The sequence below is a fragment of the Schistosoma mansoni genome, chromosome 2, assembly GCF_000237925.1.
Source record: "Schistosoma mansoni strain Puerto Rico chromosome 2, complete genome".
Taxonomy (NCBI): Eukaryota; Metazoa; Platyhelminthes; class Trematoda; order Strigeidida; family Schistosomatidae; genus Schistosoma; species Schistosoma mansoni.
The window spans coordinates 19,785,245-19,845,215 of NC_031496.1; the positions used below are offsets into that span (position 1 = coordinate 19,785,245).

Consider the following 59,971-nt stretch of genomic DNA (forward strand, 5'->3'; position numbering starts at 1 on the left):
TTCTCTGAGCTGGATGGTTTGGTCGTGAAGCTTTCATCGGGTAGAAGTAGAATTTCTACCCGAAGTTTGTGCTGATGATGTCGTTCAGAAGAACGATGAAAGCTCCATGAATAAACAATCCAGCTCAGAGAACAAAACTCCATCAAAATCATCCACCCGAGCTACAAATCTTCCCCCTAACTGAGATACTGAAAACGTGAAAAGAATACCCCACATCTATTATAACTGGTAATCACTTTTTATACGGTAAACTGGGATTTATTTACAAATAAATAGCTGGAAAGCATCATCGATGTCACCACTCACTATCTTTAATACTGCCTTGATGTTTGTTGTCCTGTTGAAACTACTTCTGTGGGTTTTAACTGGCCTACATCCTCATAAATAAGATGATTTCAGATGGATAAAGAAATAATGTATAAAGACAAAAACTCCACTGGATTTCGAAAGCTATGTGGTCTAAAAAATCAGAAAATTAAACATCTGAATTTGACTTTCATTCAGAAACTCCTAGCAAAAAATCTCGAAATATGTAGGAACTATTTAAAGAGCTTACAGGTGGGAAAGGCATTAGTGACGATTACCAACTGCATGTTTTTGACAAACCAGTCTCCTATATGCCAATCATGTGATGTTATACTTCCTATGTTCACAAGTTTGAAGAAGGTTTGTGTTCCAATTTTCACTCAAACTGATATTTGAAAATGTCTCCAATCACTTAACTTGTCCCAATATTTAGGATTTGATGAAATCCAAAACCCACTTTTTAAGAAGTTCACTAACTTTCTGTTTCATCAATTCACAATAATCTTTAATGAATTCTTCTCAACCCATTTCATATCGAAAATGTGACCAATGATAAACATACTCCCAAAACCAAAGACAGTAACTGGGAATGAGAATGCAAAATTTAGACTCATAGCAGTAACTTCACCTTTTCTCAGAACAATGGAAAACTTTTGGTACTCCCACTTTAATCTGCACTAAAAGAACATGTTGGTTTGTATCAGTTTGCACACAAGTGCAAAATATGTACTTTAGGTGCTGCTGTTATTCTGCATCATAATACAGTGTTCAGCTTGGAAAAGGGTAGGAAATATATTTGAGACGCATTTCTACATTACACTTCAACCCTTGACTGTAATCCAAGACCACTACAACTAAAAAAAATTCGCTTGTGTCACCACCGACATCTGGATAGTCAAATAACTGTGCTCTTACCTCTCCGGAAAAGAACAATTTACTGTGTTTGAAGGAAAGTATTCAATCTTCACTGAGTCGAAGAGGTATTCCACAGAGAGCTGTTATTTCTCCTTTTTTTCTCATTTTTTCTCGACGATCTGCCATCTTCTACAGAAAACATCTTTATCAATTATTCTGATGATCTCACTGTATGTACACTAATTTCTACCTCTACTATCCCCTTCAAACAAGTAATTTCTTGTCTCTCATTGAACGATAGTCTGTTGTTAATAATCTTACACGTAACCCTTCTAAATGTTAAATTTTATTAAAACCTGGGATATGTATAGCACCTAAACACCTTGTTGGAATCTTATAAAATGTGTACTATAGGAGATTCTGTGATGAAAATAATATCAAATGTTATTGGTCTTGGTTGTTAGCTTTTCCCTCTGATCTCTTAGTTTTCTCATGTTTTATTAATATCAAAGATAGTTTTCCGTCTAACTTGTTTTACAAAGAGGCTAAATGTTTTTAGCATTACTCGACATTTACTTTTACGATTTATAAATTCTTGTATATTACCTATTATGTTTTACTGTCACCCAATATTCTTCCCTGAGTTTTTGAGAGATTTCGCTGTGTTGCAAAGGTATGGAAGCTCTTCGATACCGTGTCAAGCATATATACTATGCGATGAATAGGTTGTAAAGGCTGACCTAGTCAAAAACCTGTATGTTTCTAAATGAAATTCTCACAGATTTGTATCTTGGAAACATTTCAATTAATTCCAGATAGTTTATTTACCTATTTCTTGTACATTTATGTAGTTAGCAATTTTTTGTTTTTGTGAGAGAAACTTGTTGAAATATTGTGTGCTGAGAATTCTATATTGTACTAAATACATAATGTTGAATAAAACCATTAATAATAATAAAACTTTCCAAGTCCAGCAGGAATATGTAGTAAGATAATCAATAAACTGAGATGGTCGTTTGAAGAAACTGTTGAATTTGAAGATGGTTTATAACAAAGATTGATATCAGCTGGAGTGAGACAGTTATCATAAATGGTTTAGGAAGATAGTTATACAATATCTAGAATCAAATGAAGTCGTAAATAGGAATCATTTAACTCTGTGATGTGAAAACATTAAATTCATGATAAGACATAAAAGTCATCAGTTTGATCCCTTGTGAGACTATAGATGTTCATCGTTAAGGAACCATAAATTAGGACGAAACGGTGGCTCAGCACTTCAAGTTGGCATCAGTTAGTGGCAAAGATGATTAAAAGTCAACAGACCATTAACTAAGTAGCAATAATGGCCAAAACGATATTCTAAGTAAGAAAAACTGATTTGATCGAAGTCACAATGTCTTCAAGTTTTAGCCAGGTTCATAAATACACAAGAAAATCCACTACTTTATGACAAATTCTTTAATACCTTCAAGATGATAACTAAATAATATAGCATTCTGCACAGTTGACTGTACATATCTAATTGTCTCCATTTAATTATCTGTATGATTTTGACCTATTTAATAATAGTAGTATATTAGTCGATAAATAGGTGAATCAATTTCCGACAAACCATTTATGATACGATTTTCAAACCACACAAATAAGTTGATTGACTGGTATACAACAGGATACTTTGATTTTCATCGATTACCATGTTTTATCAATAATGAATGGTTCACCAGGGTAATATGCTTGTAATACATAATTTTTTTGAAAAGAATCAGTATAAAACGTTTTCAATTAGATTCATGGTTGTTTTTTATCAACAAAAGGATGCTGGAGAAAAACGAGGGGATATCTGTATTCTCTGAGATATGACCCTATATCATCTGATCGAAAATTTGTATAATTAAGTAGTTGAATAGTATGTGAAGTGAATTGAATTCTGATTATTAATGTTCTGTCGCATAAATAAGCATAACAGTAAGTACAATTACAAATTTACCTGTTTTACTGAAGTGTCTGAAGCAATGTCACTGCCTTAATCTTGTCAATACAATGTGGCTTAGCAAAAGATTTTCTGCTGAGGTACTTCTGTAGTGAATGAGAACACGAGTGAGGATAAGCGAATGTATGTGACACGGAAATTACAGAATATCTCATTCAAATATGACAACTATACAGTAAACAGTTAATTTGCAAACTATCAATCAATTGTCTCAATCTTGATCATTCCTTCGGCATATATCAATCCATAGTCTCCGATCATTATTGTTCATGCATTTTCATACAAATTGCGTTTCGTTTCTGTTCTTTCCTTATCGATCTTCTAGTGAAATACATTCTCAGCCTACTACTATATAAGTAGCCCACACCACACTTCAATTATCTAAGATATGATATTAATTTAATAGGCTTTATGGTTTTCCATACTAGTTAAACTATATTTTCAAATAATTCTCATTCATTTTTGTCTATAATGCATTTTTCATTACTTATACGTTATGAAAATAAATTATACCTTTTTGAATTACGTCAATATATAACTTGAAAGCGGATATTTTGATTACAGGATTAACCAAAACGATTAAATAAGGATAAATAATGAAATAAAATTAGTAACAGTGTAGTGAACAGAACACGAATGTGGAAAATCGAATGTATTGAAGCACAAACTACAGACTATCTCACTAAATTCTGATAACCATACAGTGAACAGTTAATTTGCAAAATAACAATCAATTGTCTCAATCTTAACTGCTCCTTCTGCAAATATCAGTCCATCTTCTCTGATTTCATTGTTCATACATTTTCGTACTGATCGCGCTTCATTTCTGATTTTGCCTTATTGGTCTTCTGCCAAAATACATTCTATATCTGACCATCACCATATACTACTTATATAGGTATAAGTAGAGCACACCACACAGAATGCTATCATCTCCTAAATAAGTTATTTCATTTCGGATTTTAGATTGACTTTCAAAAATATGATCTTCTATTTTTAATGATTATTCAGGCGATATCAAACCTTAATAATTGCTATTTCTACATTGAAATAACTTTCACAAACCACTGAATTAGAATCAGTGTAAATTTATTAATTAATATAAGTGAGATTTCATTACTCACAATTGTCTACTCAGAATGTAATAAGAAAGATTTAGAGTTATATCATTGAAGTACTATATGTTGATTAAGCATTCAAAACGAGATTATGATATATTACTATCTTGATAGCTTGTTCTTGTTGGAAACAAATTATAGTTCGAAGTAAATTGGAATCAAATAAACATATTTCAAACTATTTCAGAAAATAACAAATTAGTTTTAATGTGAATACTTTACCCCGAAAATTCATTTTGACCTTTATTAAATGACCTTTCTAATTTACAAATAATACAATTTTGAAGTATATTTGTCTTAACAGATTCAAACGTTCACCATATTTAACATATAACATTGTCAAATTAATTAATACTTGCCTCATTTTGGCCTTTGCAATAATTATGGACTTATAACTCTAGAGCCTGATGATGAAGTTATTGAAAACAATTGTTTGCTCAAATATTCTTCATTTTTGAATATTCTATGGGGATCTTTAAACATTAAAGTCAGAAAACAGATAAATGAATGGAATAATATTTAATGAGATAGTTTTTTTTCTGTGACACGGTATTTTCCATTCATCTTGATTCAAAGTTTATTGCCAGTGTTTATTCGATTACAGTTAGTGATTTATTTGTTTAATTAATTACCGGTTAACTGGAAGATATTTTTTAGGATAAATTTTTACTGTGATTAGTTCATAAGACTTTTTCTCATTAATCAAGTCAACTATCTTTAATTTTCCTTTATTTTCTTGGTTTTATGAAAGCATGTATATTTTATAGGACTGTCAAATATCTCTATCTTACATAACAATATTTCATCTAAGTTACATATTAGTAAGGCGAAATTCTTAATCTTGTATTATTCAATCATTTTAAACATTGAGATGAAACATATAAGAACTTTCGTCGAAATTAGAGCGAATAGTTTCACAGTATTTGAGCGCCGAGTTGATGTAAGACATTATATAGGAATAATATATATTTGTAAAATCTCAGCGAATGAATTTGTAGTAAATCCAACGTTTCGTCTGGCAATCTGGTCCAAGCTTTTTCAAGGAATTATAATCAAACATCAAAATTATCGAATATAAATAGGTACATGGTTCTCCGGGTTCATTGTACACTGAATAGGTCATCCAATCAACGTTAAAAATGTCTAAACTAGGTATGTGTATTAGTGTGTAGGAGATGAGATGAAACATAATTAAATACCTGAACAAAATAGCGAACTACTGCTGACAAAACTTTCCAACTATAAATATTTAATTTAGCAACTAAAGTGTCCAAATAACTATGTGTCGTATTTAAACTGAGTAAAAGAAGAATTAACAGGACCTAACAGTGTTTGATAAACTTCGGTGTATTCGTACCTGGAAAGACCACAACTAATTAGTACGTTACTTGTTAGCTGTCGAACTGAAGGACAAATAAATCATTATCAATAAAATTATTTAATCTTATGTCATTTCATGTAAATACTGTTCAACTAAACTGTTAGATCGTGCTCAGATATTACTGTAATAATAAAAAAAGGACTCAATTAAGTTAAGCGATCGATTTATGCTAGTTAAATATAGTAAAAATTCATGACACCCACATGCAAATCATTCATTTTAAAATAAAATTTCTCAACCAAATTAAAGAATCTAATAGTTTAAAAGCCATTAATAAAGAATTGTAAGCATTAAATAATACCTCCAAAAACCTATTATTTCTATTCATTAGGCAATTAGTATTGTCATAGTTGAAATCATGAGTCAATTGAAGCTAGGCCGTCATGGAAAACCTAGAAGCACTGGACGACCGTTTCGTCCTATTATGGGACTCCTTAGCAGTGCGCATCCACGATCCCGCCTCACGAGATTCAAACCCAGGACCTACCAGTCTCGAAAAAATTCGTGTATTGTCCATTCCAAGTAGGTTTTCTATATATAGATCTCTGTAAAAAACCATCAGGCATTCTTTTTAAACGGACATCAAGGAAATGAAATTCATGGTTTGCCTCTACTTCTAAGGTAAATTGAATTGACGGGTGACAATTATTGAAAATATTCAAGATTTCATTTGTTATTTGTTCTCGAATCAATTTATAATGCAATCTTTCCTAGCCTCCTATAGACATAGATTTTCCATATAACTATATATACGAATGTACAGCTTAAGTAAATGATTTTGTCGAAAAGAAAATTTTCTTCACTGAATTCTCTGTTTCTAAATCATTGATGTGCATGTAAGATAAGAATCATCAAATACATATTGCGTTGCTCAAATAACCCACATTAACTTCAGTCAGAATAATGATGTGTGTGAAAGAAAGAGGTTGAATAAAGAAAGGGTCCAATTACTTGTTGACGAATATTTGCCAAGTAGTCGCTAGTTGAATACCATCCTTTCTGTTCAGGCTGTTCTTATTCACCTGTATAAACAGCGCTTCTGCTACCAATCTTTCTTAATGAGTGCTAAAACCTTTCTGTAGTATTTTGGTCCCTTTGGTTGACCTAATGAAACTTGAGAATAAGTCTGCGATAGCATCACAAGCGTTGGAAACAAAAAACAAGATTAATTTTGAACACTAAATTTATCATCACTAGTGCGGATATCTCAATAAACTCTACTTTTGTCAAGGAATTTGAGCATTATATTAGTGATCAAAATATCACATTCCTAAACAGTAATAATAAACATCACCTAACAGTGATCAGAACAGTGATTTTAAAAACAAACTAAACTCATAACTCTAACTGTTTGACATACCTTTTGTACCAATGATTTGACATCTGCCACATTAAAGGTATATTACGCTGCAATTATGACACTTTTTGTTGTGTCTGACTGTGTTTATCGTATGTTACTAATGGATGACAACTTTACGCTTAAAGTGTGTATTTAGTCAATAATGATATACTTTAAAGTGATGTTATCTCATATAATGCGTCTTGTGTCTGTCTTAGGTATTACGTTAATAACGATTGTTTTATAAATATTTAGCCAAAATAATTTGTGAATCGCTTTTATTCAAATAAAGTATGCTGATATTTTTTGGTTATGGCTGTCCTTCAGTATCAACCTGCTCATACTTGTAAACTGGTTCTTTTTTCTGTAGTCCGTTTTTAGTACGAACTTTTATGATGCCTTATCGAAAGGTGATTGTATTGACGTTCTCCAGTGTGATAAGATTCAATGAATTAATTGTCATTTAATTAGGTAATATTGTAGAAATTTTATGCACGAGCTGAACGTGATTTCTATAGGCTGCTGTTTATCAATCCACTGATTTATATTTCCAAGCTTCCTTCTCATACTAGAACGCTACAACGGTACAGTACTTTGTGGTCCTCGATAAATCTCTAGCTTATGTTGGTTATTGATGAAAAAACACCATTAAATCCATAGTTGACCGAGATTATTACAAATAAGTGGCATAAGTTTATTAAGTAATCACTATTAAAATGTCAATATTCAATCGTTTTATCCATTTTTTAAGATACAAAATGGCTGGTATTAATTACCATAATTTAGGATAAATGACATTTTATCTAGAATTCCATTTTATTCAACATATGCTCCATATTCATTTTACTGATTATGGCTTTTGTAGATCAATTATAATTAAACATATGTTGATTGAATTCACTTGGGATTGTTCATTTGAATCTTCCCATTGATGTTTATGACCGTAATGGATCAGTCGCTTATTAGTATACGTACATACTATGCGTATTGTCTCGATATTGACTTAATTCACATGCATTATTGATATGAAAGGATGAAAAGTCAAAATTAGATTGATTTACTCATTATGATTTTGATTCAATATTACTTCCTTTTTAATTCAATGTAATAATTACCCAATTTAGTATTTCTTTTGTTTTTAATTGTGATATTTTATTCTGTATATGCTCAACATAACAATGTAGCATGTGATTTGTTATAACTGTAACTATTTCTCATATATGTGATTTCATCCTAATTATTAATCGAAATGGATGTATGAATGAATATAGAAATGGGTGTAATTTCATGTTTTGGGTTTAATAAACCTTCGCTTGTATCAGTATTTGTGTTTTTACGTTCGCGTTGTGGGAATTGCAGTGGTTCCTCACTTTACAAATACAATTGATAAGCGATCCCGACATAACAATCAGCGACGATTAGATATAGCAATTGATGAGGTAGTCATAACAACTATAAGCAAAGATGGCTAGTGGCTAGCAGTAGATAACGTGATGGAATTTGAAGCGGAAGGTACTAGATTCCAGTCCCCGAGAGAACATCAACTGTGGGGTTCAGGTGAGTCCAGCTGACGAGTCCCAAATAGGACGAAACATGCATACTGGATTCTACTGCTAACTATCATCCATCTTTGAACATATGCTGATTGATTCTAAACGCTTCTTTTTGATAGTCAAATATTTCGTATTTTTCCAAGCGATATAAAGAAAATAAAGAATTTTTTCTTTACTTCAAATTTTGCTTCATCCTTAATAATATTTCCTTGAAATAATAAAGTTAATCCTAATAAACTTGACGCTGAATACTGAATGCATTATCACTCTCAACGGATTATTAATATATAAGAACTCTCGTCGAAATTAGAGCGAATAGTTTCACAGTATTTGAGCGCCGAGTTGATGTAAGACATTATATAGGAATAATATATATTTGTAAAATCTCAGCGAATGAATTTGTAGTAAATCCAACGTTTCGTCTGGCAATCTGGTCCAAGCTTTTTCAAGGAATTATAACCAAACATCAAAATTATCGAATATAAATAGGTACATGGTTCTCCGACTTCATTATACACTGAATAGGTCATCCAATCAACGTTAACAAAGTTTAAACTAGGTATATGTATTAGTGTGTAAGAGGTGTGTGATGTGAAGTGATGAGTGTTCATATAACATATTGTATAGAAAACGTTAGAGGTGAGAGGAGAAATTACATTCACACAATATATTGTCTCTTATCAGTGAATTTATAAGGAAAACATACAATTTGTAATATTAAAACACAGATTTCAGCGAAGGGATCTCTTTTCAACGAATTTATTATCAAGCTGTACAATCGTATATATATATATATATGAAAATGTTTTGTTAAAGTACTAATTCCGTGAGGAAATGTGAACACTAATAACCAAGATTATAATACTGGATTACGTAATATGAATAACAACAATAGATTTAGTGAATATAGTAAGACGGATAAAATGTTTTGGTTACAATAATTAAAGGTCATTAAAGGTCATAGAGGTGTAAAATAAATAAATAAATAAGGTGATGAGTATTCATGAATAAAATAATGAGAATATAAAACATAAGTAAAGGGGGAATGGAGTAATAATAATAATAATAAAAGAATGATAATATTAATAATATTAAGGCCATGGTAACGACAATGATAAAACGTACTTCCTTTGTACGCATAGTTCTGGTTTGAGCTCATGGATGGTAAGAGCTTCGGCTATTTTTAAAAGTTTGATCCGAAGAAATCTTGGTAGATTTGAACGAATCATATAAACAACCTTAAAATCAGACTGTGGATTCGTCGAATGATTACAGTCGATTAGGTGTTCGAGTATAGAACTTCGAACTGCTTTCTTTAGAAAGCAAACATGGAACGGTCAATTAACCAACTTCTATAGCTGGGTTCCATTAATTAGAAAGAGAAACTTGATTCATTCTTTATGCTATCGTATACATCGGATATGTAGTACAGAATGCATCAACGAAGAACTAGCGTTCCTCAAGAAAACTTTGTTGAAAAATGGCTACCCAGACCGGTTCATAGAGAAGAATATGAACAGAAGTAGCGTCGATAGGAATCCTAGTTATTCAGTCCCAAAGAAAAGCTTTTATATAAGTCTGGAATTTAAAGGTGATCGAACATCAGACATAATTAAAAATCGTTTAACAACAACGATTAAAAGGGCATTTAACGCTGCAAAACTACGAATAACCTTCACCAGTAAGAACTTAATTTCTGTATCCATAAAAGATAAGCTTCCGCGTTTGGTCGCCTCCATGTGCATCTACCAGTTCACCTGCTCTTGTGGAGCAAGGTACATCAACCGTAGCCATCGCTCGCTTTCAACCCGGATACGAGAACATATACCAGCTTGGTTCTACAATGGTGGAAAGAAAGCAGTTCGAAGTTCTATACTCGAACACCTAATCGACTGTAATCATTCGACGAATCCACAGTCTGATTTTAAGGTTGTTTATATGATTCGTTCAAATCTACCAAGATTTCTTCGGATCAAACTTTTAAAAATAGCCGAAGCTCTTACCATCCATGAGCTCAAACCAGAACTATGCGTACAAAGGAAGTACGTTTTATCATTGTCGTTACCATGGCCTTAATATTATTAATATTATCATTCTTTTATTATTATTATTATTACTCCATTCCCCCTTTACTTATGTTTTATATTCTCATTATTTTATTCATGAATACTCATCACCTTATTTATTTATTTATTTTACACCTCTATGACCTTTAATGACCTTTAATTATTGTAACCAAAACATTTTATCCGTCTTACTATATTCACTAAATCTATTGTTGTTATTCATATTACGTAATCCAGTATTATAATCTTGGTTATTAGTGTTCACATTTCCTCACGGAATTAGTACTTTAACAAAACATTTTCATATATATATATATATACGATTGTACAGCTTGATAATAAATTCGTTGAAAAGAGATCCCTTCGCTGAAATCTGTGTTTTAATATTACAAATTGTATGTTTTCCTTATAAATTCACTGATAAGAGACAATATATTGTGTGAATGTAATTTCTCCTCTCACCTCTAACGTTTTCTATACAATATGTTATATGAACACTCATCACTTCACATCACACACCTCTTACACACTAATACATATACCTAGTTTAAACTTTGTTAACGTTGATTGGATGACCTATTCAGTGTATAATGAAGTCGGAGAACCATGTACCTATTTATATTCGATAATTTTGATGTTTGGTTATAATTCCTTGAAAAAGCTTGGACCAGATTGCCAGACGAAACGTTGGATTTACTACAAATTCATTCGCTGAGATTTTACAAATTTATATTATTCTTATATAATGGATTATTACTATGTCTCAATTCGCTATCCTATTGTTTCACCTGATTATACTCGTAATTTCGGGCGATGTGACTCAATAATGTCTCAGTTCCGGAAGTTTTGAGTGAAAAAATGTATCAGTTCACCGCAAAATTTACTTAGTGGATATCCTCTGCCACAGACTTCTGATTCGCTTTCTTGTTATTACTTAATGAATTTCCACCTTTATTCAATTACTGAATGATGGTTAGAAATGGAATTCTGGAATCGTATCATGTCCTATTAGGAACTTACCAAATGAATTTATCAGCGTATGAACTTTCATTCACAAACTTGGATCCATCAGTGATCGATTTCCATCACAGAACGTTAGCCACTAACTTACATAGTTATGATAATCACTCACATGTTAAAAGGGTTTGACATTTACAACTTTTCACAAATAATAGTAATAGTTGTATGGAAAATATTTTCTTGCGATATAAAATACACGGTGATACTTTTGTTTTGAGGATCGTACTTTACAATGGAACCCTATTTTTGTTAGAGTATAAATCTTTCTGGGCAGAATTATTGATCGTTTTTTGAATTTACTGAATTTAACTGCATTGATTTGCAAACTGAAGACTGATTTTTTCAGAACAATAAGCAAAAGTTATCCAACTGATAGATTCACTTCGAGTTAAGAAAAGTTATACTTTATAGTTTAAAAAAATTCGAAGAGAGACAATTACATTTCACTGACTGTTGTATTTCTTTTTTTTGAAATTTCAATGAGATGATTTGATTATTTCACAATGAAAACACTCCCAGTACTAGTATATTTCAGTCATATCTACAAAATCGTTGATTACATGTTTGTTATCCTTTCCTTAAAATATCTAACAAATATCTTTAGTTGTTTCTGATCTAAATATGGCTGGCGAATTAAACATGAATCGTTCAATTTACTCTCTGTTGCCATATGGTTTCCATAGTATGTTTATGTAGTATCAACTTCTTGTTGTCGACATCTACATAAAAAGACAACTCCGCGATCCCATATAATATTGAATAAAGCCATTTTATTATTGATTTCATGATTGAGTTTCAGATATGAAAGTGGATTTACCAGAAACGAATTTGTGAAGATGGCTGTAAAATGGAAACGAAATAAGTCCAAACTGACCTTTTTAAATACATAATAGACAGATTATTAGTTATGAAACCGTGATTGAGCTTTGTATCAAATAGAATTAAGAACAAATAATTTTCTCTATAATCTTCATAGAGTTGATAACTGACATTAAATATGTACCGAACGAAAAGTCAAGTAGAGACAACCAATTTATTGTCCTGGAAAAATACGAGAACCATACATTAAATACTTCATTTGCAAATTTTTCATCAACTGTCCTTCACATTCTGTATGATTCTTCCAATTCACAATTGCTTTGTATTTCCCCCTCTGTTTTTTTCAAATCGATGTTCCTAGCCTTCTGCCAAACATTCCACTTCCGATTGGTGTTACATACTACTTATATCTACCGATATAAGTAGCATACACCACACGTATATTTTGTTAATTTGTAATAATAATATAATAATAATTTATTGCAAAATCTGATTTCTGAATCTCTTGGTTTTCTTAGTAAACTTTTTAGGTAATAAAAGGTTCAATAAAATTGGGATAGTACAATAACGTATGAAAACCTCATCTGACAGAAAACTACCAAGATCATTTTCAACGTACAATGATCAATATTTCCACTAATCAAAATGATTTTCCTTAACGAAAATTAAATTTTCCTTTAAGCTTATTCTCAGTAAATATCCTGTGAATTTCATTCAACTGAAAGATGACTGATTTAACGCAAACCTTTCAAAAAGTACACGTTAACTTCGCTACTTTCACAGACATTCCTAATTTGTTATATTTCTAACACTAATTTGAGCATGGTCTACTCACCCTAGTTGTACTTTAAAATTTATGAAGGTATTTTAATTAATTCTTATTAATACTTAGTCATTGAGTAGGAAATATGAGGTTAAAGATCCATACAAACATTTTAATAAATAAACTAAATTTCGAAATGTTTCTAGAGACTCACACCCCCATAATAACTGATTTTAAACTAAATGAACCTAGTAGATAATTGTCATGATTGTCCAAAATAATATCCTATTCGAATGTATAGAAATATGATTACATGAAAATCACTTTGGTGTGATATTAACGTTTATTACTTCATCAAATCTAAAGAGCTTTGAAATATTTGGTCCTAGTTTCAAGTAAGGTTTTCAAAGTAAATTATGTAAACATTAGTGTTTTACTTTCCGAAATTGTATCGCCGTTTGGTAGGTTCTACTTTTGGGTATTCAAATCGCGAACACCAAATGTTTTAAACTCTGACTGAAATCTATTTTGATCTGTGAAAGTAAATAATTAAATGATCTAATTGGTATTCAGAAAAATCTCAAAGCTAATGACGATGATAGAAAATTCTAGTAAGTTCAATAATTTTGCTATCGTTATTTTTTATGCCATACCTTATTCCTTATACACCTGAATATATCTTCTGCCTACATCTGAAAGTCATCGACCTGATGAAATACATTCCCGTCATCATTTGGAATCAGGCCTCAATAATTCTACCCTATTATTAAGATATATGTCATTCAAGATAAATATATTTATTACGATCTATGTTTCCATTCATATCTAATAACAAGGATTAAGAGAAATTGATAATTCAAACTTGACTGAAATCGGAAGTCCGAAATGTCTGTTTCAGAAAGTTTGCGCATAAATCATGTCTACACAAGTGACGTCATGGTTTAGTAAACATGTTTTTAGTTAATGGCTTCATAAAACTACTTCTTATTCATTATCATCTAAATTATGATCAATTTGTTTTTACTTAATCTAAAATAACGGATATATGCAATGCCGACATGCCTTTTATCATATACATATATATATATATATAAATCGGCTTACAAAAAATAGAAAAACTGTTACAAATATCACGAAACTACGTAAGCCTCACCATAATGAAAAAACTGAATTATACACCTATTTCGAATGGCAACATGTTAGAAATGATTATGCCCCCACTTAATGAAAATATAGAATCCAGATGTTATTAAGTGAATACTAATTTCAATAGTTAAGATCATGAGTCGATCGAAGCCAGACCACCATGGAAAACCTTGAAGCACAGGACGACCGTTTTGTCCTATTGTGGAACTCCTCGGTAGTGCGCACCCACGATCCCGCCTTGCGAGATTCGAACCCAGAACCTGTCAGTTTCACGCGCGAGCGCCTAAACTTTAGACCACTGAGCCGGCATCCAACGGTGTTAATGTCTGACTTCAACCGATCTACGAAATCGAGCGACACAACCACCATTGTTTTCAGTGAGTTACTATCTCACAACAGACCCAGTTGAACTCCACCGGTCACTGCTTCTCATTAGAACTCCAGGAAATTCGACAAACACATATCTGGCTTAAAATGTCGAATTTCTCCATGACATAATATTTTGTTGTGATGTGTAGTGACTTACTTTTATGACGAGGATGTGGTACGTGTAATGGAAACAATTATTATAACCAATTGTATCAGTGATTGTTTTACTGTACTTGTTTTTTTAAGTGCACAAAAAACATACCTTCTTCCCTTGCCTGTGACCTTGCACGAACTCGCATACACTTGGTAGTTCCTACTGTAGACTTTGGCATGTCTCGGTCATCTTTCGATACCACGAGATTGCCAACAAATATATCTTATTGCAACCCGTCAACGGCCTTCTGGTTTTTGGATTACGAAGGGATCCAACTCGATATCTGGAAAGTAATCTTCCTGTAGTATTGATCATAGTCAATCGCAACTCGACACCAACTACAGATATATTGTGAATTAAATGATCAAGTTTCACTTAGACATCAACCAAATAAGAACTGAGAAATTAATTAACTAATTCAATAGATTGATGATTGCGCCAAATCACTAGTTAACTGAATTTAAAAATGAGGATAATTAAGGTTTAATTTAGTTAGCTAAAAGTATCGTGCTCATAAAGAGATCCAAAGTTTCTGTGTTCAATTTTGTAAATAGTCATGGTTCATCAATGGTGAAGAGCTGCAAGCTTGAACGACGTATATATTGGATAGAACTTTGTTTTTATACGTCTTACAACTAAAGTCAGTATTTGACAAACGATGTTTTAAAAACGAATTTCAAACTTTGTCATTTTAATTTGACGGATGACTTTCACAAAACTTCAACACTTTGGAAGACAAAAGGTAAATAACAATTTATTGGTAGCTTATGCAAAAATGAGATACTTTTTGCTGACAAATTAATTTAACGATTATAAACAAAAGACCTTATACGAAATTTCACTTATGCTATATCAACTTGTGTCATAATAGCTATATCGTGGAAATTGGTACAGAATGCCTATATTCTAACCAGGACTGGTTAAATTTCTGTTAAAATATCAACAACAGGACAACGCGGTGTTTGAAGCAAACTATACTGTGTTCAAGTCTCGATGGAAGCATCAATTTTTGAATGCAAGTGCCTCCAGTTGACGAGTCCCAAATAGGACGAAACTTGCGTCCTGAATTCTACTGCTAACCACATTCCATATACTCTATACTAAATCCTACTGCTTAAAGTTCATAGAGATTTCCTATTGAAATATATCCCGTTTTATGTTGATATTAGCTAAAATGATCGACCTAAATTTTATTGACCAAATACATGCTTCAGTTGCTTGTGAAGGTGGCTAACACAGATTTATTTTGAATCGATTTTCTGATCATTGTCATTTTTCGTAATTTCATTTAGTTTGTCCAATCATTGTTATTGAAAACAAAATCGTTCTCTACGTTTGACCTTGAACTTTTTCCTGTACTTTCGTTCCGTTTGCATGACACACTAATTGTTGTTCTCAAAATACACAGCTACTCATACACTAATTGTTTTCATTCAGTTACTCACCGCACTTATAAATCATTTGTACAATTGTTATGTACATTTACAAAGCACAATTGTTTCTTCATTACTGGATTATGATAAATTTGGAATACGTGCTTCATTTTGAAATTACGAATTGCGCATTATAATTGTTGATTTAATGACCAATCTAACACGCCACACATGGCAGTTAGCACATAACGTCAAAGTATTGATATTTTGTCTATCATTAGCTAATTCTGAACATTGTCATTGAATAACTTTGGTACTGCTTTAGTATTTAAGGTTTTGGTCTACCACATGCTCATTGTGATTACTATTTATGGTGAGACTATAATTTATGGACGACCTTTGAGCGACGCCTTAGTGACTTTGAGAATGTCCACTTACTTACAAGGACTAAAAGAGGGTCATAAAATCAGTTTGAAGAATAAGGATTACGATTTACAGCTGATGGTTAGGGTTAGAAATCAGATTTATGGTTTCCATCACTAACCGACATCGCCTAGTGTGCGATTGAATTTCACGCCAAAATCCGAGACCTGTAAGCCTAAATGTGCTTAGTCTGTCCACAAATTATAGTCTCGACCAATTTATGGCAGTCTTATTGTATGGAGACATTCTTATAACTCAGTCTTATTTGTACTAAAGCCCAGGATCGAAGTTGCTTAATAAAAGTCATTTATTTACTATGCTGATTTACCTTGAACAGGGTTGAAACAGATTCTGACTGCTGTCTCTACCTCTTACATTGTATTAATGTAAACTAAAGATTTCAGATTTTGGCCAAGTGAGATGCTAACATGATAAATTCAACCAAGTTTGAATCTCAAAATAAAGACCGGATTTAGATTAAACACACAATATAAAACAGATTTCTAAGACCTCTATGTATGAAATAATAAATTATTTGTGATTCTCCACTACATTCAGCGTATACAGATAATAAAATTTGTTTAGAAGTGGATAGTTCTTAAAAATACATCATTTATTATCTAAAGGGTGAAGACGACTAACGCTAGCTACCCAGAATAATTCTTGATGTTAATCTACGGTCCCCAAATGTGCTTATATCAAGACTCACTTGTGGCATATACCTGCTCTCCTTGTTTTGCATCCGATAACTAATTGGACAAGCATAATAAATGTAAGCTTTTGACTTAGTGATACACTTTCTTGAACAATATATGGAAATAATTAACAGTGATTTATTTTCTAAAGCATTTTCTGCCTATATTCACTTTTTTCATAATTTTACCTAATTTGTGGATCATTGCTATCGACTACAATCATTGTTATTGACCTTGATCTCTCCGTTATCAGTAAGGATATGTTGGAGCTCAACACCAGAAAATTGGTAAACGTCTGCCTTCCACAGAAGCCTTTCCAAAGACAACTCCGATGTGGTCTACGGGACATCAATTAGCCAGGCTTAAATGAATTAAGGTTGTCGTTCAAAATGACCAATAACCTAGGTCTTATAAGGACTAGTTACTAAATCAGTCATACGTTATGCTCCTAAAGTTATTCAGAGGGCTGGCAGAAAGAACAGGAATCCGGTCCGTAGCGCAACGCTGAGACAACAAGGAGTCAAGCTTAGTAACATCTCAATGTGGTGTCATCAAATTATCTAAGTCATGAAGTGGTCCCAGACAACTGGGGGCCAGTGTACATCACATCGATTTTAAAGGTAGGCTGACGCAACGAAACTTTAGGCTTCTAGTTGGTAGCATTTCCCTCAACACCCTCAAAAGTCATGCAGTCTTTGATATATGATGGTCTACGTGACTGTTTGTTATCTTTAAACATCTCATCTTAACAACACGATTTTGGAAAGTATACCTTTCACATGAGCAAACATCTTAATGAGGTGGACAGGTGGACAACCATCCTTGATCGCAAGGGCAAGGTTGATGTGGTATGAATAGGATCAATTATATAGGTCCCACCAATCGGCTCAAACTATTCGGTGCCATATCGTTGATAATAGACTGGCTTACTTCATATCTCAATGATCGTCCTCTCAAGGTCAGGGTAAACTTCGGTTGCTCTCGATTCACAGGAAATCCTATTGGGGATATTTAGGGTTCAGTACCAGGACTTCTCTTTTTAGTCTACATAGATGACCTTCCTCATCAAATATCATCCGAGTTATTGCTTTCCACTGACAATGTCAAACTTTGAAGGAACGTTCACGACCAACGTGTTAGGCTGCCACCTAAGAAGGATCAGACTCAACTTCACAGTTTGGTGGATAGCAACAGACTTACTTTCAATAGTTGGAAGTGTAAAATAGTCCATCTGAGACATGTTGCAGACCACACACAACACATGTGTTATTCATCTCTGGAAGTACCTCACCTCAGAGTCGTTGTTCACTCATAATCTCAAATCACTAGATCTTCATTTAACAGAGTAAAGGTTTCTCAAAAGTGCACTTCTCGTGACTGATATCATCCTCAACACTCCTGGACATTTCTTAAGTACTCGCTCGAGCTCTGTACTTACACAAATTTTATGGGTTCAGATCTTGTAGATATTTAGAGCTTTACAACCGCTTTATGCGTAATACCTTTATGATCAAACGATACCAACACAGTCTGATCAGATGTCTGAGATGAGTGAGTTTGAATATATATTTTGAAGGCTGTCGATGCTTTGAGAAGCATTTTACATAAGCTAGCTGGTGGCTGCATGGCATGCAAAGTATGACTTACCTACCCATGATATGGTGCTGATACTTGACCTTGAGTTTTCAGTTAGGGTGTGCTCAGTATAACTAATGAGGTCAGCTTCAGTGCTAAAGACTTGTAGTGGCTGATATTTTGTCAAACCAGCGTACGTTATCTCAGCTTCTAGCCAGACCAATTTATTCACTCTTATCAGGCCACATTTTGGCCTTGTCAGTTATTCTCTAATTAACCCAGACTGTTATTATATAATCGTATGTGTGTTCATTGCTCACTCTTTTCACTACATATCTGTAACTTATATTTTTCTGAATATAAATATTAAGTCACACCTGAATAAACCGAGTTGACTTACTTGCCTTCTCCTGTCCGCTGTGTTTCCACTCCTCTTTCTCCGTTTCGTTTTCTCGATGGTCTCTTCGAATCAATGAGTGCTCGAAATATATTTATTCGAAATTCATCCTCGTATTCATATTATTGTATCCCGTTGTTGTCTAACACGAATTAGGTCGATAAAGATATACGGAGATTGGCAGTATGTTTATTTCTATGGTAATCAGCATATGATTCAATTGGAAACAGATACATGGCCACTAAAGACTTACGAAACTATTTATTTTGTGTATTTATTTACTACTACGAGGTCAACATTAGGAAATTATGGGTGCAACATAGCGAAATGGACTGCAAACATTCTTTTTACTCGCTTCGGGCAGTGAAGTTTCGAAGTTCGCCACTGGATGAAGTTGTAAAGACGATTTCTCAGGAGTCCTTCAAGCTGAAACTTGACATATTCATGGGGACGCATGACCGAGTCTCACTGTGATTCACAAATATACCTAGATCCCAATCTGAAGGCACCAACGATCCACTGGAAATAGGTTCAGAATCCTGTTAAGTGGAAACTTGAATTACTAACATAATCAAAAGTTAAAATACTGGAAAGAATAGTCATGAAGACCATAATGATATTTGTGCAAACCAACAACTTGTTAAACGGCGAACAACACGGTTTCAGGAAAGGTTTATCTTGCACAAAAACTCCTTATAACAATGGAGCATAGGATAAAGGCTCTAAACAATGGATAATCAGTGGGTATTGTTTACAAAGATTTCAGAAAAGCATTTGACCAGGTGCTAACAAATAGACTGCTTTCCAAGCTGGAAAGTCTTTGTATTTTCGGACCTCTCCTGAAATGGCTTAAGGATTTCCTTACAGGTCGTAGACAGAAAGCAAGAGTAAATTCAAAGTGTTCCGCCCGAAGACCATTACTGAGTGGAATACCTCAAGGCTCTGTTCTAGGTTCTTTACTTCTTATACTGTAGGCAAATGAACTCCCAAGTATCGTTGAGTCCCTAAAGTTATTATACGCTGATGGTGCAAAAATCTGGCGAGAAATAACGAGAGATGCAGATGCATGCTCACTTCAGACAGACTTAAATATTGTGACTAACTGGTCTAAAGAGTGTCTGACGCCTAACAACGCGGCAAAGTGTGCCTACATGCATTTGGGGGATACAATGGTAAATAGGTACAGCATATGGGAATTGCCAATCCCCGTGGTCCGGTTTCACAAGGATCATGACCTTAAGACCACAGCCCACTCCCGGGAGGTTGCAGCTAAGGCGTCTAGAACCCTATAGGCTTTAAGATGGACATTCACCAAGTTCGATACTACCATGTTTACTACAGTTACACAACCTTAATGGGAACTAAGCTTGAGAACTGCATTCAGGCTGCAATCCACTGTTTAAAATAATAATAATTTATTCTCAAAAAGTGAATTGGATATCCTGATGAAAGTACAGAGGGTAGCTTTTCGTGCCTTAAGGTAACCCTCGTGCTATTGATAGAAGAAACCAGAGAAGTAGTGAATAGGTCTTTATTTCGATCTTCGCGCAGTCACAGTGGAGCGTGGGATTCTCTGTTCAGACAAAGTTTCTTCTGACTTATTGCTTTTTGATGATGATGTGAAACTTTGGAGAGAGATACGTAGCCAAAAGGATATACTAGCACTTCAGGAGGATGTGACCCGACTTCAAAGTTGGGCAGACGACAACGGACTTACCTTCAACACATCAAAGTGCAAAGTAGTCCATCTGCAACATGTTGCAGACCAAATTTATAACTTAGGAAACTCCTCTCTAGAAGTTTCCCAAGTCGAAAAAGATTTAGGAGTGTTGGTACCCTACGACCTGAAGTCTTATGCTAACTGTGACAAAAACGCCTTTCAAGCAAACCTTGCACTGGTAACATTGAAGCAAATTTTTGGCCAGTTTGACGGTCGAACTTTCCACATAATCTTCAACAGTTTTATTCGTCCCCATTTAGAGTACGGAAACATAGTATTCCCTCCCTCTCTTCAAAAGGATAGGGACACCCTGGAACGTATTCAACGTCGAGCCACGAAATCAGTTCGGGGACTAAAATTCGAACCGTATGAAGAGCTCCTCCAATCACTTAACCTTTACTCGTTAGAGCATAGGTGTCTTAGAAGTGACCTCATGGCTTATAGTATCCTTAACACTTCTGGTCATCCCCTTAAACATCTACTTAAGCTTAGTCACAATACTAACCTACGGGGTAACACCCAGAAAGTGGAGACCCAACATAGCAGAACGGACTGTGGACATAACTTCTACTCCTAAAGAGTTGTCAAATGCTGGAATCCGCTGCCAACTGAGCTAGTCCAAGCGACTTCTCAGAAGTCCTTTAAGAGGAAACTTGACCTTTTCTTAAGGATTAAGGATGACATCTTATTATGATTTACCAACTTCTATTTTTCCTCTATTATCGTTAATATATCTAGGTTCTTGCCTGGAGGTATTGGTGATCCACTGCTACTAGAAATGGAGGCCCGTTAAGTGGAAGCTACTTCTATTCCATTCACAACCATTTGAACCATTTACCGCGCAAATCGGCTGTTGCGTCACTATATTCGAAAACATCTGAGCGGAGTCAAGTAGTCAAAACATAGTAAGACGGTCACCCAACTTATAAAAAATTGCCTGTATATATACAAAACTCAATAGTTTTGTATGCATATGTTTATATTTTCATATCCACACATTTACCTTACGTATCTAACTGATATGTTCGATTGTTTGCAGAATATGTATCTTACCTTATGCAAGGTACCATAGCCAGTAAATTTAACGTCCGTTATTTCAATTAAAGTTTATCCGGGCTCTCTTTAACCTGTTTTGCAGCTAGATTTGGTTTATCAATCCCAGTCTTTGGATTATCGGGAAATTCTGAGGAATTTCGGGATTTTCCTCAAATGCACATGGGAATTCGTATTCTCCTAAGTCTGGAGGAATATTATAACAACTTAAACTCCTAGGGATTTCCTATAAATAGCATGATATTTTGTACAGAAACTCTAGTTCAGGGAAAGTTTTGGGGTTTTCGTCTCAATTCCACAAATTTTCTAGTTCAGCTTCCCAAGAGACTGTCAAAATTTCCTCAGAAGTCGGCAGTATTTTTCCTTTGAACAGAAACCTCTCAACACTTCGACATTTTTTATCTAGTGTCCAAGATATGAAATACTTGACTTAGGAATCAGGTCATACTTTTTGTAATTATCGAAGTCGTAAATTTCCTTCTTCACCGTGTTTCTTGATTGGTAAGTACGTCTTCATTTTAAAATGAAGGAAGGTCTTCTATTTGCCAATCCTCTTGAGCGTTTATTTCCTACAGAGCCAACCGCGTGATTCGTGTAAGTTGGCGTTCTGTCAGACCAGCTTTTACGTGTCTCTGACCCTATATTTAAAGTGTTTCACCTATTCTACGATACTACTGCACCATTCTACAATCTGGTAGCATCGCGATTACATTTCCAAACTTCCGCGTGTTTCATCTCATGGCCTTTGCCAGAGGCCTAGCACAATCAGCTCCCAAATGCCCTGGTACGGCCGAGAGTGGGAAGAGGCCACCCTCCTTCTCGAAATGCTCTCACACTGACACGTGTATACAGCCTCTACCAAGGACGTCGTACTCGCTGCCTTCTCGTGGCTGGGGTGTTGTTTACGAAATTGAGAAGACGAGAAGCGAATGTCCGGAGTTTTAACCGGGTTGGTGGACACGGAAAGTTCACCTAGGGGAGTTGGAAAACCCTGATTCCGAACCAATGGTGCACATGGGCTCCAGTATCCTGAGGGAACAAATAGCGTATGAATCAGTCGTTGGTCACCGGCTACCATGGGACTGCATCTCCTTACGATGCTCTACTGCCTTGTGGATCAGACCTTTAGGTCAAAGGCTCGGGGTGTGGCCCCCTAAGAAAACTACCTGCTTCTGTTTGAGCACCCAGGCAGTATTACAGCCCTCACACAAATGAAGTGAAATTTGTGTGGCGCATATTTATCTGGTGCCCTCTTGTACCAATATTTATGTTTAAATAAATAAATAAATCTCATTCGAACGTAAACAATAGTATTTAAAAACTTAAATATTGGTTACGCGTAGCTGCTCTAGGACCTAAATATTAGGAAATTTAATCTGCTTCTGTAATGTGTTAGTTAGTGGAAATAAACCAACCCATACATTTCACTTTACATTCGGTTCACCGAATGTACCATACCCATCTATTTCGGTTCTTGAAAAATCAATTAGGTATTGTTTTATAACAAGTGTGGTAAAACAGGATGCTATGAACTTAGTATAAATGTTTCTGTTAGTAATAATAAATTTTGAACATATCGCTTATCGGAGTTTTTTTATAGAAAACAATATAATGTCACCTTAGCAACCCCCTGTATATCGACATGCATAAAAGTTATTTTTCTAAGCGTTGAATACCTCTTAAGAAAGTAGTTCAGAGTAAATACTTCATCTTTCTCTTATGATTTCCGTTCACGACAGTGTGTCATACTTGTCTACATCTTCGTACACCTGAACATGACGTGCTACTACCAGAAATTTATTTCACAAAATTAAGTCAAACAAGGTTAATATTTAAGTCTATTTGTCACCTTTATAAGCCTTGGTACGTCCTAAAGAGTTGACTGTTGTATCTTCTGAATAAGCCCTAGTTATTTGATGATAAGTTACTCTTTTGAGCAAACGTATTTGGTATTGATCACTCAGTAACCATTATTATTTATACATACCAGCATTGTAGAATGTCTCTCTACTTCTTTTACGTTTCCATTAGGAACTATGTCCTATTAAAGTTACTTATTTACCTAAGAAAAAACATGCAAATTTGCAAATAATCTTATAATGTTATAGTCGCTACACTGTAAGAACAAGAAAATTAGCCAGGGGCTAAACAAACGATTTGAAGTAAGAATTTTGTTGATAATGAAGAACAAAATTTATAACTCAGAGGAAAATAAGTAACTGACATATGCTCTTCATTGCGATCACGATGATTTTATGTACCACAATCAGATAGTCTACATCTGTTGAAGTAACTTGGTTCAATAATGTGATATTATTGAATGACATTATTGGTCAATATCAACCACCCAGTGGATGAATGTCTTCAGTTTCATCAGTCATTTCATCACCTCTAACTATCCTTCTGCACCTAGCCTTCTGCGCTACTCATCCGTTTTCCACTATAAACGACTACTGTTCCAACAGTTACTTTGGTCAGATCTTAAAAGTTTGTGCTTGTTAAAATAAAATATATTGACTAAGTGGGCCAATTAACTCCTTTCTAATAACCGAGTAACAGTTTTAGACAAAAGACAAATGTCGCAAAATATCTGACCAAATTATCCATAACTCTTATGGGTAGATGTAATCATCAGCACTATTTGAATGTGGTATATATCATACACTAGCGTCAGCTGGAGAACCAGCGGATATTGAATAGCTCCAGTTATGTTCCATCCTAAAGCGCAGCTTCTCAGCAATAATAGTACACGGCCCTACATGAGATTAGTCTCTTTTGATTATAGGGGAAGTTTTGCATAAAAAGGGGATATAATTATTAGTAAGCTTGCACTTTTGACTCCCATCTCTTTCCATGTTACAGCTTATGGATTAACCGTCAGAAATAAAGTGTGTCGGCATATTTTTTTTAGTATTTTAGCAAGTAGTTGAAATGACTGTATTGTTAATCGCTATGGATTTCCTAAAAATAAACATTGTTAAGATTTATTCCTGATTTGCCTGATATGATAATTTTTAATACAGATTGTTGTCTATGATTATTTCATTAAACATACGTTGCTGCGTTTCAATATTAAGTATTAACTAATTTCTGTAGTTTTTAACTTCCAGCAATAATATATTGTACTCTAATGCTTGGTAAAATCGGTTACGATACATCCTGGTTATCTTCAATACCGTGGAAGGCTATCCACTATGCTCTGTTATTTTTGATGATTGAAGTAGTCACTTTGGCGTATGGAGTTATGGTGTTTGTTTTCCTATACCAAACCTACATTCCAACCGTAAAATTGGAAAGAGAATTAGATTTAGTATTTGAGTATGCTAACCTTCACCTTGTTCTTTTACTTCAATCTTAGTACTAAATGTAATGTACAAACGGAGTACTCCAACGTTTGCAGTTTTCCTACAGCCAATTTCTCTGTTTCTGAAAGTGGAATATCTGTTAGTTTCTTGTTCTAAATTTTGAATAGTCTGTAGCTCTTAACACCCAAATATCCATACATGCTCATTCTAAACCTATGGCTTCCAGATTCCATTCATAATAGGAATGCAGGTGAGTGATTTCTATCCTCACATTCCTCTATTTATAGTTTAGTGTTTTTAGTCTCCTGTCATTTATTTATGATCCCCAACTGAATACAAAACAACTAGATTCATATTTAAATGTATTTGGTCGGAAAACCATAGTATTTTTGTTATTTTTGCTGATAGTAACCATCAGAAAATATTTCAAAATAAAGGAAAATCCTATCTGTTTTGGTATCCATAACATCCCTGCAAAGCTCAATCTCAGATCACCGAGCACATTGCCAACGTATGTGTGTAATGTAGAATAAGGTCGACTATAACCTCTGAGAAGCTTAAAATCTCCCCGAGACTCTAAATCTACTGATAAACAACAAGAAACTAAATTTACAACCAGGACTTTGATCCAATAATCGTTAATAGTTATTATTTAATATAATGCAAATTGTCATCTCATCTGGACTAGCAATTACATCGTATAATTTGATGTTAATTTATTTTAAATCAAACAATTATGAATCACTTTTCAGTGAAGGGAGCTGTATTTTAAACATAACCAGCGTTAGTAAATAAAGTGCATTATCAGTGATTGGTTGGACATCGTTTTATATTTCTATCTGATCACTAACCTGCTGACGTTGAATGAACTGTTCAATAAAGTACAAATTTATAGAGTTTAATACTGACGAATCTCGTGTTTTTCTCAACTTTCTACCCCAGTCTCTAATTGTATCTGAAAGGTTTAAGCCACTTGTGCTTTTACTCTGTAAGGAAAGTGCAAACTATGGTCATCCGAAGTCATAAAAATTTGAAAAACCATAAATCTTAGTGAAACATTCTTCGCTTTTTCTATTTAAGCAATTTTTCAAGTCATCATATTTCTGTCCAGTGAACTGTATAATGTGCTTCCTTTTTTTTCTATTGTTGTTCATTATTACGTTGTGCTTTTAGTAAGATGATCATTATTATCTTAATGGTGACTATAATTTTTTCATCAGGTATGAGTATTATCACCCTAGAACTATATGGCCGTGAACATGTTCTTATACAGAGATTCAGAAAACCAGTAAGTTAGAAGTATTGCTGTGAAAATTTCGGTTTTATTTGTTAATCATTGTGTATAACAATTTAAGTTAACAACGTTTCATATAATTTGTGCAAATAGTTATATATATATATATACGCATAACTCTATAAGATGCCTCAAAAATCAGCCACAGTGATATACGTATCAGCTACCGGTAATAAGTTGAAATTTGAAATTATAGGTTTTCTAGTTTACTGGCAACAGTATGTTTCTGTCAGGATTACAGTCAAACGAGACTATTCTCGAGAAGTCAATACTATGTTATTGGACCTCCAAAGATTTATTGTAATTGGTCTTCAACCATAATTTGGTAACAAAGCATAACATATCAGATTGCTTTATCTTTCGACAAACTAAACAAATTATCAGGTAAGTGGAAATCAATCTATAGATTTTGTTATTGAATCCATATGCAAAAAATGGGACAAAGTAACAAACATGGTGTAAATTTTACTTACAGTTATGCGATAAAACATTGTACGACATTGTTATGTACTATTTTAGTTTATTGATTTGAGCTCAAAGCATATGATCTCTCTAACCTGATCAACTACTTTTTTTGTATTTTGTAGTATTTAAGACTCAATCGACGTAAAACCTACTACTTATAACATTAATCAATTCAAATTTAATATCTTATTTAGTGTAATACAATAATTTTGTGTTGTTGGCTGTAGAGCCATATCACAAAGTTATCTAAAACGAGTGTTCACTCCAATATTCTTTATACTGTTGTGTTCAGATTTGTTCTTTTCCCTTAAACTACGTTTCACATACTCCTAATTTTCTCACTCCCAACAAACTAAATTGATTCCTCTACTTCCTTTATTTTTTAATACTGAAAAAATTGCCTAGCCCCCTTATTTGATTTTCATCCAAAGGAAGTGGTGCTAATACCACTACTGTTGTGATAAGATTCATAAACTTTTAAGTGCATCAAATAACTATAAAGTGAAATGTATTTCCAGATGATAATGAGTTAGAATTCATACGAACATTCTATTCTTTGAACTGTACGTATTTCACGACTACTTACTTATGAGTGTAAAATGGACAAGATTCATTGATATGTACATCTGTTGCTAGACCTGAAGGTTCTAAACTCAATCCCTAGAGGAGTAGTAAGTGCTTTCGCCTGATGGTATCAAACTAGGATGTAACAGCAACCCAGAGATTCTTATTTCTTACTGGTTTACTAGCTGAAGGCGCTAATCTACATTTATCTCCACAACTATCTTTCTGTTCTTGGTAGATAGTTCAACACATTCCTTTCATTGTTTTACTATCTGTTTTGTAGAAATGTTGCTTCTTTTTGTAGTTTTCGATGCCTTATCGATCTGATGAAGTTCGGATGATAAGCAATATACTGTTTTCACCCCTGTATATAATTGGTAGAATGAAAGAAGAACTACTGCTTTCAATTGAGATGTCATCTAGTTTCCAGTTCGATGTGGTCAGTCTATTACTATATATCCAATTCCTTTTAAAATTGATACTAACGGTTTGAAATTTCAAAGTCATAATTTGTTCTATCAATATAGTTCACCAAGAAGTTCCCACCTCAAAATAAACCTGGAAAATAAGTGATGCGCGCTCAAATCATTCACCTTGCTTGCTACTATATAGGTCCCACTGTGTTAAAAGAACTTGAAATTACTAAAATGTTACAATAATTTCTTAGTGTTTTTAGAAAGTTGGTCGCTTGCATACAATTGAATTAAAAAGGTAGCTTATAGGAATCACTTCGACAAGCAACAATAGATTTGTATTGAATAGAATCCATCAGTATTGAGACCCAAGCATTAAGGAGATACTTGGTTCCAATTCCAAGAAAGATCATGTAAGATTTTTCACTACAATTTAATTACTGTTAGTAACAGAAGCTTTACTTTTTATTTTCGGCTAATCATTTGATATGAATATATCAAAGAGCAATCTCTCTATGATTACCTGTTTTTAAGGATAAGGCTGAAGATCACAAGGCTACATAGGATCTTCCACTTGTCTCTACAACAATAGAAAACTTCGGCTTTTCCCGACTGAAAACATTAGATTGTGAATATATCACTGTAAATCTTGTTTAAAAGGATTACAATTTGATAACTGTGAGATTATTAACAGAAATTTAAACTATCGGCTTGCAGCAGAACAACTTGACAGTCACTTCATTTACTGGGCACTATTAGTTCTAATTTGTAGATTTAGACATTTAGCTTCAAAGCTACTGATATCGAGTTAAGTCGATCGCAAATGAACTATAAACACGTCTAGATTTTTTTGATACAACAAGAAAAACAATCAACGCAAACTAATAGAAATTCACTTCCATTCGGTGGGTTCTTATCAGTAGCTTGCAACCTTATTCGTATTGAAATATAACGATAAATCCTAGTGAGGAAATTTAACAGTGGTTATCAGCATATAAGTTCAAGAGTCGGGATAGTGAAAGATAATTTTTAAGTGGATGAAATAACAATCCGTTAAACAAAGATTGCATAACTAAAAACAGGTGAACCTCAAGTTATGTTTCTACGATAAATATAAATTTGTAGCTTCGCACTTGGAGTTAAACGACTTCCAAGATCTAAAGAGTGGAATCCGAGCTAAAATAGTTTCTGTAAGACAGGGAGTATACTAGCTGCTTTTTGGTCATACTAGTAGGCTTTCTTCTAATGAAAGACTATAAGAACAGCTCGTAATCATCAGAAACATTTTCGTACAAATGAACACAGAAATTCACTAATAAGTATTCTAGGACGAACATGTCATGTGGGATAGTTAAAAATTAAGTTTGCCGCCTTCACCTTGTCTTCAAAGAGGATGAGAGTGTTGGACCAACTAATCTCAGAATAAATACCACATTTAAGACTGCCTATTCAATGGCTAAAGCACAAGTATTAAAATAATAACGAGAAGGGTCCGTGGTTACGTTCACGATCACCTCCCAAAGAACTTGGACTTAAAAGGTCCCACATCCGTAAACAGTGCAATCAGCCAACATTTAGTCGATGACGGGCATATTGTCGACCCTCATCAAACCTTCAAAATAATTTGCAGAGAAAAGAGCGCAACTTCTTAACGTATGGCTAAAGCAGCAGCTATTAGAAACCCAAACAAAATTTGTTTGAATTGCCAGAGTTGTCGACCTCCCAATGCCATGGAAAATTCATAATTTCTATTAGATTGTCATAGATTATTCTCTATATTTTGTTATGCAACCTACGCTTAGCTGGTTATTATTTCATCAAGTTAGAAATCATATTTTCGTTAAATAACATTATGTTAACCTGAGTACCAATATCTACTTAGTTGTAACTGATTAACATTTTAGACTCAACCAGTTTTCGAAGGTCGTATCATTCTGGAGTCCAAACGCTACTTGTGGTCAGCTTCGGAGCTTAAAATACAGACGACGCTTAGTGGGTTTCAAAACATTCTATACTACTACCCACAGGTTTCTTTCATAATTTGCATTTCTGTCGTTTCATTCCTTATGAACATGATCTACATATCATCCATCCTTTTATACATTTTATGGCGATTTTTCAAGAAATCCAGAACTCCTGAACTTCCAAAGCTTAAAAATGAACCGAAACCTGAAAAATACCCATTACGCGGTGAAATTGACTCTGAAGATAATTCATTTTCAGATTGAATCTACATAAAAATTTGTATCGCAGTTGACATTGTTCATCACTTTCAGTTTCATTACAAGTCTATGGCTGTAGTAACTCAAATATTTCCCCCTATTTTTTTTCATCACAGCTTATTTTTTTATGAACCTAATCAATTATGGTTTCTGAATTACACTCTTTTTTACGACTAATGGGGACGTGTGAATGCCACTTGGTTTCTTCAGGTTGATACGAGTAGAAATCTAGTTTTATTATGCACATAACTGAAATATTCATTTTACTCCTTAAGAACGAGGTCTTGTAAACATTTTAGAAATCCAAAGAATCAGTAAGCTAGCAAATGAAAATTGAGCAGCTAACGCACAATGACAGCTAGAGGTAACAGGAGTTTGTCAGACTTCACTTTGGCCATGAGATTTTCATGAGTAACCCTTTGAAGTCACACTGAGATATTTGAATTAATAAACATCCTAGGTCAGTCATTAACCATCGATATTGGAGAGGAATATTTCCAAGCCATCGTAGTTAGAGACATGAGAAATTTAAATCCACAAAGATTTGGGAGTGATGAATACCCCGGTCTGCTTTCAATCACGGTAAAATGAAACAACTCTCGGTGGTATCGCTACGAGCAATGTTTCAGTTGACATAATTTAATGAGAATCTAGATGTATTTACAGGCTCCAGTCGTGTGGCTAATTAGTTAAAGGTATCATCTCTGATAATAAACGTTCCGTTTTGGAGCTTAGTTCCCTATTTATCGCAATACATCCGGTGTCTATGACTGCCAAATATGATCATCATTATAATAAATATGACTTTTTCAAGCGAATGTTGCAAGCAGAACTTTATCCAATTACATTATTGGTGCAGTTCCACAGGGCTACGTTATGAACAGTAGTAATGATTGGTGACATGAGTTGATTTATGTTGAGGTTTCGATTTGAAGTAGCAAGCGTGCAACAACTGTTTTTGATAATGACTACCTGGAGCTCAAGTCTTCGATTGTTAAGTAGGGCTGGCGTCTACACACTTATCTGCTTGTGATACAGCGTAGTAATTATTACTAAGATTCGATGAACAGATTCTCACTTTGTATAGCTAGTCATGGAATACTGGGTTGCTCCACCCTGGTTCACAAACTCATTGTGCATAAGACCCCCGACCGTTGCTGCTACCTTGACGTGGTGGTCGGGCTTGCCTATCGTGATGAACCGACCGAGCTATGCTGGCTGGAACAATCGTTCCTCAAGGTCCTACCATGCCAGACAGGTCGGTTGAAGAGCGGTAAGACTAAAAGCAGCAATCCCAAGGTCCGAAGTCGTACTGCCGACTGTACAGAGGTGTGACGGCAGTAAGGTGTTTCCTTCAGACAACCAGCATGACAGCGATGCTGCCTTCCCACAAGGAGGGATGGGGTTAGAAAAGGTCGACCCTAAAAATGCACACCTCGCCTTATCCCACGGATTTCCGTCTCCAGCGGTAAGGTCCCTTGAAGAACGGAGCTAACACGTAAAAATCCCCCACAAAAGCAGCCTCCAGCACTTAAGCTCCTAAGTCAGCATACTAGTCTGCCTGCCCGTTACCTCACTGTACCATATAGCAGCCACACATTACTAATCGTTTAACTAAATTAGACTTATGTTATTAATAAGTATCAGATGTATTTTAATAATAATGTACAAAATAGGCAGGTTGCTGTCTTATGATGCTTTTATGGCAATGCGGGTGCTTTTCATAATAAATATAATGCAGTAACCTCCTGCAAATACAAGTCACTCAATGATCCCATCAAGGAACTCGTACTTCTGAATTGATTGAACAGCACTTTGAACATGTTGCTTAGTGACCGTTTTCTTGCCTTCTTGCGCAGTTACTTCAACAACGCTTTGACAAAATTCTTGAATAAACTGCTCACATAGAAACCCGATCGAAACCAGTGCCTCAGAAGTAACTAGAGAAACAGATGGCACCGTTTTTACTATTATTTTAACGCGTGAGAGAGGAAGTTTAATTAACTTTTCTGTAGCAGATGTATTCTGATTTCTTTCCATGGAAGTACAACCATCTACAAAAAGTTTGCAAACGAGCTGATGTTACCTTCTTGGAGTGATGACTTTTCTGATTCGAAATTGGACATACTGCTCAGTTATGATACTGAGTAAGTTGTATCTTTGCGAAGAACCAACAGGTACTTTACAGTAATATCTGGGAAAGAGGCTAGTAGTGAGTCAAATGAAGTTCCCTCAACCAGTTAAAGAGTCTGAAAGGGATTATAACTCAATAGAATGTAGGACCAACGACATACAACGTCCTATCATCTTTGCGAACAGCAAACTATTGAATTACCGCTGCATCTATCAACTTTAAAATAATAGCTTGACCTAAGTGTCTGTGACTAATTAAATAAACACTTTCTAATCCCAATGTGACTGGTTACCTAGAAAATCAAATCCTGTTCTCTAGAGGTGTGAAGCCAATTTCATTGTAGTAGAAGTGATAATCGTGACATAATATGTCCGGGCATGATTTTAGTATTCATTGTTTTGTAAGCGCATAGATGATTCTTCGCAAACTATTATGGTGCAAACGTGGCGATTTTCAAGCTCTAGAAAATTTATGCATATCAATAATCCGTACAAACCGTAACGATGCAGTGTCCAGGAATCAAAATACACCTGTTATAGGGACAACTTATTAACCGCCTTGCATGATGAAGTTAGTGGCTTTCTAAAATTACAACAATAGTTCTTTTTGAATCTCTCGGAATTACTGTCTAAGGACTTGTTGTTCCAGTTGGTTCAGTGGTTAAGAATTCAGCAAAATAAATATTATAACTGACGGTTTTACAACTTAATATCGGTGAAACACTCTTCAGTGTAATTTTTGCTCTACGTTTTCATCTTCCTCAGAAAGACTTGCAACGTGGCTATGACCTAACGTTTTTCTTTTCAATGGATAACTGTCAGCTATCGAAAATGCTGGACTAGTTGAGCATAGCTGGAGCAGCGAGTGAAAATATCTGCCTCTATTTTCCACTACAAGATTGACTTAATCTTGGACTTGTGCAATAGTTGATTGCTGCCTATCGATTTCTTTAATAAATGTAAGTGTATTGTGTGAGCTTCCTGGGTCTTCGATTCATCTTTTCTTTATTTCTTAACTTTTACAGACCTCATCACTCACGCTAATCAAGATGCTCCCTAGTACACAAGGTACTTTCATCCTGTACATGAACGGAAGCAATGAAACTTCACGTGATGTGGACAATATGGGAAGCAATCCTGACTAAGTTATCTTCTAACAAACAACAAGCTCCAAATAGAAAACGTCCACGTTTACACTGCAATATGTAGTGGATATCGTGCTGTATTTGGATTTGAGATGGTTCTCAGATAATTATAGACATATGATGAGGGCACTTGTAGCAGTAAATAAATCCCCAAAATCAATAGCTCTGTAAGTGTTAGAAATTAGATGCTGACCACACTAGTTTGAATGGACTCATTTAGCTGAAAGCGCTCGGCCATGTATCCGAACCAGATTACGAGTGGGAACACCGTACTGAACTCCTCTTGCGATCATTAACCAGCTTAGTCAGTCAAACTACAATATCTGTGGCATCACCATTGGTCAACCCTACGTGATCTGGTACACCAACCCATAAACTGTGGGTCTGTTCCTTTTTGAAACTTCATAACTCATTGCTTTACTTTATTTTTTTGTATGGTGTGATGTTTTTTCGTATTTTTGAATGTTTTCTCTTCGTTCATCCCTATATTTTAAATTCATCATAACAGAATAGACTGCTAAGCTACTTAAGATCGAGACTCTTACACCACCGTCATTCCAGCTGATGCCATTTTGGCCGAACGATATCGAGACATGGTTCTGCTACGCAGATGCAGATTTCTACGAACACAACATAACTGATCCACGAGCACGATTCCCCGCAATAGTTCAGGCACTACCGCGCGAATTCAACAGGTACGTCACACTTAGTATGTTTACTGGTGATATTTCAAAACCTTAGGAAACTCTAAAACGGTTGATTCCGAAACGTGGAGATCTAACCGGTTGACAAAATTTAGATCACCTGCCTAATAACATCGACCTGCGACGTGGTTCTGCGACAGACATGTTGCTAAGAATGAGAGAGGTAATTTGGCTGATAAACTTTCAATGATGGCCTATTGAGTCAACATTTCTTGTCTAAACTTCCTCAGCAGGTGCAATCAGTACTTGTCTCGTCTCAAAAGAACGCCACACATGAGTTTGCTGCATCTGCCGACCACATCCTAGAAATTACAAAATCATTTAATGCTGAGGGTTTTTCATTCAAAGAGAAACCTCAAACGACCCAGAATGACATTATGGAATTATGTCGTGCACTTACACGGTATCTTCGACTTTGTGATGACCGTAAACAGTCACATACTCTTCGAAAAAGCAGTTCACGTAAGCGATCTATCTCCATCCCGGTGCGACAGGTGGCAAACTTTGCGGTCATGAGATAATGCCCATATTATGCTCCCTTGTTCCAGGAGTTAGTAAGTCCATCCATAAACCAACATCATATAATAGCCACGAACATATCTTGGAGTGTCATTGAGGATAAAGAAAAGATTCACTCTGGTTTTCTCGAAAATATAAAAGCGTTTGGTCAAACAAATGAGCCTTTGAACGTCTGTGAACTCTGTCACGTCACACGATGTGGCTTTAGGAAACGTAGATGATATACAGCAAATGTCTTATCAGCTTGAGACAGGAGGACAGATCGTTAGGATCCGAAATGTCACAATTACTTGACTTGATTGAATCGTTTGACACAGTAGCGCACTCTTTTTTATGGACCAAACTAAATGGGATGAGATCCATGGGCCGACTGCTTTTCTGGGTAGAACGTAATACATAAGACCATTCATTGTGCACTAAAGTCATCAGGTAGTGACAACACTGGAGTGAGTCCGTGACTGGTGTTCCGCACGGGTGTTCATTATCAGCTCTCATATATAAAGTGACTGTTAGAAGACCTACTCTTGTCAGTTCCTATCACTGTTAACTACAACAAGCTGTGAAGACCTGCTAGGTGTGAATTCGACTATAAAGAGCTCCAAAAAGACAGTACAGCTGGAAGCGTACGCCCGAAAAATCGGTTGTGCATTTAATCTCCAGAAATAATCAGTGACACTGTTTGAGATACAGCAAAGCGTCAGGCTAAATGAGTCCTTTGACATCACCATCCCCTTAGAACTTAGCTCATTCGCTAACAGAAGGCCAGAATACCAGTGACAGCTGACAGAGAGGCTCAATCAAAGCACTTGCTCCTCCTTACCTCGCCTAATAATGACTAGACATGATAACTTCTTAACCATTTCTGACACTGTTTAAGACTTACGACCACCTCATGTCGAAGCTCACGTGAACGTTGCATTCCCTTTCTATCATCGTTTAGCCATAAATGAAATGCTCTGCAAACCAATGAAACCAGAGCTACTTCAGCGGATGGCTGTAAAAGGAGGCTAATCAACTTCGACTTCACTCATTACTAAGCACTTTTCGTTTGAGTCAGCTGTACCCAAAATACATCTCATGACTCAAATTTACTACCAGTATTATCGGTAGGCACATTTTACCCATTATCACATCCTGGAGTTCTCATGAGAAGCAGTAACCGGTGGGGTTCAACCAGGTCTGTTGGGAGATATCAACTCACTGAAGAGTTTGGTGAGTGGTTGCTCAATTTCGCGGATTGGTTGAAGTTAGACACTAACACCGTTGGATGCCAGCAATCTCAGTGGTCTAGTGGTTAAGCGCTCGCGCACGAGACTGTTAGGCCCTGAGTTCAAATTTTGCTGGGCGGGGTCGTCGATGCTCACTGCTGAGGAATCCGACAATAGGACAAAACGGCCGTCTAGTGATTCCAGGTTTTCCATGGTGTTCTAGCTTCAATTGACTCATGATCTCAACTACATAAAAGATTACTGATATCTCCACAAAACCCCCTTCTGACATTATCACTTCCATTTATTCGTTATCCTTAGACTTTGATTGTTCACACTGTTTACATTATCAGTTTACTTACTTATTCTGAATAAATGAAGCACCGTCTCGAACACATTATGACGGCGATGATCAATGAAACACAAACTCTTGCAATACCTCATTCGTTCTTTCGACCCTCAACACTAAAAATAACGGAAATTAGAATTCAAGAAAGAAATTATCTTGGATACATATGTTTCAAAAATGCATGTGTTCTGCGAACAAACAAAGAGATTATGAAAATCGACAATAGTCAAAATCAGTGAATGAATGTTAAGTCACTCATAACTTACGGCAAAAAAGCATATAAACTGTGAATATTTAACTGGACGTGAATACATGGAAATGCACAAAAATATAACTAACAAGGTCATAGATAACTGAGGAACATATACAGGTTAAAAATATACTTGAGTAGGTTAAAGTAACTCATGTAATAGATAAAATTGTTAGGATACAAGTATAATGTGGGGAAAAATAACAAGGATTGTAACACTTCTCTTTTTCCTATTACAACGAATTTATCAAATGTCAGCTGTTTGATAAATACACGTTCTATCAACCCCACTGGACTAAATCAAAAGCATTCATTTCGCGATACCACAAATAAACATTGCTTAGAGGAGTTTTCGTTCCAGAACTCTCCAAAAGGCAATTGAACCATGTGTCGAGGACCAAAGAATGTGAAGAAATGATTGCATAATAGTTGACATTTCGAGGTTTATATGATAGAAGCTAACTATTTATCGTAAATGATGTGCACCATGGCGTATGCTTGACCGAGCCCCTACAGACAGAGGTCTATCTAGTCAAACTATTGTGGTCAGTATCAGTATCGGAGACATGCAGTAAAACTTTGAAGTGTATGTACTTCCATATATTAATAGTCAAGAAGTGGCAATCCTGTGGTGGATCCCAGCAAAAGAGCCTACTTAAGATATAACAATACAAAAAGTTACCAATAATATACCAAAAATAATTAATGCTACAAACCTAAGTGTATGTCTCTGGGAAGCTTAAAAAGTAACAAATTACAATTACAATATAAAATGGTATATTGAACAACAAAATGATAACATATGTTATGAAATGAATGTTGCTTGTAAGCTTCTCTGTGAGATAACAACCACAAATGAGTTCACTTTATTAACAAAGGCTCCTCTACACGTGGTGACACCAACAACATAATGAGGAAGATTAAATCCGATATTATCATTTAATAATGATCCGAGCCAAATCTCGAACGTAGTGTGGGAAGGCCTTAAAGGATGTCATAACACTTCATTCAATGGCCGTGGCCAATAAAGCAGAAGAATTGACGGCGGAGATGGCGTTTTTTAATTCAACAATCGCGGCAGTAATAAGTATATAAAAAAACACTTATTTCCGTTTCTTTACCACTGATGCAGAGAAACAATAGATATTCAATATAAATGTGGTTACATATAAAGCGTGACAAATAGAAAAAGTATGTAATCTTTATTATGTCTTTGCGAAAATCACTGAATATACATGTCAAAATAACCTCCAATTAACTGCCGAATTCCCCAAGACTGGTAATGTCAGGTGGTTAAATAATCCATATTGGATTATCGTGGAGACCTCACATTGTACTGTAAAATCAAGAAGCGAGTGTAGCGTGATCGATCAAATTACACTAGATAGTCGAAAAGATACTAGACACTGCTCACAATTTCTTGCCATTTCATGCGTGATGATTGCTGAAGTGCAATAAAGTGTCGAAAATATCCAAATTTAATAGCTGTTTTTTCAGCAATTCATATATATACCTGTTATTCAAGTTAAAGATAGTCCTATTACTGAATATTTTTTAAAATTACGAGGAGTCACAGTAGAGTCAAATCCGATCACATAAAGTGTATGCCATTACTATTTTATTCTTAACATTAAATAGGGTACCAGGGATGTCTAAAATACCAGACAAATGCGAAAACAAATAAAAATGTGTCCTTACCTCCCGGAGAATTTTGAAGGAGGTTGGTAAAATTTAATGCGATGCTATTTATTCTGATAGATTTAAACAACTACAGAGAGATTCGGATTAAAGCTTAAGTTAATGAGGCAATGCTGATGTTTGGAATTAATCCATCTGAGCTACAAATCTTCTTCACCATCGTAACGAAAGCTTTCAGGGGAATACTCCCATTAATTAGCAGAAAAATATGAGTGATTTTTTTGAAAGATTTTGACATGAAATTCAATGTTGATTTTTACGCAAGAGGATATGATAATTATTGTGTTCAAAAATAACAAATAGTTTTATTACTATAAGTGTTAAAAAAATTTATGGAACTCAGAAATCTGTACTTATGAAATTCCAGTACCATCATCAATAGTGTTTTTAAAAAAATCCCATTAGTGATAACTACATTAATCGTTGCATGATTCTGAAGATACTGGGTCCCATTCTATACACAGTTATAAACATCCAATCCTCAGTAATACCTAACCAAGATGAAACAGCCATCAAATGCTTCCAGGTTTTCCATGGTGATCTAGCTTTAATTGGCTCATGAATTCAACCATTATATTACTAAAATTTCCATAAAATCCCCTTCTGATATAATAAATCTGTTGACGAATTATTTTTGATTTCCGAAATTCTTTCATTAATTTTAATCTGTGATAAAGAGAACTAGAGAATAAAAATTTTAATAAAAAGTGTTTTTAAAACTGTTTGATCACAATTTTCTCCAGCTAATACTCCACGTTTTGTCTATGCAAATCCGCTTCAGTCACTGAGACTATAATTCTTCTAGCTAGTAAGTTTGATTTGTAAAAGTTACTTGATACCAACGAGTTAGAAGAAACTATTAATAGTATCTTAAGTTTCAATAGAGAACATAATAAAAAGTTCCACATATATTATAAACTTCCTATTCATTTACAAAAACTTCATTAAATGTATTTTTATTTCACATATCTGCTCATTTACTGGTATATTACACTGGTATCATGGAAACAATGGTAACACCGAATTCCAAATATACTGTCCAACAGATTTGTTTTAAATAAACCACAGTATTATTTTGAAGATATCTAACCTTTCGGATATAAAGTTAGGGTTCAAAGTATATTTTCCCACGTTTATTAGACTTTTGAAATGCCATGCATATTAGTCGAATAGTTTGAGAAGGGGTAATGCTAACAAGTAAATTAGTGTAAATAATAGCTTTGATTAGTAAACTTCTTTTAGTAGACTACTGAGTTTTACTCTCCCATCAAATTATTTTGATATTAAAATTATGTTTTGTGATTTAAATCCATGTACTTCAAAGAAAGCTATCTTTTCCTTTATTTATAATTCAGTGTAAGTGTACCTATAAAACAGTTATCTTTTAATATCAAAGACAAAACAAGAATATATAAAGCTACACAATGACTAATAACTACCTCACTCGATTTCAAAATTAAAATAATCCGATATTTTCAGCATTACTATGAAAAATTCCATACTATGTGTTGAACAGACTGTGTGAGTTGATATTCCAGGAGTGTACTTCAACTCATTTAGTCTTAGTTGAAACTATGTTTTTAGATAACTTTGGATAAAATGTTATTATTCTTAATTATAGAATCTACTGTAGTGATATTGTAGTATGGTCTACTTATATCCATATAAGTAGTATACGGTGATGGTCAGATATAGAATGTATTTTGGCAGATCGACAATGAACGAACAGGAATGAAGCGCAATCGGTACGAAAATGCATGAACAATGAAATCAGAGAAGACGAACTGATATTTGCAGAAGGAACAGTTAAGATTGAGACAATCGTTTGTTACTTTGCAAATTAACTGTTTGCTGTATGGTTATCAGAATTGAGTGAGATGTTCTGTAATTTGTGCTTAAATACATTCGATTGTCCCCTCTTGTGTTCTTGTTCACTACAATATTTTTTCCTTCTACAATAGGTGACTTTGATTATGACTACCGTACCACAAATCATCCCTTAAACAAACTTTAAAAGTAATCAATATTAATTCATTAAGTGAAATGAGCATATAATCATAATAACAAATAAAACATGAGTGGCTTTCTTGACATAGTAAATCATCACGAAGACTTCAATAATTTGAAGTAAAAAGTAGTAAATCCACCACTAGTAGTAATGATATTACAATGAGAGTAATTACATTCAGCTAAAGATCAACATAAGTTAATAATAACAATAGTCCCATTTTGTTGTTGAACCTTAAATAAGTAGTAAAATACTGCATATTTATTTGTATCATTCAATTGAGCATAGCTATTCAAATCATCTGGTTAAGGGAACTATAATTGGACATCTTCCACCTGATCTATAAAATTGTCAGTTTGTAAGCAATAATTTAAACTATCCAATTACAAAAGGATTATTTGATATTTCTAAAATATTATAAACAAATAGCATTCATTTGAATTTTACGCATTGATCACCTATATCAAATTTATGGTTTAAGTGAGTATATCCTTAATTTTATAAAAATAAACTCCAGATAGTAACTGTCATTGTTTACTGAGCTAATCATTAATAAAGTATTCACTAAAGTATTTTTAAAGGGTAAATTTTGAACATGATTTTCATGACGAGCCAATATTTGCCAAGTAACTGTTGAGAACTAAGGAGCACTGGTTGTTTGTTTTACTCTTGTATGGGACTACTTGAGTTTGCTCACTCACGACTTCGAACAAGATCAAGACATGATGAACTCATAAAAAGCATACTGCTTTAAGACCAAAGAACTGATCTTCGTTTTAAATTCAAGTCAAGTTATGATAATGAGCAGTCGTTATCTAATATCGTCCAAGAATAACCTATCCAAATGTAATTTAGTTAGCAATACATGTCACAATTTTTCATTAAACCAATTGCTGATTCGTTTCAAAGTTAATCCAAATCACCCACAGCTGAGGAGTTAGTAAAACACAAGAAACAGCTGCTTATCACTATGATCAACGTAAAGTAATGTGTAAATGTGAAATAATCTATAAGCGTAGCTTGAATTATATTAGTTAATAAATAAAAAGTACCTCGGATTAAAATACTTTAAAACGATTTCAACTTGTAGAAAACATTATCAATTTTATATTATTTTTAGATAAGACAATATCGATCCAATTCATGTATTTCTGTCATAGCTTCTTCAAAAGTAGTTGTATACTGCAAGTTTTAAACTGATGAAGTTTTCATGCTAAAAGTATTAATGGAAATATTTGCTAACAAGGGGTTTTAAGGAGATAGACCACTGATAGACCACTGAGCCGGTAAAGTGCTCTGGCGCGAGACTGGTAGGTCCTAGGTTCGAATCTTGCGAGGCGGGATCGTGGATGAGCACTGCTGAGGAATCCCACAATAGGACGAAACAGCCGTCCAGTGCTTTCAGGTTTTCCATGGTGTTCTAGCTTCAATAGACTCATGATTTCAACTATGGAAATAATTGCTATAAAATATATAATTAGTAAAGTTTTTCATCTCAAACTTGAGAAGTTATGTTTAATATATAATGAAAGTTTTGCCATCATATCAAATATTATTAAAGACCAGTAAAAGGTTGATTTGATAGTTACTCAGTAGTTATAGTTAACAAGGCTTAATTTCTTATGAATTAATATCACTATGTTAATATGATCACTCACAATTTGAAAAACATTAGCGCTTCTATGATGCTACGAAAGTTATTGTAGGAATTAGTGAATGACCAACGTATACATTTATATAGTGCTCACCTCTCAAATTAAACAGTATAACTGTTTATTACGAAATTACATGTAATGATATTTTTTCTTGAATTATTTGTTATGCCTCAATAAGGATAATAAATGGTAACTTTGGGATCTGTTTATGAACCAATACTGTGCATATATTTTTATCGTATAATTGCTAAATAACTAAACTACTCATATTCATCTCCCTCTTATTATAAGCTTTGTTTTGACCTATAGACTATTAGTACACGATTTACCATTCTTGACTTATCCCTAGTCTATTAATTACTGCCTCCCACATTCACAGCCACACTTGGCTGAATCTTGTACAAATGTTGTTTCCTATTTTATGGTACGATGTGGTCAGTTTGATTGGTATATAATCTCAGTATGTTTGAAATATAATGATTCATTACTCAGAAGCTGTTCTGGACTTAACTGACTGGTAGAAACAGAAGCAGACCAACAAGTACTCTAGACTGCTCGTACGGTTTTCATATGTCACTGTTCCAATCCATAATTCACTGCTCTCTGATTGGCGGTTTTATCACGTCATACGTTAACAGGGTATTCACTAGGCCACAAGTTATAACAATATTTTTAAAGATCTTTAACATAATTATACGTTGGATAAATGTCATTGAATATCTAATTTGAAAGGGCTTTGATTAGCTTTTATTTTTGGTAATTTACTAAAGCACTATTATATATTATTGATACTTCTGAGTCCATTCAATACGTTGTCACTTTGATGTTTAAAACAGTCAGATCTCATTTCTTTAAAATGAATGATCGTCTTTATTACAGAAAGTAATTTTCAAAGTCTTGACAGACTTCTTCTTTATAGAGGACAAATAATTTTTAGTATACAAATAATACAGTTTCATCTATTTACTTTACTGTGACTCATTACTTCATAAACTTCAAAAGTTTGAGTACTTTCTGTTATTAGTTACTTCCAAATAATAGTAAGAACTTATATTTCGAAAATTAGTTCAGAATACACATTAGATTACAAGCCTGATCAGGTTGATACAAATTTCTAGGTAATAACTGTAATAAAAAATTGAATTGGATATATTATATCAGGATAAACATAAATTCCAAGTAACTTTGTTTAAGGATAAGTTTAATTAAATGAATATTAAACAATAAATTGAATAAAGAGTATAAAAGGTTTAATTAAGTCTTATTGTAGTGTATGCTACTTTTGCTGACAGATATAAGCAGTACTTAGCGCCAATTGGAAGTGGAATGCAAGGCAGCAGAAGATCAAAATAAAGATAACAGGAAGGACATCAGTGGGCAATCGAAATGACAACAGATTTAGAGGAATAATAGAGTACGTAGACGAAACGCAAAGAAAATGTGCAAATGATGTATTTAATGTATGATTTTCATATTTTACTAGGCCACTGATTTAAAATATTGACATTCCCCCACCTGAGTTTCCGTTCATTACAATAGAAGTATTTGTTCAAAATCCAAAATAAAAAATAGATCCCACAGGCGAAAATTATTTATGGAGTTCAAACTACTAGTAGATATAGAATTACTAAGTGTGTGATTACTGACTCATTACTTTTTTGATGTGAAAATTAGTAAATACTCTCCATACATATTACTTGAAACATTCCAAACATTCAAACTTCCAGCTTATCTATTCTCATAACTTTACTGAGTCAGTGTTGTTACTTAGGCCAGAGTTGAGTTGAATGGTACTGTGATGTATACAGATTCTCGAAGGGAAATAGGTATAACGACGCAAAATTAGCATTAACGATTGGGTATAGTTAGGTTAATATTTCATGTTTGGATACCTAGTAGCTTCTTAAACTTCAACTAAATTTAAGAGGCAAACAACAATACGAAAAATGTAAACTTATAGACTGTAAATATTACTATAGTTGTGAGAGGTTAAATTATCGACATACTGAATCGCAAGACCAATAGTATATTATGGTTTGATTTTTTTTAGTTATAACATTTACCCGTCTATTTTTAAACGTTTACCATGGTACAAACGTGATAATAAATAGTAAATTTAGTTTTTGTCACGAATAACACTAGTTAAAGAAACAGGAAAAGCCATAAAGTATAGGGTAACTGCTTAGTCCTAGTTTGAGACTACTTTTCAGTCACACTTTACCCAAGGTCAGACAATAGATTATCGGATTTTTCGAGAAACATAACACCCTTATGAAGACTGCCAAGGAGTCTTATAATGAGATAAGACAGTTTTGTAGTGATTCTCAGTTATCTATAATTCTTCAGCTGGTTTATAGATTATGGAAAATCAGCTTTACATTGAACTCATCCTCATAGATCAATCGGCAGGATGATAAAATGTGACAAAACCTAGACAAGTGACTTATTGAGTGCAAAGTATTATTGTCTCTGGGAAACTAATAAATCGAGTCATCTGTCATATTATTATTCTTTGGCATAAAACTATCAGGTACCTTTACTTAGTATGATGTGACATAACAATTACCTTTAGAAATATGATAGTGAATGAGTGATGAGGAACTACTTGATAGAATTCCTGATCAGTCAATAATTCTGATATAAAATGCAGTAGCAACATACATCTTTGGTCAAACAATCATTGCTAATCAGTTAAGGACGTACGTGAGAGTAAGTAAAAAATGTGAATAAACAATATATTCAATCACCTAACATGCTAACATAGTGATGTTATAGTGAAAATGGAGGTATATAGCGATAAATCTTCATTTTTACCGATTAATTTATTTGATTAACTTTATGGTTTTATTTTGATAACTCAGTGGCAAAGGAAAAATCTATGGAAGACAACATGAGTACGAAAACAATCCATGATATTATACAACTCTTTTCCCATTGCCTATAGTGGATAACTATCTCACACTCCACACGGATTAGACTCCGCTGGTTACAGCTTCTCATTAGAACTTCAAGAGTTATGTCATCAAGCTAACCATTAGTGACCACCATGGTAAAGCGTTGACACATGAGAGTGAAGTTCCAGAGTTCGATTCACATATGTGAGGTCGTGAATGAACTGCTGAGAAGTCCCCATACTAAGGCAAAACGGCCATCCAATGCTTACAGGTTTTTAAAAGTGATATAGCTAAGATCAGTTCATGATTTTAAGTGCGAAACTACTTCATACTTCATAAACGCACACAAAAGATGCCAATTTAAAATGCTGCATGACCATTGCTTTTATGTTATAACTATCGAATATTTTCCGTGATTTTCTTGATTATAGATCATTACCATTTCACAAATCATGTCAACGACATCTGATATATTTTATGATAAAATTGTTACGTGCATTAAAAAACCACCAAGTGAAAGGACGATAGATGAAATTGAAGAAATTTGTCCATGGTTTGTTGAAAAAGTGAAATTCTTTTCCAATCTCAATTCTGGTATTATTCTGTCTCTAGCAACTATAATATATAAATTACTTATCATTTAGATGTTGTCAAAGATATAATTAAGAACTGTGAATTCTCTGAACGTGAAACGGATGATATAATTATACGTCAGTTTGAAGAAGGCGATTGGTTAGTCGCCATACTTGTTTTTCAAATATAAACTTCATTTTTATTCATAAAATTATTTTCGTTTTGTATTTCTTACAGAGGATTAGATCTTTATGATTTATCGGTATCGCTATATTGCAAAATAAAAAATAATCAGTATTCACCTAAAAAGGTCAAGTCCACCATTGGATCTGAAAGTCTTTGGTTTAATCCATAAGGTGATTGTGAGTGCATATTACTACGATATCAATAACTAGGACAAAATAATTGTCTATTGCTTTCTATTGTTAGTGGTTCTCCGGATAATATCACTTCGTGCAACAAACTAACTTCTACCAAAAATTAGTTATCCTACTTCTACTGATCTCGAAAGTGGAAATTACGTTGGTATTTTTTGACGTAGAATAAATCATAACAAGTCGTTTTTAGACTATATTCAAATAAGACATATACCCGTTTAGACTATGTAAAACGATTTCAACAAAAAAATCTTATTGTGGAGTTTTTCCCATATATAAGGTAAGTTAAATCTTGACTAGCTTTACAGTATTCTGAAGAAAATGTTTCACTTTGTGCAACCTTTGATTATGGGAGTAATAATACATATAATTTGCCTAGTTGTCACTTTAAAGTTGGATAAAAGCATTACTTATCATGAATATCTCAGTTATATTGAAAAAGGGAACAATTAATTACTATAAATTATTGCACAGAGAATCATCACTTATAGTCGATTTCATTAACTGATATAAATGGTTGAATTTTACCTGCAATAATTTGAACAGTAATTACACTGATTTTGTGTTTAACAAATCAATAATTTACGAGCATTCAGTTATATTCAATGGCCAAGTGTATCCACAGTCTCTTCCATTTTTACTAAGTAACGTAACAGATTACTAGTACTATTTACTATCGATAATAGAATTAGGTATTTATTATTATTACAGAAATGAGTATGAAATTATTTGTACAAGCTGATTTGAGCCCAGGCTCCTCGGTCTCGTGTACGAACACTTAGCCTCTAGACCACTGAGCTGGCATCCAACGGTGTTAATGTCTAGTCTCAATCAATCCACGAAATTGCGCCACCGTCCACCATTGTCTTCAATGAGTTTCAATCTCGCGACAGACCCAGTTGAACTCCACTGGTTGCGAGACAGACAAGTCCTGGGTCCGAATACCGCGGGCAGGATAGTGGGCGTGTACTTATGAGGAGTCCCATACTAGAACGAAACGGCCGTCCAGTGTTTCCAGGTTTTTTATGGTGGTCTAGCTTTAATTGAGTCATGAATTCAACTATTAAATTAATTTAAATCTCTTTAATTTACATTTGACTAAGTAGTTTTTTACATAGTGCCCAAAGATTTAAATACGACGGTTATAATTCCTTAATAAAAATATCAACAATCCAAACTTGATATCAAGGATCTTTTTGATTATAGACCTCATATTATACTACCAATTTCTTCAGCTTTGTATACCAAATAAAACTGATCGAGGATACAATGTAATTGTAGTTCTCATAAGTTACTACGATTCTGTTTGACACTAAAAAAGTATTAAGGCAACAAAGTTTAATATATATATATATATATATATATATATATATATACAAATTAGTAATTAATTGCACTTCAATAAATGCTCACGAAAAAACGTTTAAAGTTTATTGATTAAGCTTTATCTATTATTTGTTTCCGTCACCTTGGTAATCTTTAATACTTACTTAAACAATCAATTACTGTTTTGTATATTTTTGTGAATTGGTTAAAATTAGGTCATAGGTTACTAATCATCGGTAAATTTACTGAAATGACCAAAAACAGTACTTTACAGCTACTTTTAATAGTCAATAGGAATGAAAATAATTCTATGTGGTTAATCACACTGATATAAATTAATACAGATTTCTAATAAACGAAAGAATAATTAGTACTGAACAAAGTTGTTTCATAGTCATAAATTACTTTATGTCATTATATATATGGAAACAATTTACGACAAGAAACTATCCTCTAGGTGAATTAAAATCATGTTTAAAGGAATGTGGTTATGATAAGAACTTAATTTCAATAATACTTATCTCTCGTGTTAGAAAATTAACTGAAAATCTACTTTTTTAGATGCTCTTAAAGTAACTTTTCAAAACCTTGCTTAAATAAGGCGTTTATGGAGTATAAGCCGCCAACCAGCATTCAACAATCCACTCTGTCTAGCGCCTTCCTTTCTAGTTCTATCCAATTTTTGTCCATTCTTCTCATGTCTGTCTCCATTTCTCAGCGTAATGTGTTGTTTGGTCTTCCTCTTCTCTTTCGACTTTGGGGATTCCATGTGAGGGCTTGCTTTGTGACGCAGGTCGGTGCTTTCCTCAATGTGTGTCCTATCCACTTCCAGTGCTTCTTCCTGATTTATTCCTCCACTGGAATCTGGTTTGTTCTCTCCCACAGTAGAATGTTGCTGATAGTGTCTGGCCAACGGATCCGAAGTATCTTGCGTATACAACTGTTAATAAACACCTGTATCTTCTGGATGATGGCTTTCGTAGTTTTCCAAGTTTCCCCCCCATACAGTAGGACCATCTTGACATTCGTATTAAAAATTCTGACTTTGGTGCTGGTTGACAATTGTTTTGAGTTCCAGACATTCTTCAATTGTAGAAATACTGCTCTTGCTTTGCAGATTGGCGCCTTCACATCTGCATCAGACCACCATGTTCATCAATGATATTGCCCAGATATGAAAGGTTATATACTACTTATGTCGATATAAGTAGTACCTACCACAAATATCTACATTTCTGTAATTAGTGAAATCTATAAATCGTTTAATTCTATATACGAAAGTTGATTATCTAGCAGTTACAAATATATATGGGTTTAACTATTGTTTGGTTTTTGTAAAAGTATTCTCTTATGAGAAAAAAATGGAAGAGAATAGTGTATTGTGTAATACTGAACGTTTTTTTTTCTATCAAAAGAATGGAACTTGACTGAAACCTATTTTTAGATAAAAAGTATTGAGGAAATGTACAAAACTAACAATTTATGGGAGAAGATAAGTAATTCCAGAAAATAATTATTTCTAAGATAACTTCATTAGGTACATTTTTATACCACGGAGGATAATAACAAATATTACGTCCTATTAAAGATATGGTCCATAGTGAAATGTATAACAATTTAGACATGAACACCGTTGGATGCCGGCTCAGTGGTCTAGTGGTTAAGCGCTCGCGCGCGAAATCGATAGGTCTTGAGTTTGAATCTCACAAGGCGGGATCGTGGATACGCACTGCTGAGGAGTCCCACAATAAGACGAAACGGCCGTCCAATGCTTCCAGGTTTTCCATGATGGTCTAGCTTCAATTGACTCATGATCTCAACTATTTAAAAAGAATTTATAAACTCTTGTTTATCTGGATGACAGGTATCGTACTTAAATTTGCTGAAATTTCTGAATAAAATATTTATTCTCTCAAATCACCTACCATCTAAATATCATTATGTAAGGTGTACAAGGATAAACAACTGAAATATGAAATATTCATTGACTTCGTATTTGTTATTAGATACTGCTGATAAATAATTGAAAAAATCTGAGATTAATACAACAATATTTAAGAATAACGTTTCATAGCTATACAGGAATTACTGTTTAATTTACCCATGTACACGACTGGGACTTTCTGTATGGAAAGGTTGAAGTTATATGTTGTATATTTTAGGTAGATCACAAGTGACGATGAATTTTAATTGTTTAAATCTAACAGATACAACTTCAGAAAGATATATTTCAACTACTCAGCAAACTATTGCAGTGTACCATACAAAGTAGGATACATCAGGATTGTATGGTTTAATAAACTGCCAATTGGTTAAGAACGTAAATAACAAACTTTCCTTGGTCTTCAGGAATAACTATAAAACGTTAAGTGATTTTTGTTATTTCTCATGGACAGAAGTACAGTGAACATCTGGTTTTGCTCTGAATATATCAACAAAAGGTTTTGATACTACATTTATAGGTACGGATTTCCTTTTATTTACAATTCTATTCAGGAAACGAAGGCTCAGACTTAAGTGATTCAGTTTCTAATTTGAACTTCTTCAAAATATCTCTGTATTGAATATTTTTGATTCAACTTAAAAACAAACTGTACAATAATTATAAATCAAATTGAAGTTAAGGTGAATTAATAGCAAGGATTGTACTCTTCCAAATTAGATCAATAAAAATAGATTAGTAGAGAGTCATTTTAACTTGACTTTTCGAATATATTTTATTTATTATTCTGTAATTGCTACATTACAAATATATCCAGTAATTATGTGACGAATTTTGGGGATTTGTGGATAATGTAGTAATCTTGATAGTCGAATTTATTAGTCGATTTGAGATAGACAACCATCAAAAACCCAGAAGCATTGGACGACCGTTTCCTCCTAGTGTGGGACTCCCTAGCAGTGCTCATCCACGATGCCGCACGCGGAACGTCGAACCCGGGACTTTCAGTCTCGCGTGGAAACACCTAACCTCTAGACCACTGAGCTGGCATCCGACGCTATTAATGTCTAACTTCAATCAATCCGTCAAGTTGCTCACCCCTTCATCTATTATTTGAGGAGTCCCATACTATGATGAAACGGCCGTCTAGTGCTCCCAGGTTTTCAATAGTGGTCTGACTGAGACCGACTCATGAATTCAACTATCAAAATTATGTAATAATCAAAATTTAGTTAATGGTTTGATTTTATGCACTTCAGCTTTCAATTTTCACTTACATACAATTACATTTTAGTGTATTCTTTTAGAATGCATTATTTAACTATCTTTTTTCAGTTTTTATATCATTCTATCTGGTCATGTATCAATTTATGTGAATACTGAACTTGTACATGATGATCAAGAAGTAGTTCATCAACAAGATGAATCTGGGTCTTCAGTCAAACATTCTGTAGAGCGCAAAGCAACTAATCGAGAAAAATGTGGAAACTTGGTTGTCGGTTTTGGTAACTGTAAATGTTTGTTGCATGGGTTATTTTTAAAATTAAGTTATAATCTCATATGTTTAGGTAATTTAGTTTATTAAAAGAATTGCTTTCTACCGAATAACATTTTGGATTGTTAAACTATGGTTTAATTTGTTTGTTCTGATTAGCGTTTTATAGCAAGATTGTTTTCTACGGAACGAGGTTGTTGACCCCGTTTCCAACCTTCTTCCTTTATCCCGACTTGGGACCGGCAGTAACCTTAGAAGAGCTACAGGTGGAGTTATTGTTAACCTGTAAAAAAATAAATTATCAGCATTCATGTAACTGGTTTTTTAAGAATATCATAACATTAATAGATAAACTAATCACTGAAATAATATCAGTTCAGACTCAATGAACAAAAAATGTTTCATACTGACTTATGAACTAGACCTCATATCTCCATTTTTAATACATCATTAAATACCAGAATGTTTCATGGCTTCTCATTTAAAAAAAGGACGATTATTATTATTTATTAGCTTCTACTTATGTCTTGTAGATTGGTCATTTATCAGTAATTACTTTTTTGTTAAAACGCCATTTTGCAACATTCAGGAACTGGTGCAAGTTTTGGAGAACTGGCTTTAATCAACAAAGATTGCATAAGAAATGCAACAGTAATTGCTGATTGCAAAACCCATTTAGCTGTTATTAATCGTGCAACTTACAACCGTTCACTTAAAGATGTACATGAGGCCGATTTCAAAAAACGTATTGAATTTATCGATAAATGTCCACTTTTTAATGGATGGATTCAAAGTTTGAAGAAACAAGCAGCAATGTCACTAGTTCAAACAGATTTTCCATTTGAAGCAAATCTTGTTCGTCAAGAAGAACCAGTGAATGGATTAGTGTTTATTATTTCGTAAGTGTTAGATGACGTGTAAGTAGTATTTATTACTGTTTAGTAGATATGGTTACTCAACTTTCAGATAACGTCATTAGTTTACTTATGTATGGGTGTTAGGTATATTGATGAATTATGTGGTATAACGAAAGAAATACAAATTTTGTTTTGTTATTGTACTTCAAAAAAGATAAAACAACCGGGACATATAAAATTGTGGTATCTATAAAAATGTGTCACCTTTATAAAATACTATACTTAATAGCAAATTTGTCACCTCAAAAACAGTAAATTTGAGAGAAGAATAATCAAAGAAACATCAACGAGCGAAAGATAGTGACGTTTCATTTGAAATACAAGAAATATTCTACAATCTTAACATCTTTTAAGCTTACAAAATCAGTATTGTACTTTCAAGAAATCAAATAACAGCAAGTTTATTCAACTCTGGCAAACACTTAAATATATATTTCATTATCTACCAAAAACATCCAAGTAAGTGGTTTTAACGTTGACTTGTTTCTTGATATTAGTCAATCATATCCAAAGTCAAATCAAAGGTAAGGTTGACTTTTGACCTGATTAGCAAAACTAATACTATTTTGGGAATCAACACATAAAATTCTGTCTACATTACTTGACTGATAGTGATATCAAACAAATTGTTCTATTTTCGTTGAAAATGACTTTACAAAAATTCCGTTGCTTTCGGTATAATAACTTGGAGGAATGATTATACTTCACAATTAACCAACACTTCAGTCAGATATCATCATTTTAGTACACGTTTTCTTGATTTCTTTTGAGATATTTGAGTAAAAGTAATGACAGTGTTAACAAATGTTTTTATCCAGTCTTTTGAACAACTTTATACGTTGAATCTCCTCAAAAAGCTTATAATTTGTTTATTTTTGATAACATGACAAATGGGGAACACGTTCAGTGGTGGAGTGAGAACAGAAATCTTTTAATTGTTGAACCCAAAGATGAGACTTTCTTTCTGTGACTATGAACTCATATAAATTATGGTGGTGGAATATTTTTGACTGAATTTGAATACAGTAAATTCGACATGTAACACTAAATATACTACTGTGCTTTTTTATTTAAATTATCTAAGTGGCTATATGACACTCCATTTATAAGTTTTTGGGAAATGAAGACTTTGTCAGTGTAGTACATGATGATGAGTAAATATATGACCGATATAAACAAGTTGTCAGAGGAGTGTTAATATATATCACATTCAGTGAGCGTGGTTATTGCACAGTGTATCAATTTAGGGTTACATGTAATTCTCATAAATTAGCAATTATATGATAGCGAACAGAAAACCAACTATAATACGTTGAATACAAATGTATTATTTCACTAATCAGAGATAATTTTCGATGATCAGTTCCTCTATCGTTCTGAAGATATATCTCTGTAGATGTTTTGGGACGATAATTGTATTTTCGGTTTTAATTTTCGCCTGACCTTAATGTTTTATTTCAAATAATATTTTGTGTAAACTATGATACAATGTTTCTTGATTTTAAAACTATATAAAACTGAGTTTCACATACTGTATTTTACTTTTGTAGTGGTCAAGCTCAAGTCTCTGTAGATATTCTGAAGCATCCTAAACAGTATCCTGATTTAAAACTCCCTGCATATTCTGTCACTTCAACAGAAATAGATGATCACAAACTGATCCATACTGAAGAGTAAGTTATGCAAGCGTTTCAGTTTTATCACTAAAAGACATCTCTTGATATGAAACCCTAAAAAAATAAATACAAACATTCAGCATTACATCTAAGTAACCTTATTGTTATTCCGAAAACATCTCGTTTCGTTCGTGAAGTTGAGGAGTAAACTTAAAAGGAGATACTGAATCATAAAATAATAAAAATATGCATTGTAATCTGTAGAAATTTGGACAATATAAAGTAATAGAGACGTCACAAACGAAAATACCAACAACAAGAAATAAATGGTTATATCATTAAGTAAAACTATTAAAAATAACTCGACGTATGAAACTTAGTAGATCACATTAGAAATGAATTCATGCAGTAAATCAAGTTACATCATCAGTTTGTAATACCAAAGTAAGACAAGATTAGCCATGGCCAACTCTGTGTGACAAAACTTCGTGGCAATATGTTCAACATGAATTTAAAGTGATTTTCTCTGTTCGCTAATTGCTATCCAAGCCTTGGAAAGTTCCACTTTGTTTTCATTCTCTCATATATATATATATATATATATATAAGTTCACATATAACCCCGTAAAGCTATAAGTATTAAATTATTCTTTAATTTGCTTTCAGTTCAAATTACCCAGTACGACGTATGGGATACATCGTTAATGAAAAACGTTGTGCATTGAAGAAGATAGACTTATGTATAGTTGGTCCTGGTACCATACTTGGTTAGCCATCAGTCGTTAAATTTAAAAGAATACATTTACTTCAAATCATACTATTCATGTTGCTTTTTATATTTTATTATATTTTAGATCACAAACATACTTTGACAAATTATTTTTAGATTATATTTAGAATCCAAAGTATAATCTGCTCAACAGACATCCAGGAATTTATTCAACTTTTCAGAAAACAATCATGTTATTACCTACTCAAGGGAATAAAATTCAGACTCTATATTTTACACCAGGTTTAAAAGGTCCATAAGCGCTAGGTTTCTTATCAGTAATATTCCAACTACTACCAGCTTGTTTTGTGCGATCAAAAAGATTAAACACTTTAGATAAGAAAAAACTACTAGTATTCTTCGAAACTTTTATTTATATTCAAATAACTATAATCAATATGAATACCTTATGAGGACAAAAGGTCTATCCTTTACGCACAAGTTCTTAGTAACTCACTAAATGATATAATTTTTAAGCGAAAACTTAAATTTCTTTACAAAATACTTTCAATATTAAAATTGAACGCAGACTGAGCTATTTCATCATACTTAAAATGTCATCCGTGACAGTAGAATTTCATTAGCTATTTCCTTCAGAATCTATAGACTGATTTAGATACCTCGGATTATACTACGTTTATTCAACAAAACTAATATTGATAATATTTCCTGTAATTGTAAACTTTTTTGCAATTTCTCTTTGACATTGTATTGAATATTTAAACAGTCCACCACAATACTAAAAAGAATCTGAGCTTGTAGGTGGTCCATTGTTGATACATGTTTAAAAGTTTTGACATCATTCAACCTCACTATTCTTACTTTCACATCTATATAGAGAATGAAAAGATAGTTTGTGAAAATGGTATTCGGAAGCAAATTCACTTTAAATTATCTTAGAGAGCACATAGTTTCTATAATGAAACCAACTCTCAGGTGAGAAGATCGTAACCAAACATTTTGTGAGTCTCTCATCGACTATTCCGGCAACGTAACTTTTTATGACATTTAGTTCACAGAATAGGTTTTAACGTACCACACCACGACGTTATTTCTTATTTCATTCACAAAAGGAAATTTAGAAAATTAACTTTAAGTATGAGAGTTAAAGAGCTTTCCTATTAGATGATTAACTGTAATAAACATCAGTTAGACTGAAAAATCCAAGAGCTTCCATGAAGTGTTACAGAAGCTAGTGTGGTTAGTCCAGTAAAGGAAAAATAAATCGATTTTTATGTCATATTCATAGATAAATTTGGATCAATTGTCTGAGGAACAAGATTTCGAATTTTAAACCTTACTTTTAAGATAATGTACATGATTAATTTGCTAAGAAATTTTTCATATAGATAGAATGATCAAAGAGGATTGACAGATATGAGGAAAAGCGACAAACACAAAGAGAATTATGAATGGTAACTTTGAGGACTATTTATGGACCAATATGATACGTATATTTCCTACTGTATAATTGCTAAGTAACTAAACTATTCATATCCATATCCCTCTTATTATAAGCTTTATTTTGACCTATAGATTATTATTATACGATTTACCATTCCTGAGTTATACCCAGTCTATTAATCACTGTTCCCCCTATTCACAGTCACATTTGGCTGAATCTTGTACAAATGTTATTCTCTATTTTATGGTACGATGTGGTCAGTTTGTTTGGTATATACATTCAGTATGTTTGAGAATAATGATTCATATTGCAGAGACTGTTATTGGTGTTCTGGACTTAACTGACTGGTCTAGGCAGAAAGCAGGACTGATAAGTACTCAAGACTTCTCATACGACTTTTGTGTATCATTGGGCGATTAATAATTTCACTGCTCTCTAATTGGCGGTCTTATAACGTCATATATATCAACTGGGCAAGAACGCACTCAATCGATATAACACTGATATAATGTAATCTAAAAAAATTTCCTATACACGTCATAAATATGGAGAAATTCTCAACTACCAAAGAGGAATTATCATAACCGATATTTAATGTACGAATTTTAAAATATATGCGAAAAAATGTTTTACCATTTATTGATTTTCCTCTTTACTTATTACAGGTGAATTTGAATATGGTTTTAATCTAAAAACGTACATGCAAACTGCTATTTGTATTGAATCTACATCAACTTATATATTAGGTGGAAGAAATTTTGAACGTCTTATACAAAGTCGTCGTAATCCAGATGGTTTAAAACAAATTCGAGAAATAGCTGAACGAAACATTTTATATCGTATAAATCGACCAATAGATTCAAAAATTCCTCTTTTTCGCTATTTAGTAAAACAAATTTATGAAACAAATTTACAGGTAATTGAATTTAAATCAAATACAATGCTTTAAATAAAATGTCATAAAATCTAAGAAATTTTCTAAGTTATTCATATATTTTCACAGTATAATTGAATACCCCTTGCAAAACTATACACATAATAATCTTGATGTTTTCACATCATGGATCGTTTGATTGAGCCATCTTCTGATCTGCTTAGGAGTATATCTAGGGAGGGAAGCTGGTCGTTCTTCTCCTCTTCGCATGAGAGACTGATGTGGTTTTGAATGGTCTTAAGTTTATTCAATAAGCAGTTCATATCATCTTTTCTTCCACAGAGTACTGTGTATCCTTAAACCTACCCTGGTAATATTAGCTTATTATTCAGAGTTATTATTATTATTCTTGTCTACTCTTGCCCCTATCTCCAGTTTAGTTGACCTTTTATTTTTATATATAAATGTTCCTAACAAGTATATGTGTGATCAGATTGTTCGAAATGTATTGCGCTAATATATCATTACATAGTTCTGATAATCTTCGTCTTTTTATTACACTATCGAAATTCTTTTTTTTACGAGAAGGCAAACAGGGTAAAGAAATATTTCTTTTCAATTAGTTTTCCATCATACTTCAACACCAATATATAATATACCTAACAATAATCAAATCGATATCAATCAAGTAGTAGAGTGGAGTGAGATAATAAGATTGTGAATTCATTAGTGTCAATGGAAATAATTGCAAAATTATTAGATGAGAGGTTTAAAGTAATTAATATTCAAAGGTATTAATTATTGAATAAATAAATTGGAATATGCAAGTATAGATGGGATGATATAATATGAGAGAAGTGGTAAAATTACAACAGAAAATCGGATATTATTAACAGTTGTGTAAGCACAAAGATGTTACAATTATGCAGTAATGTAAAGAATGAAATGTATGATAAAGAGACACTGTTTTAAAGAAGTATTATATAATAAACCATTAACAATTCACTTTAATTTTGATTATTATGTTAGCCGAAGGTATGGAGAGTAATTATATAAATTTATTATTGACATAGATATCAGATTCGTAGAGATGAATACCAATGGTTTCAGGTGTATGTAGTAATAAATCAGAAAAATGCAATGAATGCATTCTAGTTTGTGAAAAAGTACTTATAGTTTCTTTGTTCACATAAGCGAAACGAATGTATGTAAACTGTTTGTAAGTGGTCAGTAAAAACCATACCGTGTCCTTTCAAAAGTATGAAATTTTAATTCTTAAAATATATATCTTGGTTATCAGTACACATTATGACGTGACAATCATTTTCTTTTTTTGTACAACTACTGAATATTCTGACATTGATGGATACTTATTTTACAACTTTATACCTTGAAAGCTGTACGTGAATACTACAGTCTCATAAAAATTATGCAAAAATAATCTTATAGTCGAAATCATGGGTCAAGCTAGTCAAGCTAGACCACCATAGAAAACCTGAAAGCACTGGACGGCCGTTTCGTCCTATTGTGGGACTCCTCAGCAGTGCGCATCCACGATCTCGCCTCACGAGATTCGAAACCAAGACCTATCAGTCTCGCTCGCGAGCGCTTGACCTCTAGACCACTGAGCCGGTATCCAACAGTGTTAATAACTAAATTCAACCAATCCACGAAATTGCGCCACCGTCCACTATTGTATTCAATAAGCCTCAGTCTCAAACAGACCTGGTTGAATTCCACTGGTCACTGCTTCTCACTAGAACTTTAGGAAATACCTCTTGAAGTCAGTCACTAGTAAGCATATGATTATTATCAGAAGGGATTTTGTGGATGCCGGCTCAGTGGTCTAGAGGTTAGGCGCTCGCCCGTGAGAATGACAGGTCCTGGGTTCGAATCTCGTGAGGCGGGATCGTGGATGCGCACTGCTGAGGACTATCACAATAGGACGAAACGGCCTTCCAATGCTTACAGGTTTTCTATGGTGGTCTAGCTTCAAATGACTCATAAATTCAACTATAAAATTACTAAAATCTCCACAAAAACCATTTCTGACAAAAAAAGTTTTATAAGTGATGAAATTCATTTTTATTTGTTGACCACTTTGAAATTAAATGGAATGCATTCTAATTAAGAAAGATTGAAACATATTCTTCTTTCAGAAAAATTTACTTTGACATATCCCTATTTTAGTTAGAAGAAGAGCAACGTGAAAAAGCATTGGCTAATCGGAATAAAGTCAAATCGGAAAGAACTAAAGGTCTTCTTGAACAGACATCAAGAAATCAAAGAAAACAACAGCAACAAGGGCGAATGAAAGGAAATAATAAACCTCAATTACAACAAGTAAACTTCTAAAATGGAAAGTTATTGATAACAATGTATTCATAATCAATAAAAATTTGTCAGTAATTTCTCTGTTGATCTAACTGAAATTGATTAGACTGAAAGCAGTTTTCTGAAGATTACTTTCGTATCATATGAAGTCAATATTTAACTAATATTCTGAATATACGTTCAGTAGTTCTAGATATGTCTTTGAAATGTTGAAAACCTCCATTTAACCAGCACATCAAATACTTTAAGATAGTGCTAAATTTTTCTATTTAAGTTTTTAGATATTATAATTTATAAGTAATCTATGGAACTTCCTCTTAAAGACTTTTATGAATTGTAAGGATGGCTCGTCGGCAAACTAAAGGAAGCCTCAAGAAGCCCAGAAAGAGCTGAAGACATTCCACCCAATAACTGCTAGAGGAACATTCTAGAATGTCAACGTGTAGCTTCCCTATTGGATGAATAAGAAGGACCCCCCCATGTGCTTATTGGCTGTTCGAAATGATGATTCAGTTTCAGACAAAAAAACCATAAATGCATGATATTTTTGTACTATATTTGGCACTGTGTTGGGAAATACATTCCTACTTACTACTCTTCTGTCTTTTCTCTTGCGAAGTTGCGGGTTTGATCGTTCAAGTAGTCTAGTTGTACGCGGCATAACAAGAATCTAAAGCTCTAGATATAACATAAATAATAAAATCTTATGCAAGTTACATATTAGTTATGAAATAGTTCATAGACATAATCATCAAATATTACAACTAAACAGTGGAGTTACTATAACTCCTATTTTTTAATACGAGAAACTTATTACGTTAGTCGTTGATTTTTTATACAATTCATGATTTCTGCTTTATTCTAAAGAATTTAGAATTTACAGTTACCATAAACTGCGAATTTTCCTTATTTATACATTCCTGTTTATACTAGTTAAACATGAAAATTTATTTATATTTAAATATGCTCACTATTAAAAGTAACATTAATTCAGTGATACAGTTCCGGGAAAACCTGCAAACTAAATCTATCTAAAGAAAAACAATTTGTTTTTAATAAAACAAACTACTTAATTGATAATTGTAAGCAAAAATGGATAGTGGGTAGCAGTGGAATCCAGGACACGCATTTCGTCCTGTTTGGGACTCGTCAGCTGGATGTACCTGCATCTCAGGGTTGATGTTCTCTCTGGGACTCGAACTCAGAACCTTTCGCTTCAAACGACATCGCGTTATTCACTCAGCCACTGATTCCTGATAGCCACTTGCTTGTGCAATGGGGTGAAGTTTAAATTCACTTAGTATTGTTTGTTTGAATCTTCCATTGATGTTTAGGACTGCAACTGGTCAGTCTTTAATTGGCATATGTGTATATTGTGCGTATTGCCTCGATATAGCCG

The 59,971-nt window shown here is 33.6% G+C and overlaps 3 protein-coding genes across 3 annotated transcripts in view; 2 read left to right on the plus strand and 1 right to left on the minus strand.

Moving 5' to 3' along the window:
• The first annotated feature begins 21,942 nt into the window (after positions 1 to 21,942).
• Smp_046900 (hypothetical protein) lies at positions 21,943 to 30,534 on the plus strand. The gene is made up of 7 exons (XM_018796011.1): positions 21,943 to 21,970; positions 25,229 to 25,436; positions 25,477 to 25,561; positions 25,598 to 25,673; positions 26,644 to 26,711; positions 28,051 to 28,185; positions 30,064 to 30,534. The coding sequence occupies exons 2-7, from the start codon at positions 25,249 to 25,251 to the stop codon at positions 30,385 to 30,387; spliced, it is 876 nt and encodes a 291-aa protein (XP_018650266.1). The 5' UTR covers positions 21,943 to 21,970; positions 25,229 to 25,248; the 3' UTR covers positions 30,388 to 30,534.
• Positions 30,535 to 32,142: 1,608 nt separating this feature from the next.
• Smp_046910 (histone-like transcription factor ccaat-related) lies at positions 32,143 to 32,421 on the minus strand (the record flags this gene model as incomplete). Its single annotated transcript, XM_018796012.1, has 1 exon — positions 32,143 to 32,421. One exon carries the CDS (start codon positions 32,419 to 32,421, stop codon positions 32,143 to 32,145), a length of 279 nt encoding a protein of 92 aa, XP_018650267.1.
• A 12,975-nt stretch (positions 32,422 to 45,396) lies between these two features.
• The window catches only part of Smp_147320 (putative camp-dependent protein kinase regulatory chain), a gene marked incomplete at both ends in the record, with an annotated part of 30,673 nt that continues 16,098 nt past the window's right edge, over positions 45,397 to 59,971 (plus strand). Inside the window, 6 exons of the mRNA XM_018796013.1 lie at positions 45,397 to 45,538; positions 45,589 to 45,676; positions 50,498 to 50,667; positions 51,247 to 51,556; positions 53,125 to 53,247; positions 53,857 to 53,935. Coding sequence (XP_018650268.1) covers positions 45,397 to 45,538; positions 45,589 to 45,676; positions 50,498 to 50,667; positions 51,247 to 51,556; positions 53,125 to 53,247; positions 53,857 to 53,935 — 912 coding nt within the window. The remainder of the gene's footprint in view (positions 45,539 to 45,588; positions 45,677 to 50,497; positions 50,668 to 51,246; positions 51,557 to 53,124; positions 53,248 to 53,856; positions 53,936 to 59,971) is intronic.

Coding starts and splice junctions, on each gene's coding strand:
- Smp_046900 (XM_018796011.1), top strand. CDS start 25,249: ATGCTTGGTAAAATCGGTTACGATACATCCTGGTTATCTTCAATACCG. Junction 25,437..25,476: donor GAATTAGATTTAGTATTTGA/GTATGCTAACCT, acceptor CTTCAATCTTAG/TACTAAATGTAATGTACAAA. Junction 25,562..25,597: donor TTTCTGAAAGTGGAATATCT/GTTAGTTTCTTG, acceptor AATAGTCTGTAG/CTCTTAACACCCAAATATCC.